General features: G+C 44.1%; 1 protein-coding gene across 1 annotated transcript; it reads right to left on the bottom strand.

The window, feature by feature from the left end:
* Positions 1-21,696: 21,696 nt before the first annotated feature.
* LOC129346430 (homeobox protein Hox-D3-like) lies at positions 21,697-46,070 on the bottom strand. The gene is made up of 3 exons (XM_055003781.1): positions 45,978-46,070; positions 25,566-25,944; positions 21,697-22,548 (listed from the first exon to the last, which is right to left on the bottom strand). Exons 1-3 carry the CDS (start codon positions 46,068-46,070, stop codon positions 21,869-21,871), a joined length of 1,152 nt encoding a protein of 383 aa, XP_054859756.1. The 3' UTR covers positions 21,697-21,868.
* Positions 46,071-72,089: the final 26,019 nt, after the last annotated feature.

The following is a 72,089-nucleotide window of genomic DNA, read 5'->3' as shown; positions in this document are numbered from 1 at the left end:
AACCAAACACCTTGAGCATTCAATAAACAATATAATAGGGTATAGAATGTAGAAATTTGAAAACAAACCAAAGTTTGAAATCAAGCAGAGATCCCATATAGAACTGGAAACAATGCCGAACCGAAACATAAGCGTATTGATTTGACATGACACGGTAGCATTCTCCCAGCTGCATCCCATCCCCTCCTCCCAGTAAGTCCAGGGGCTGAGCCTCAGACCCTGGACACACATTACCGAGAGAGGAGCCTTTGATTCAGTTCTGCATAAGCAGAACAGTGGGAAAGCTGGCAGGACGGATTCCTCATGGGCCAAGATGGTCCTTCACCACTAAGGAACTTGTTCATTTAGGAAAGAGCCCCCAACAAACCAGCATCCGTATCCTGGAAGAGGGGGGAACCAAACTGTGTCATCATTAACAGCTGGCCTAAGAACAAAAAGCAAAACCCATGCAAATGCCGTCATTCCGGTCTGTCATGTTTCCCGCAATTTGTCTTGTTTGGGCCTGAACGTGTGTTCGAAGAAGCCCACCCACCTCCTCCTCGAAAGTCCTTCAGCTATGAAGTGTACATTTGCCTGTTGCCCTCGCCTCCCCCAGGCTTCCTAGATAGCTTGTGGCTGCAAGAATCTCTCAGGAATGCTGGTGAGTTCCTTCTCTCCACACCCTTGGTGCAAAGAAAGAAGCACGGATGACAGCCCGCTGAGTGACTGGTTTGCAAGAGATGAAGTGATAACCACAGTCCCTGCTGCTTGCTTCCTCTTCTCAATGCAAGTTTCTTATTTATAAGTAAAGAACAAATAGTGAGGAAAGTTCAGACGGACCGCTGGTTTGGGAGGGCTCTTTACTCACCTATCAGACATAACACGTGTGCAAACACAGTTTGGCAATCACCCATGCTACCCCAAAGGAAAGAGCTTTGGCTCTTTTCACGAACCCATCAAGTCTTAATCCAAAAGGGACCTCGTCCAACCACCTGTATAACCCAAGCACGGAGAGCTTTCACCCAGTTCTATTGACAAAAACAGCAGTTCATTTCCCAGAGATTAGACCTGAGATCACAGGGCCATGTTCAGTTCACAAGCAAGCAGAACGGAAGCCAAAGTGCCTTTGAATGCTAGCCTGGGAACTGTCTAAGGCAAAAGTTTCTAAAAACTCATCGTGATTATTATTGCCATTCAAAAATGTGACTTTGATGCACTGCTCAGGGAGCAATCAATGTTTCACTACACAAAGAAAAAGTCCTGTGCTCGGAACAAAGTATTTCTATCACAGGCATTCTGAAATGGCGACTGGAAAAGGGACATAATTCCAGAGTTATGTTACAGTTTGTTGCCAGTTTGGTGTAGTGGTTAAGAGTGCGGGACTCTAATCTGGAGAACCGGGTTTGATTCCCCACTCCTCCACTTGAAGCCAGCTGGGTGACCTTGGGTCAGTCACAGCTCTCTCAGAGTTCTCTCAGCCCCACCCACCTCACAGGGTAATTGTTGTGGGGATAATAATAACATACTTTGTAAACCACTCTGAGTGGGCATTAAGTTGTCCTGAAGGGCGGAATATAAATCATATGTTATTATTATTATTTATTACAGTTAGGGTTGCCGATTGCCTGGAGAGAAAAGTCCTGTTACTTTGGCACAGGCTTCATTCATTCATTCATTCATTCATTCATTCATTCATTCATTCATTCATTCATTCATTCATTCATTCGCTTGCTTGCTTGCTTGCTTGCTTGCTTGCTTGCTTGCTTGCTTGCTTGCTTATAGTCTGCCTTTCTCACTAAGACTAAAGGCAGATTACGCAGTATGAGATTAGTACAATCAGTATCAAGGACATTTCCATACAGTGTCAAGGACATTCCATAAACCATGCCATATAGACAAGTTTACAAAGACATAGCATTAGCAAGGATCCAATAGAGAGTATTGTTCTTTTTTACCCGGTGGATGTGATTTAGGCCTGTGCCATGAAAAGCTTCACCCATCAAGCCTCTATCAAAGGAACAGGACATTTTTCTCCAGGTCTATTGACAACCCTCTTGCCTTCTGCTGGAACATCACAAAGACAGCATCTTCGCGCACGAAATCGAGCCAGGAAGACGCTGTCATCGGGGATTTTTGCACGAAATCGCGTCTTCCTGGCGCGATTTCACGTGAGAAGACACTGTCTTCCGCGATATTCCGGCAGAAGGTAAGACGTGTGGAAACTGCCCCGGTTCTCCAGATTAGAGTCCCGCATTCTTAACCACTACACCAGACTGGCTCTCCAGGATTCTCCAAGGTTACTCCAATGACTGTGTTGACCCCCCCCCCCCCCCCCGCCCAAATTAGATAGCCAATCATGCTGGAATACAGTCAAATTGAAAAACAGAAGCCACTGAATACATTTTTTGAGCTCAGCCAACACAATGCAACATACTGAGCAAGCTTTCTTGTTCTCCAATCAATATTGACCGTTACCTCAATGTTGCAATGGTGGGTGTTGCAAACTGGTTGGACTGGTTAGATGCAGAGATCTGTGGGTGCAAGCATTGCTGGTCTTTCTTGCATTCCCTTCCCCCAACCACATACTCCTTTTTGATCCTGGGAGGGGAACGCAACAAAGATCTTCTGCAACCATTGACAACTTTTGCTGACTTATCTCTGGATCCAAGTTCCAACCCTTAGGGTGCTATGTCAACCTTTACTAGCGCAGGTGGATACAAAGAGTCTAGGACTGCCAAGGACTGGTGGAGAACGTTGACAACCTGCAGTTTATGGTTGCAATAACCACCAATCCACTTTAGTGACTCTCAAAACTCACTCTAGTATTCCTAGAAAAACTCTAGAAAACAAGACTTTCAAACACTCTTTAGAGATGTGAGAATGATTGACGCTCACTGGAGACTGTCAACAGCTACAGCTCTTTGGATTTTCATAGTATGTGAATGATCCGCTGAAATCTTAATTGCCTTCGCTGGAAAAAAATATGTTCCATTGATTAGAGATTGGTTAGCGAATGTTGGCAGGTATAGACAAGTTGACAAATGTTGTTAAAGTTTACGAAAGGCAGACAAATTGACAAATGTTTGGGAGGAAACACTGAAACCTTTATTGGAACCAAAAGTGTAGAGTAAATATTAAGAATGTGTTCTGTTCTGGTCAGACAGAGCCATTTGGAAGTATTTATTAGGTTTGAGGGAAGCATTGTTTACATCTGTATTAAGTGTTTTCCATTTCCACCTTTGATATGTTTATTTAAGATGTAATTTAACAAACACATATGAAATTAAAATATGGCGAGTTGCCAGATTTGGCCTCCAGTACTGAAATGCCTGTCCAGCAAAGGATGCTTGCTAGAAGTTGTGTCGGATCCAATGTCCACTGGAAACTTCTGTTATTTTTCCATTGATAGAACTGATCTACGTTCAAGTCAGACCATGACCATTTGGGACTTCAAAGTAAAATAGCTGTGTGCTGGCCCAGTCTCCTGTTTAGTGGAACCATTTACAATTCAATCCTAAACAGAGTCACACCCTTCAGTGCATTTAGAAGGGTGTGTCAATCTGTTTTGTTAGTCCTATATTCTCCCAAAATAACACCAGGCCAAATTCGACTGAGACTATACAATCCCTTCTTCCCTCCCCTCCCTCCCTCCCTCCCTTCCTCCCCCCCTCTCTTGTTCACACACACACACACAACTTCATTCCCTCCCATTGCCCCACCAGTTGACCACCAGAAGCTGGAGTCTTCTTCCTCTCTCAGAATTGCAGGGCGGTAACTTGGAGCCCAGGGCAAAACATGGCTTTGGCGTCCTCCGGCTACACCCCACCCAGATACTGTCAATCAAAAACATAGCTTACTTAAGTATATGGAATACCAAAATATTAAATGAATTCTATATGATAACAAATTTATGAATTACCGCGAATGCTGATTTACTAGCTAGATAAAGAGGCTTCCTGCTTGACTGTATAAGCTAAAGGTCAAAGGTGAAAGGTCAGACAGGTACCAGCTCATTTGTGCACTAACCTTGGTCACTATGAACCAACACACTGGAGACTTGTGAAAAAGTGGCCAGCTTTACCCTCAACATGAGACATCTTACACAGGATGCTCAAGTGTAGGGAGAGGCAATGTTAGCCGGGAAGAGTAGTTTAAAAAGACAGAGCCAGCGGAGATCGCTCCTCAGAGGGTATGTCAATTTTATCTTTGCCTCCCAGAAGGGGAGGTGAAATTGACAAAGCCTTGGGGAAGGTGAAGATGAAATGAACAAACCCTCTGAGTGATCTCCACCAGCTCTGTCTTTTTAAATGACACTTTCCGACTAACACTGCGTCTCCTTACACTTGAGCGTCCCCGTGTAAGATGTCTTTTGTAAAGAGACTCTATGACTGGAACGCGAGAGATGCAATTTGCCCCTAAAAAGCAGCCAAGGGGTGGTGTGTATGCCCTGGTCTTGACAGGGACTATGGCACTGGGAAAAGATTAATTTTCTCCTACCTAGCTTCAGGTTTGGAAACTCCTTGAGATTTGGGTGAGTGGACTTGGAGAGGGTGGTGTTTTTGGAGGGAAGGGACCTCAGTGGGATACAATGCCATAGAGTCCAACATCCAAAGCTGTGTCCAGGGGAACTGATCTCTGTGGCCTGGAGGTCAGTTGTAATTCAGGGAGATCTTCAGCCACCACCTGACTGTCAGAAACCTTACTCCTATCTAGTGCCATTTCCCTGATCTGAAGTGCTGTTTTAAATCTTACTGGAGGAAAAAAAAATCAAGCACAATCATGGAACTTGACTTTTGTTCATTCCAGGGGGTTAAAAAAGGTCCAGGGGTGGCATTTTCAATCAGAGAAGTGGCATGGGGGAAGAGTCCATCCCCCTTTCACTCTACCACATCTCTAAGCCAGATCTCCTTCCTTTCTGCAGCTGTTTATAGAGGTTTAAATGCATTGGGATTTTCAGTCTTGGAACTTCAGCATCTCCTGTCCCTTGGCTTTGTCTAGAGATGGGCATGAACTGGAAAAAAATGAACCATGTGGTTCATGGTTCGGCAAATTTCATGAACCACGAACTTTCATGAACCTGCCCCTGGTTCACAAACCGGTTCGTTTGGTTTGTGAAAACATCACATCCAGGTCAGAAAATCATCACTTCCGGGTCAGCAGAAGGTCACTTCCAGGGCAGCAGAAAGTCTGCAGGAAGTCCATCCCCTGTTGCCTAGGAAACTGATTGATTGGCACCAGGCTGTCTGCAGTGACAAACCAAAAAATGAACCAAACGAACCAGCCTAAAGCTCATGGCGGTTCGTCAGTAATGGGATCTGACGAACCGTGGTTTGCAAACCACGAACCGGCCTGGTTCATGCTTAATTTTGGTTCGTATTTCGGTTCGTGCCCATCTCTAGTTTTAATTCTCTCATTCACATTGACATGACCCCTCGTTCCACCTCCTCTCACTGCTGCTTCATCCAGGTCCTTCTTTTGCTCCCTTGTAACAATAGACCTCCATCCTTCCTTCAGCACATGCTCCCTACTGACGCTGGCAATGTTCCTTCTAGGGATGCATCAATCCACCCTCATGATATGTCGCCTTGAGCATCCTCTAGACAAGCTTTCATAACCTATGACCCACCACACAGAACGTATCCCTTCAGACATGCACAGTGACTTACTAAGGGCTTGATAAACCAGGTTTTTACACCTGGGGCTGGAAAGACAAGGGGTTGTTAACTACCTAAAGAATATGGGCTATCATCCGCATGCTGGGTCAGAAGGGGAAACCTAAATCACCATGCGATGAAGCCGGTCCTGTCTAAAGCACACCTCCCCAGTCTTGATTTCCCCCTCTGGACCCAATATGGTCTCCACTGGCGAAGCCCTCTTGTCTCTAGTTGTTAGAATAACAATATAGTAATATTAATAAGTCTGTTTATTTCACCGAGTAATTAATAAGGAAAGGCAGATGAACAACTTCGCCTGGCCTGTTGCTAATTAGCGTGGCGTTATGAGGATGGCATTGACACTGTAGGGAGCCAAGGCGCCAGTGATGTTTAATGAATGCTATACAACCCTTAGTGTTATTTAATTTAATAGGAGAATTAATATCAGGATGGAAAGAAATTGCCTCTGCTCTGCAGATGGGGAGAGGGAGGCAACATTCATCTTGCTTTATTCCGAGCATCAGCCCACTGAGTGAGCCTCTTAAAGGCTATTTGATTACGCCGTAATGGGCATATTTGGCCTTGGTGGCAGTCGACGGGAGCAAAGGCTTGTGCACCTTTTGATAGCAGAACAAATGAAATACACACGTAACCCTTCACCCAATGCAATCCACTGATAAAGTTCCCCAGTCTTAATTCGATCTGTAAAGATTAGTCCGGCAATAAAAAGTATTACAAGGCTGACGTCCATGGAGTCTCCCAGGGCGTTTGACAAATGGCTTTATGACAGTAATAGGAGAATTAGAATGCGACATTAAAATCCATGCTGTTTAGCAGAGCTAAACTTCACCCAAAGAGTTGCCAAGGCACCGCACTTTCCCTCGGACGTTACAGCGGCAGCTGCACAGTTCCTCTCTAGTCTCTTTTACTTGCAAGTTAGGCTGGCATGCCAATAAATAACCAAGATTTATAAAACATTTGGCTGCCTAGTTATTTATTTAGGGTTGCTGTTATCACTGTTTGCTCAGCTCCCGTGGCCTGGCATTGAGACACTGCATCTCAGCACAAAGCCAAAGCCAAGAGGTTGTGTTTTTTTTAACGGCATGCTAAATAGGCCTTCGATTGCCCCGCATATTATCCTAAGCGATGCTCATTCTTGGATGACTGTATCATTTTCGCAGTCTCATCGTCGCTCCGGAGCATTTATAAAGTAATGATTTGACGGCTCTCAGATGATATTATCCCCCGGAATGGTTCTATTTACACCCTTGCTATTTTGTTGCGGAATTAGCTACAGCGGCATGAAACGGCGCTCGCGGTTCCATTGCAGGAGGTAACTCCTGATGTGCCTTTTACAGACCGGTGTAATTGGGATGACGATTTCAAATGGAAGTTGGCCTGCGCCTTGCTGATGTTGTGTCATGATGTGAAGAAACAGAAGGAGGACCTGATTCCATATTCCTTTCCTGTTACATTCCCTAGTGTCAGTTCACACATGCATGATCATTGCAGGCTTGTTCATCATTCACATATGACTAGGGCTCATTTCGAGAGGGAACGTGCTGGAACGCAGTTCCGGCAGTTCCCCAAAGAGATCACATGTCAGGTGGCCCCACCCACCTGATTCTCGGCCATTTTGGGCCCGTTTCAGCCTGGATGGGACCGAAACAGCCCAGATCAGGCCTCTGACGGGGTGGTGGATCACTCTCCCACTCAGCAGTGGCCTGATCCTAACCATTTTGGGCCCCTTTTCGGCCATTTTCAGCCCCTTTTTGCCATTTTGGGCCCAATTTAGGCCCTGAATGGCCAGAATTGGGTCCAAAACAGCCAGAATAGGTGATGTCAGGGGGTGTGGCATGTGCAAATCAGTTATGCTAATGACACACTTCCAGTGATGTCAAGGGGTGTGGCATATGCTAATGAGTTAAGCTAATGAGTTCCTCCAACTCTTTTTCTACGAAATGACCCCTGCATATGACCCTTTAAAGTATGAACTGACTCCACTGAAAACACATTGCATGTGAGGGGAAGGAATGCAAAAGCTCTTGCTGTGGTGGTTTGGTCTACGATGTCTTACTCACACACGTGGCAGTCCATAGAGGGTGAAATTGCATATGTCAACAGCCCTGGAGGGTACAGTACGTTGGAAGCAAAGTGACACCAGTGCTGCAGCATCAGACTGAAGGAAACTCTCAAGTTATAGACAATGAGAGACATAGCCTTCTAGCATAACAAAAGAGAGAGAACACCTTATCCTCCCTCCCATTCCGAGACAGGCATATTGCCTTACACCCACCTCGCCTCCCAGTGTCCAAAGCCTGCAGAATTGCCCTTATTCTACCAACCAAACGGCTGAAGGCAGGGGATTGGCTTTGTTGAGAAAGATGAAGAGATGGGCCTCTCTTTCTCAGTTTGTGGGGAGACTGAATGCCCAGATTTGCTTTTTAAAATTTGGATACAGAAAGTACAACGTGCAACAGATGTAGTTCTGTCATTCAAGAGTGATGCACACACATGAAAATGTCTGCGGTTTCTCACACTTGTGTTTAAATTGCCGTACTTTATTTCATTGTTGATATTTAGATGTTTGGCCCCCTTACAGAGATTGTGGTCTGTTGCTGGGTGGATTAATCCTAGACTTAGAGTGACCGGGTCTCCTTGTACAGGTGAGGACCTCCCGCCATCAGACTCCAACTGCTCCAAGCTCCTGCTGCTACTCAGTGGAGCAGTGGGAGCAAAAATAATGGAAAAAGTGGTGTCGCCTCAATGCAGCAATACTCTAGGAATTTCCAAAATTACTATGGTTTTTACCATGGAGATTTGGGAAATTCCTAGAGTATCATCACTGCACTGGGAAGTCACTTCCAGTTACATAACCAGAAAAAACATCACAGTGTCATGTGCCATGACATCACAGACACACCCAAAGCTCCAGTAGATGGATGACAACTCTAACTAGACTCCTCAATACTGAAAAGAAAGGGCAGAGAAGAAGAAAATCTTGTGTTAAGAATTCTGCCATGCGGTTCCACAACTTGGGCCAGTGAATTCCTAAAATCATTTTTGTGTTTTCTGAAGAAGAAATGTGTGCAGCTGCCTGAATTTGTTTGTCTTTTTCCCCCTTAACCACGGAAGACAAGGGAGGGGAGCAGGTCCAAACATAATTTGTTGCAACCAACATGGAGACAAGGAACCACAACTGGGCTTGGTGTTCAGGGCTGAGCTTTATCCTTGCCTTGCATTCGGTATTCAGTTTGTGGCAAATGACTTGACTTGATCTAGTGCAGCCCAAATGCCCCTAGGAGGCCTAAAAGGAGGCCATGTTGATGGCCCCAGTCAGTGACCTTCAAAGATACACTGCCTTTGAGTGAGGAGGTTCCATTTCACTGTTAGAGCTGTTTGGAGTGGTTACAATGGGGAAGCCACGGCGGATCCAGGAGAAAGAGCTTTGGGTGCACAGAGCCAGGGAAGGCATAATCAGAGTGGCTTAATGGAATGAGTGAGAATAGCAGCATTCGCCTACTTCTTTAAAAATCATAGATCAGTGGTGTTTGCTTCTGTACTTTTTATGGGCCTAGCTGTGTACTGGCCCCCATTGGTGCTCTGGTAGTTGATAGTTTCAGCCCTTATGTAAATCAATAATGACAATCGATTGGAAACTGAGAATACTATAAATTGCATTGCAGGGCCACACGAAGATATGGAAAGAGAAGTAATGTTGTTTCCTCCTCCAGCCTCAGCAAAGACCTTTGCAGCAAGCCATTTGCAAGCTGCGGTTATAGTTTTGTCCATTAGCGGGGATGGAGGTGGGGGCTCCAGGAGAGAGGGGCTGCCAAAGCATTCATTACTGAAATTCTGAGCCTGCGATGGAAGACGGATCCCTTCTGACCTTTCTGTCATACTAGATACAATTGAGTTAGCACAGAGTTTTGATTTAATTCCAGGAATGGAGTTACAGTTCGCTTATAGCAGACATTTGCCTGAAAATGCATGCATTTGAATACTTCAGGAAAGTAGAAAGATGAATGCTCAGGCAATAACTTGTGGGAGCAATACATAAACAGCCTCTCCTTTTGAAGTGCCCTCCTGGACTGGTTGCTCTTTGTTCTGAAATGATACCGACCTGTATCCTACCATTCCAGTGAGCAAAGTCTGCAGCCTTCCTCCTGTGGGAGAGCCAGTCAAGTTGCAGGAAGGCTTGGGAAAGGCTCCTTAGAATGGAGGAATTTTTTTTAGCCTATCATCTGATACATGGCAATAGACTGGGGATATGTCTCATCCACAGACTGCTTATAGGTCTCAAATGCTCTTTATAACCCATAGAAAGTTGAGCATTTCCCTGATGTACACACACATATCTATTCTCCCACTGTCCCCTCTGGTCAAACAGGCTTTGCAGGTTTTTTTAAAGAACCAATATGAAAACCTGCAAAGCCTATTTGATCACATGAAATAGTGGAATGAACATATGTACACACAGTGATTCATTTTTATGACCGTCTTCAGCTCAGTGAAAAATATAGGGTCTTGTCTCCAGATTTAAAAACCGAGAATCCCAGACAGCTTTTAAAATTACAAAGTCTGGCCCATCAGAATGAATGGGAGTGACACAGAGGCCAGCTTGAAAATGTGAGGTCCAAAGCATGAAATAGACTAAAAGCAAGGAAAGAAACCAAAAAGCCCAATTTCTTTATGACTCTCAACTCCCACAATTCCAAAATCCATGTACTAAAAGACAAAGAGAACTGTGATTCTCAAAAGCTTATGCTACAGTAAAGTTGGTTAGTCTTAAAGGTGCTACTGGACTCTTTTCAATTTTGCTACTACAGACTAACACGGCTAACTCCTCTGAACATATATAAAAATATTGTAGTGCAAAATGTTCATTTATTTTTCACGTGTTTCATCTCATCCTTTCTTCAAGGAGGAATTTTGCTGCTTGATAAAGAAGAGATCTGAACACAGCTCTCCCCGGATCTAACAAGGGGGTTGATCCAGTATATCCTAGTGGTTCACCTCTGGACCCGCCATGATTCAGTGACTAAGATTACGTCTCCAGTTCGAAGGTTACATCAGCTACCACCAACTCATTCAGAGAGCAACCCGAAGAAGGTCTACTCGAGACTATTCAATGAGGTTTACTCCCAGGAAAATGTGAGACTGCAGACTTAGAGACTTACAGTGCAATCCTATGGAGAGTTACTCCAGTCTAAGGCCATTGACTTCAATGGGCTTAGATTAGAGTAACTCTCCATAGGACTGCACTGTGAGAATGAGACTGCACTCTAAGAGTCCTTAGATAAGCCGCTAGACTTTCAACCGTGAGTCTCACATCCATAATATGTGGGAACTCACTTCTTACAGGATTATTGTATGGATTCCTGAAAAAATTTAGAAGATGGGCTTTGAATGTTCCAAAAAAAACACCCCAAATACAAAACATTATTATTTCTATGACAATCTGACACTGAAATATATGAAACAGATACAACTGGCCACATTCCCAATGTGATGTGCACTACCCACAATGCTGAATTCTGCCCCACCCTAATCTTGCCTTATTAAGTTCCAGCCCAGTGGAGAGAAAGGATTCTTGCATTGGCAAGATACATAACACACCAGGTATCTTTCAGTAGAGAAACAGACAGGAAATTGTTCAAGATTGTCTATTCCTTGGCTCAATCATCAACCAAAACGGAGACTGCAAACAAGAAATCAGAAGAAGATTGAGATTTGGAAGAGCAGCTGTGAGAGAGCTAGATAAGATCCTTAAAGATAAAGATGTCTTTCTGGGGATTGAGATCAAGATAATCCAAACTATGGTATTCCCCATTACTATGTACGGATGTGAAAGATGGACAGTGAAGAAAGCTGACAGGAAGAAAATTGATTCATTTGAAAAGTGATGCTGGATGAGAGTTTTGTGGATACCATGGACAGCCAAAAAGATACGTAAGTGGGTACAAGATCAAATAAAGTCTAAATTCTCCCTAGAAGCTAAAATGGCAAAATTGAGGCTATTGTATTTTGGTCACATCATGAGAAGACAAGATTCTCCAGTCTCTGTATCATGCATCTGACGAAGAGAACTTGATTCTCGAAAGCTTATGCTACAATAAAATTGGTTAGTCTTAAAGGTGCTACTGGACTCTTTTTGATTTTGCTACCACAGACTAACACGGCTAACTCCTCTGCATCTAAGATTCTCTGGGAATGTCAATAAGGCTAGGAAAAGTGGAAGGCAAAAGGAAAAGTGGAAGATTTAAATGAGATTGCTGGACTCAATCAAAGAAGCCAGCTTGCAGGATCTGAGCAAGTCTGTTAATGATAGGATGTTTTGGAGGTCTTTCATTTATAGGGTCACCATAGGTCAGAGGCGACTTAATGGCACATAACACACACATAAGAAGTAATGGGTACAAAACCCTATAATCTTGCAACTAGTTAGCCATACATTTCTTTCAGACACATGGATTCATTCAAACACAAGGCCCGATTTGTTTGTTTATAGAGAAACAGTAGCTCTGCATACATACGCTGGGCATAGTCTGTGCTGCAGAAATAAAAATATTACATGCCTATCAGTCACCCCTTTGTAAGACTAGTGAGAAAGAGCTAATAAGGAGAATAAATTTCCATTCATTCTATTCTAATATGGTCAGGAAAATGGTGTTAGGTGTGTAGGGGGGGGGAGGCACATCCAGTTCACAGAATGTGCATACAGTCCGCACACCTGCCTTCCCTCCTCATTTCCTAGCATGCCTGCCAGAGCTGATGGCCCTGAAAATCTGTTTGCTAAGAGGACTTTCTAAAGGAAGTGTCAAGAACACAGCTTCCTATTCTGCCCTTGGTTCCCTAGAGTAGGGCATCAAATCTACTCAGGGTAGAGCTACCCAGATTAACTCCATCCTTTAGAATGGGGCATCTTTGTGTGGGATAGCAGAATTAAGGTCTCAGGCAAAGACCTTTCACAACACTCCCTATCCATGGCCCCTCCCTAGGGACCCTTCATAGTCTGTGAGTTGAACCACACGATACAAATAACACGAGTCCGAGCGAGTGTCAGGAGTCCTGTCTTACCCCAAATGCCCGTGTCCAGCATTCTATCGATGAGCACGTGTCCTGGTCCAGGCACGTATTCAAAATTTTCTGATCCAGTGTAGCCACAACAGCGCGTGTACGCGGTCTCAATCAGTAAGTCGGCAATGTAGAGCGTCCTTATTTCCTGTATCTTCCACTTCCTATCTGTGCAAAGTGGAGGTGCATGATGGGATATCTCGGAGGTATGCGGAGAAAACCCGTACCACCGCAAGCACGGGTTTGATGGAGGTCCTGCAGTCCTGGCACGTGTAGTTGAAAACAATGTTGGAACACGTGTAAGTTTTCATGTCATTCGCGTGTAATTCGTATCGTGTGTTCAGCTCTCTGTCTGAAAAGGGTCTTTCCTGATACTTGCTGTCTTAAATCCTTTGGATTGGAGATGGAAAGGGAGACAGAATCTAAGACCTGTTGCATGCAAAACATGTGCTTTAATTCTGCTCTCTGGCTCCTCCCCTTGGGGGGGGGGTCTTTGATCCTCATGTTCTCTTTCTGGTTTTTCCGGTGAACATGAAACAGCTGTTCTGCACATGCAGGTCTCCCACCCATTCCACATGGCTTCCTGCTGTGTGTGAGAAACACAGACAGATCCATCGTTCTGCTTTCCATGAATAGAATCCCTCATAGGATTCTGCTGTGTGTGAACAGCAAAGGAGTCCCCACGTGCATTGGCAGAGCAGCTATCATTTCTATATGTGCATGGCATTTCACTGGTGAAAATGATCACAACCATGATTCTTGCTGCCTCTCCAGGAATATTTGCATCCTAACGCAGAGCTGCACTGTATGTGATGCTAGTCATATGTGGCACCTTCTCACGAGCCCTTGACTTTCAGTGATTTTGTCTCAAGACAGGTAGCTTCTTTGTTAAAGCCAAAGCCGGTAACTAGAGTCATTGGATGGCTATACAAAACAACGTAACCACTCTTTTAAAAAAATAGAGAGCAAAAATCCTACACATATTAAAATACAATAAAAATCCATATACATTTAAAACTGGATGGTGGACAGCCTTCACAGGGAGGGTTAAGATTTTATACACTCCTTTTTTTCAGGCCAGTGAAGGCCCAGCCTCAGCCATATGCCTGGCGGAACAACTCTGTCTTGCAGGCCCCGTGGAAGGATAGTAAGTCCTGCCTGGCCCTGATTTCAGCAGACAGAGCATTCCACCAGGTGGGAGCCAGGACCGAAAAGGCCCTGGCTCTCGTCGAGGCTAGGTGGGCCTCCTTGGGGCCAGGGACCACCAACAGCTGTTTGTCCCCTGATTGGACTTTGACCTCTCCTTTTTAAAAAATAAGCAGTTCCCCTCAGCTGACTGCAGTCACATGCCCATGCAGAAATATATCGTCTAGAAAGAGACCCTGAATCTCATGGCAGAGTAGGAATCCATCTGCAGACTGGGCTTTCTCTCCAGTTCCATTTCTTCCCTCGCTTTGCTTGTCCTGTTCTGGACTTGCCTATCCTTGCCTTGCCTTGCCCTGTGTTGCCTTTCCTTTTCTTGCCTTTACTGCCCCTTCCCTTCCTTGCCCTATCTTGTCTGTCCTGGCTTTTCCTTTCTTTGCTTTGCCTTTAATCACCTTTTCTTGCTTCTTTCGTTCTTGCCTTGCCTTGCTTTTCCCCACTGCTCTTTGATCTTATGGAAATGACCCAAAATTCATCCTTCTGCTGTCTAACCTTTTATTACTCAATTCCAGATTATAATCTAGCGATGTGCTTATGTCAGCAGTTTCTCCCCTCTCCGTTACTAATTTCTCCCTTTGCATTTCCTTGGCTCTGCATTATATTATTTTTTTAAAAAAAAATACTGATAGATTCAAGCTCTGAAAGCACGAAGAAAAAGAAAAGTCTTTAATTTAGTAAAAAATTTTTACTACCTACTCCAAGTTTGTTTCTGGGAAGACCAAAAAGGATAAAGTTCTTGCCCTTATTAAATATTTATCAGTTAATTACAATATGTAGATTGCACGGGTGGCTCATTCATCTTTTAAGGGGGAATACAATGAAATACAGTTGAAAGTTGTGTTATCGTAATTGCCTGATGCCACGGGAAACAACCGGAGCTGCTGCAATGTATTTTACATTTATCTGCACCACCGCCTTTTCATTTTGTGCACAAAGCTGCCTCGGTTGTTGTTTCACAGATACTTAATGTTTGCAAACTCGGCAGTTTCTTCTAAGGTCTCTTCCCAAGGAAAGAGCTGTTATCATCCCAGCAGCAATCTCTCTCTCTCTCTCTCTCTCTCTCTCTCTCTCTCTCTCTCTCTTTCTCTCTCTCTCTCTCTCTCTCTTTGCCAATGAGAGTAAAAGCATTTGACTTTAGAAAATTAATGCTGGTTTCCTCAGTGCTTGATTCGGTGTCTTTGTGAGCCTAAAAACACAGAGATCATCAGCCCAATTCAGGTTGCACACATACACTTCTGCAGGGCTTTTTTTCTGGGAAAAGAGGTGGTGGAACTCAGTGGAGGAACTCAAGACCGCACAATGACATCACTTTGGGTCAGGTGGAACAAGGGGGGAGTTATATAAGTTTAAATTGCCCTCGGTGAAAATGGTCACATGGCCGGTGGCCCCACCCCCTGATCTCCAGACAGAGGGGAGTTTAGATTGTCCTCTGTGCTGCTCGGTGGCGCGGAGGGCAATCTAAACTTCCCTCTGTCTGGAGATCAGGGGGCGGGGCCACCAGACATGTGACCATTTTTAAGAGGTGACGGAACTCCATTCCTCCGTGTTCCTGCTGAAAAAAACCCTGCACTTCTGTATCTGTCTTACATCTTTATCAACAAGAAAGCAGGCTGAAATCTGTCATCCTGAGTATCTAGCTTTCTGTGGGGTTCTCTCCTTTTTTCCCCATGGACATGGGAACTATTCAGTCGCAGAAACGCCACTTGCATTTTTAAATAATACTAATAGGGACCATGCTGATCTGGGACCATGCTGATCTGGATCTGGTTAATGCCTGTATGGGAGCCCACCAAGGACTCTTATGTCAGCTGCCTTGAGATTCTTGATGGAAGAATTGGAGTAGAAGTGTAGGAATGCAATAAATAATAATGACTGTATGGTAGAGTCTAGGAGGAGATTTAACTACACAAAGCACTGTTTGTCCAGACCAGATCTTTGACAATGCAAATCAACTCTAAGGAAGAAATGTCTAGTGAAAATAAAAAGGAGAGCAGTGGTACTGGTAGTAGCACAGTTGCTTTCCTTTGTTTTCTTTTTAACTCACATGGGAAACTATTTGGGCGGGGGGAGGGGAGCCTGTCAATGTGATTGAAATTTGAGCCCGCTAGCACCTTGAAGACCAACGTTTCTAGGGTATAAGCCCTCTGGAGTCATCATCAATTCCTTGATCCAAAAGTATTTTGACTCTTGAAAGCTCATACGCCGAAAATCTTGTTGGCCTTTAAGGTGGACTTGAATCTGGCTCTTTTGCTGTGAAGCAACTCGGCTACCCACTTGAAACTGTCAATTGTATCGTCACCCTTAGCAGAAACACCAAAACACAGACTGTACAGAGAGATGAGACTGAGATAAGATGACAAGCAAGGGGGGGTATCACCTGGGTAATGGCAGTGGACAAGTGGAAGGAGCTGAATGAAAAGCTGGAGAGAGGGCTAATTTCACCTCTTCTGGGATAAGCTTATTCCAGTGTCCCCAGGCAAGTATCGTTCGGGCTGCTGCAAGAGGTCTGTAACAGCTGCCCTGGGCTTGAATGTCAGACGAGAACCAATAAGGCTGTTGACAAGGTGCCCCTGGATCTATATAGAGATGGAGAAACATCTGCCAGGCTAAATATGGAACACAACTCCCCTCCGCCCGGTGCAGAATGGAAGCATATCTCCCAGAAACTCCTAAGTATGGTCAGGATAGGTGATATATTGCAAGCAGCAAAAAAAAGTATCATGCACCTTTTCTTCTGAATCTGTACCCCGCCGTGCCCCTTTGCCCCTGCCAGTACTCCTTTTGCTCTTATCAGTGCCCATTCTCATCCGATACTTGACCTCAGCAATACTGCTGCCGACCTGTAGGTGGGGCATGGAATTCTTGCAGAATTACAGTTCAGACTACAGTTCCCCAGGAGGAAATGGCAGCTTTGGAAGGCAGACTCTATGGCAGCACATCCCTGCTGAAGCCCCTCTTCTATGCAAATCCCACCATCGCCAGGCACTGTCCCCCCCCCCCTCAAAAAAACCTTCAGGAATTTCACAAACTAGAGTTGGTAACCATACTCAGAAGTCCTGTCAGCCCCTCTTGCACATAAGCAAATGACTGTTGTGAGGTGGAGAGCTCACGTGTGATTGTGATGCATTGTGGGTATGTATGTGCCAAACAAAAGTTAAGGTTTTCCATTGTACACGTGACGCCACCCTATACTGAGTCAGTCCATCTGGGCTGGTTCTGTCCTCTTGGATTACTAGTAGTTTCCCAAAATCTCAGTCCTGATCTACACATGCAAGAGAAAGAGATAGTAGAGAATTGAGAATGGATTGTACCACTTCAGACAAGGCAGAAAAATTAAACAGCACGTGTGGAAGCTTGGAGCTTTCTCCCTAATGCATTTTTGGAATGTTTGTGTAACCCTTAGAGATGGGCACGAACCGAAATACAAACCAAAGTTTGTCACGAACTGGGCTGGTTTTTGGTTTGCAAACCAGCAGTTCATCAGAGCTCATTTCTGACGAACCGTGATGATTTTTAGAAGGTTCATTTGGTTTATTTTTTGTTTCGTCACTGCGGACAGCCTGGTGCCGATCAATTTGTTACCTAGGCAACAGGGGGCTGGACTTTCTGCAGATCTTCTGCAGCCCTGGAAGTGACATACTCACAAACCAAATGAACCGGTTCGCAAACCAGGCAAGTTCATGGTGGTTCGTGGTTCATGAAATGCAACGAACCGTAATGAACCACCATTTTCGTGGTTTGTGCCCACCTCTTGTAACCCCAATAAGGTAATTGATTTAGCCCAGTAGGGCAGAGTCAGTAGCCAGAGCTAGGCAGCTGAGGAAGAAGCTGGTTGCTGGGGAGCTTGATAATATTTAGAATGCTCTTATCATCTTGAATAAGGTAATCAGAAATGCTGTTATGTGAACAATTTGACTAAAAGAGGTATATGTGTATTGAGTTTGGTTGATGTTATTACTGGGATTGTATTATTCTTGTAGGGCTGTAATTCCCCAAGAAGAAGACAGAAGCCTGCATTTCAGTTGCTTCAGATTGGAAGATTGTGGCAAAGGACTCTATCAGTTGGTGGAATCTGACAAGTTGAACTGTTCAACTCGAGTAGATTCCAAAGACACTCTTGGTTGCAAGTTTCTGTATGGTTGCACTTTTGAGTTTGTTTAAAGAAAAGGAAAAAAGCTGTCCTGTACTAATTGTTAAAAGGTTTTTTAAAAATGATTTTCTTAACTTACAATTATGTAAATATTTGTTTCCTAAGCCCCATAGAACCCATACTAAGAGAATTTACATTTGCAGGGAGTTTTTACATGGTAGATTATCGAGCATGTGACTCCTCTCCCCATAGTCTGAAGTGGTACAGCCCAATCTACTATCTGAGGGCCAAGCTACACATGACGAATGACACTTGAACGGCAAGTGTATTTCTCCCTGTTCACTTGCCCTCCACTCAATCCACTTGCCGTTCAAGTGTCATTCGTCATGTGTAGCTTGGCCCTCATTCTGCAACATGTGGAACCAGACCTCAAGCAAAGGCCTCTTCCAGTTCTGCTGCCAAAGCTCACTTAACTGGAGTTTGCCATGGATGGAACACTCCCCTACTGAGTTACAGCTCGGTCTCTGTTGTTACAGACAGAGATTGTTAAGATAGCAAAGCTATCCGCTTCCTCTGAGAATATGCAGTCGCAGACTTTGGGAAACTATTAATGCAACCCTAGGCAGAATTACAACCTCTTAAGTCCATTAAACTCTATGGACTTAGTAGGGTATAACTGCATTGGACTGTGTATACCATGCAAACTGTGCTCATGGCATTAATGTGGATACTATATTTTAAGATCCAGAGGAGTTAGCCGTGTTAGTCTGTAGTAGCAAAATCAAAAAGAGTCCAGTAGCACCTTTAAGACTAACCAACTTTACTGTAGCATAAGCTTTCAAGAATCAAAGCTTATGCTACAGTAAAGTTAGTCTTAAAGGTGCTCCTGGACTCTTTTTATATTTTAAGATCAAGTGTGGAACTCTGAACAGCAAATAGAACTGAAAACTGTCGCAGGGGGGAAATCTCAAATGAATTATCTTAGAACTGAATTTGCTTGTAAAAATATGGATTTACCACCTTGTATTTATTCCCCTCGCCCCCCAAAAAATCTCAGGAACTTGGGAAAAGGGACTTAGGGATTTAATAAAAAGAAACAAGGTAAAATAAATATTGAATTTCACAAATTGGTGCTTAGCAGCATTACCTTAAAATGAATCAACAAGACTTGAGATTTATGGTTTTGAGAGAGCCAAAGTTCAATCCAGTCGCATTAGTTTCAGCGGGAACAATTTAAACATGTGGCCAGTTTCCCTACTGGAATGAATAGAACAAAGTGCTTCAGTTTAGCTGATTCGGAAAATAAAATGTGAAAATATTTGAAACCCCTGATGTCAAGTTTGAATTCTGATTTGTCTCCCCCACCCCCATTTCAAACATATGCAAAATGCAATTTAAATTTTAGCGGTATACACCTATCCCCGATTCCCGCTGAGTGATTGCTGCAGTGTTCGTAAGATGTGTGTTTATAACATACGCCTATGAGTTTTTTAAAAACGTCCACAGTGGCAAATCGAGCGCAACTGGTAATCAGCAATTAGCGGAAGGCTGTTGCTTTATGTGGCCAATACTTCAAGATGGGCTCTCGGAGGAATTTTGGCACCAAAAGAGAGCTCTTCCCACTCGCCCAGCCCAAAACAGCACCAAACTGGTTTCGCCACTGGGCCTTCTGTGTTAACATTGATGTCTCTTGACTGATCCTGGCCCTACCAGAAACTCTGTAAAGGAGGACAGAAGGTCTAGCTAGCCTACAGTCCAAGGAAATGGAGGCGGTATAATGGAAGACAGGGGCCAGTTGTGGGGAGGGGGAAACGCACAAGCCAGCTAAGCTCCAGAGCTGCATACTAACTGGGAGATGAAAGAGCTAGGGGCCTTCTGAAGTACGTGCTGTCTCAATGATTAATGGGGGTGAGGGAAGGGTGAGGCCCAGCCCCTAGTAAACTACAAGATGGCAAAGTGATTCTAAGAACAACAGAGCAGTGTTCATGGAGAAAAGCAAGTTGCCTGCGCCAAGAAAATCTCCTAGTGCTGTTTGAAAAAGCCTCTTTATTTCCAGTATCAAAACAGTACATTAAAATAGATGTGGAGAGCCGAGTCATCGTTAAAAATAAAGCAACAGCGATGTGTAACGTATGGCAAAAGCACTGCTCGCTGTAACAACAGTGGGGTTTGTGAGTCGCTTCCATCATGTGCGAAGACAATGGGCCGCAGAGATTGCCGCTGGCTCGCCAGGAAGCTGCAAGACGCAGGTGATTCCTTCAACATTGACACATCGCAGAGAGGTATTACAAGGGGAAAAAATCCAGGCTTCGAGAGTTTCAAGTTCTTGTCCAGGATGATACGCATTTGCTAGGAAATGCTCCAGAAAGGGTTTATTGTCAAAGGGATTGCTGACAATTATGAGCCCTGTAAGGCAGGTTTTCACAACATGGGGGTGGTCTGGCTGCTCTAGGCCTGTTGGATGAAGAGATGGAAGAGGAAAATACAGCTGGCTGGCCTCTCTACAACAGCACCTTAATCTTATCGCAAAATATTTAGATGAGAGAAGGGCACTCTAAGGCAGTGGTTTTTTCTCAAATTGTGTTCCAGGGGACCCTAGAGTCCCTTGGAAGCTTCTCAAAAATCCAGTAAGAAAGTTCCTAGTGGAGACCAGGCAATAAATCTTCCGGGTTGATTTACAGGACATCAGCAGAGCCGTGGTGAGGCTCACTTGGTTAGCATCTCTTGGAACTGGAGAGTATCCTAGAATATTCCCCCAGAATCCTTTGCTACATTCAAGGGTTCTTGAAAAATTGGAGTAGAATGGGTCTTTGGGGTGTAGAAAGTTTGAAAATTGCTGATGCTAGGTAAAGACAGATGATTAATGTAAGTAATTTTACCTGATGTGTGTTTGTCTATATTGGTTGTATCCTGCCCTTCTTCTAAGGAGCTCAGGGCAGCATACACAGTTCTTCCTTTTCCCTCACAACAACCCTGTGAGGTGGGTTATACTGAGAAATAGTGACTGGTCTAAGGTGGGGATTTGAACCCTTCTCCCAGTCCTTTTTCCAGACACGCTGGCATAAATTTATGGGACTAGCCAATGAGTTTTAACACCCTGCTAAGGGGCATGAAGAATTTCACTACCCATGCAGAAATCTGAGGGGTGGTGGTAAAATTCTTTTGGCCTGATGATAATAGCAATGCAGTTTAGGGGGACAGATTTGGCCGTGCATCCTCTAGTTGCTGATCCCAAGGTTACATGCGCACCATACTAAGTTGTTTGTTAATAAATGGTTCTCGGTATTCGTCCATAAAGAGGCAGGCAATCCTTGTTGTGAGGGAAAGGAGCTAATCAGGATAAAGGATAGATTTCACCCCCTGGACAGGAGGATCGGAGTAGGGAAATTGAGGTGCTGGGCAAAAGTGAGGTATGGAAACACTCCATTTAGTTAACATTTTTTACAGCACGGGTGCCTGAAAACCAGAGCACCCAAGATTACCCTCTCTCACCCCCCCCCCCAACACTGCCCTCTTCATAAGGCTGAATGGCTGAAGTAATGGCCATCTATTACAAAATTATTCACAAAAGACCATTTTGCAAAATGGAGATTTAATACAATGCTTTGACAGACCTTTTTTTCAGGAGGGAGGAATCAATCCAATCCTACTTGAATGTTAACTTTGTAACATCCAGCCAGGTCCTCTCCCCCCTCCCCCCCCGCCCTGCTGAATGTTCAGTACAGTTAAATAAATAGGAGGTAATGGGTGGGCAGAAAGGGGAGGGAGGGAGAAATACTCTTGGTTGCACTTAGAGGTATGTTTTTTAATGAGATAATAGGACTGTAGCAATTTCCCCTGCTTGGTTTCCATGGCAGGCAGCCCCTCACAGATGCATAAGATTCACAGGTCCCTGAGAATCTCCCTGAGGCACAGGATGTGTGGTTAAGTCTGTGTAAATGGGAAGGGAGTTGGAAGGCCCGAGCTGGTGCTGGCCGGGGATTTCAGCAGCACAGCTGTAGTCCAGGTTTGCGGTGGAGCAGTCAGGGAAGCTGAAGAGTGAGTCAGCCTCAGGCATATTTCCCAGGTAATTTTCTCCCATCTCATTCGGGCTCCCTGGCAGAACTGGAGGTCCGTAATGATGGTCGTCTCCTTGCAAAGAGAGGGGCCCGTATTCAGACGTTAAGGGGCTGTCAAAGAGGGGGTCTGGGTAAGCTGCCGAACTGTACATCTCTCTCTGGCCTTTGCCACAGGAGCTTGGAGCAGCCATCTCATACTCTGCCTCCATCTGACTGTAATAGTCACTCACTGGAGGGCTTCTGCTTGGGGATTTCCTCAGGGCTCCCTTGGCCCGGCTATCTTTCTTGAACTTCATCCTCCTGTTCTGGAACCAGATCTTGATTTGCCTCTCAGAGAGCCTAAGAAGCCGGGCCATTTCCAATCTGCGTGGCCGGCAGAGGTACCTATTGAAGTGGAACTCTTTCTCTAGCTCCACTAGCTGGGTATGAGTGTAGGCTGTGCGGACCCGCTTGGAAGAGGGGAGGCTTGGTGAAGAGCTCCTGGGGTCTAAATAAAGGAAGCAAAAAGATGCTGTTTAGCTTGAATCCTGATGACTTTGCAGAGAATCAAAAACTATTTTACCAAGGGCGGGGTGGGGGGGGAGAAATCTGTGTATAATAAAACATGTATAAAGATGAACATCTCTTCCTGCTCAAATTCAGGTAAAGTTTCAGAATGGAGCTGAAATCTCTGTTTTCTGCAAACATTTTTGGCTGTGTGGAAAAACCCGTGTGGAAAAACCCTGTGTGGAAAAACCTGTGCGGAAAAACCCTTTGGGTGACTGTCTTCAACAATCCTTGTGAAAATATCTCACTCTCAATTACTTTCAGCCGACCACGGGGACCACACCATGTAGCCAAATCTGATTGGCTATGTAGCATGGTGATATCATTCTGATTGCGGCATGACACATGATTGAGTGGGATCACTCACGTGACTAGCACACAAGGGGAGGAGGAAGCAATGGTGGTGATGGTGGGGAATGGATACCAAAGAAGTCACAGCTCTGGGAAATAATGCTGAACAGTGAACAGTTCGACTGTACTGAACAAGGGAGCATTTACAATGTAAGCGTTTTAGGCCAGGGCTTTTTTCAGCGGGATCTCCCAGGATCTGAGATCTGGCACCTCTGAAAAAAGATCACTTGACTCCACCCGCAGGCTCCCAAAGATCCATGGGCCGTCTCCCCAGGTGGAGCTTCTTCCAGGCCGCCTGCTTCCCCAGCCTCTTCCCCGGCCTTTCCCTCCCTCTCTTTCTTTCCTTCTTTCCTTGAGTTCTTCTTTCTTTCCCTCCCTCCCTTTCTCTTTCCATGGAAAAAGCATGACCAAACTTGCAGTTTGCTGCTCACAAAGTAGATTTCTGGCTCATAACTCTGCACTGCTTAGAGGGAACACTGCTGCCAGGTAAGGGGCGGGGAGGGGGGGCAGCAGGCTCAAATAGAGGGAGCACTCCGGAGGGTGGCTGTGCCCTGTGTGATGGCCTCATTTCCGGGAAGCGAGGTCACTTCTGGGAAGCGAGGTTACTTCCGGAGATGATGTCACTTCCCAGAAGTGAAGTTATTGTGTGTTTCCGGCTCTCTGTTCAGTGGTCAGTTTACATGTACCAGAGCTATGTGTGCATCATAAATATGCACATTATCTCTGCTGATGCAACATGGTGACTGTACATATTCACATCTAAGGGCCAAGCTACACATGACGAATGACACTTGAACGGCAAGTGGATTGAGTGGAGGGCAAGTGAACAGGGAGAAATACACTTGCCGTTCAAGTGTCATTCGTCATGTGTAGCTTAGCCCTAAGTGGCCGATAAGCTCCCAGTCCCTGAGAAGGAACAAGTATCTTTTTCTATCTATAATCTCATTCTAAAGTTGAACCATTTATTTGTCTATCTTTCTGTCTCTATCTTCGGCTAAACAATTGTGCATCTTTCTAGATGGGTCTGCCTCCATCCTACTTTTAAGAGGCAGATAACCATCGATGTGGATTAAGACAGAAGAGTTATTTTTTAAAGTCATTTATATTTCATGAGAAATATGAGTACTCTTTTAAAACAAATCTTTAGTGAAGGATCTAGAAACAATGGGTTGGGCGCAAAAGCTTCATCCGTGATTGGGAAGGCATATCTGCTTGTGTGAGGGGAACATGGAGCAATCTTTATGAATTCCCAGTCTCCTGGCACCCAGGAGCTAAGTTTTTTAGGATCACGGGTCTGTACTGTGAAGGGGAAGCAGGAGCTGAGCCCTGAGCAGAGCTCTTGCTTTTGTCCATTTGGATCCAATCCACTGTATCTGAGCGATTTACAGAACTCTGCAAACTTCTGTGGCTTTACAGTCAGTGAACAAAGCAAGATATAAATGTAAATGATTAAAATGACAGCAATGATTTCCAAGGAAAGGCCAAAAGGAAACATGTTATGATGCCGCTGCTGAAGCTAAAGGGACCTGAATAGGAAACCATCTAGGAGTTGTATGGCTTGGATCCAGCCAACTTTTTCACCCAATCGCACCCTCCTTATTACCAGCTCCATCTCACATGGCTCTTGTCCATGCAGATCTCTAGCATGGCCTTTTGGATGGTCACACGGGTGGTGCCAGGCTTTCTGTTGCATGAGACTGGGGGCACCTTCAGGGCTGTTGCCGCATGGAAAGCGCGTGCACCCGGGCAATGTGATGACATCACTGCGTGTGGCATCATCAAGCAGCATGCTGCTGTGAGCCAGCCCCATTGGTGCGGCAGGCAGCTGGGACGGCGCGTGGGTAGCCTCCAAGCCTTTCCACTCAGTTGCCCTCCACCACCCCGGCCGTCTGCCACGCCTGGCCCACAGTTGTGTGCAGGTGGTGGCGGTGGCAGTGGCAGCACAGGGCAACTAAGCGGGAGGGCTGGGAGGCTGCCCGCTCAGACTGCCCCGCACTGCTGCTGCCAGCACACGCTCCCAGCTGGGCACAGCAGCTCTGGGCCAGGCATGGCAAGTGGCTGGGTGGAGCATGGGCGGCTTCCCAGCCCTCCCGCTCAGCCACCAGTGGTGCCGCTGCCAGCTCTGCGGTGTGTGCCCCCGCCCCGGCACCCCCTCTGGTGCCTCAGTGCTCGAGGCAGCTGTTGGATCCACCTCCTTGAATGCGCTGGCCCTGCGTGGTCAAAGGAATCCCATTCCTCCCCTTTACTCAGTGGAAAAGCTGGTTGGATCCTACCCTATGTATGGCAGAAGAGCAGAATATAAAAATGTTGCTCTTCTTGCAAGGGAATCAAGGTAGCTTGTATCATACTCTCCTCCTCATTCTATGCTGACAACAATTCTGCGAGGTCAGTTATATGGAGAGAAATGTTGTCTGGCCCAACGTCACCCTAATACATAGCTGAACGTTAGTTCGCACATGGGTCTTCAGTCCCATGCCAGCACCCTACCCCTACACCACATTGGCTCTTGAGTTCTCCTTATCAAAACTTATTTGGAGATGCTAAGCCATCTGTTCTTTAGGAACATGTTGTCGCTGACCACAGGAGACGACAGTTAAAACAAAGTACCTGATGAAGAAAGGCTGTTGTTCTGCTTGGAGCTGTGTCTTGTTTCCTTCATCCACGGGAAGACTTGCTTTGGTAAAAGGCTGTTGTGAGCTTTCTTAGTGCCTTTACTGGAGGTGCCACCAAGATTGGAAGAGGTAACCGATGGAAGCTGCTGTGATCTTGAGCTCGGCTCATTGCTGTTCCCTAGAGATCCCTGCTGGGTACCTTTTTGGTCTGTTGGAGACCCCGTAGATGTTTCTAATTCTGGGTGTACCAGTGGAGCCAGAAATGGTTGCTGACTAAAAGAATCTCTCCTAATGGGATCTTGGTTGTCTTCATGAAGAGCTTTTTGCATTTCCTGTTCTTGACTGACTGAAGAAAGAGGGAAGGAGGCTGATACCTTGAAATGAATGTAAAAGGAATCCAGAGTATGAGATGGTAGACAGAACTCCAATTGCGGCCGAGGAAGGATCCTCCTCAAACAAATGTCCCCAAAGCTAAACCTTCTAAGTCAGTATGCCTAAATAAGAGCTCTCACCAACTATTCTTGCTTCTGAGCCAAACTCACTATAAAAGGAACATGATCTTTATACACAGTATTTGAACCTGAACAGGTCTGCAGTCAATACTAATTATTTTCCAGATATTCTCCGCCACAAAAGTTGGTGTTGAGCATTCATCCAATAGTTAATGTCTATATAATCAGAAGGTATTTGGTGTCAATATCTCCCTCTCCCACAATAATAGAACTAACAGACACCCAAAGGTCAACAGATTCAGGATAGACAAAATGATAATAATAATAACTGTGCTTAGATACCGCTGTTCTAGACCTCACCCAGAGGTCTAGTGCCTCACCCAGAGCAGTGAACAAGTTAGTGTTATTATTATCCCCACAATGAAGCTGGGGAGCTGGAGCTGAGAGGAGTGGCTTAACCAAGGCCACCTGCCGAGTTCATGGCAGTCGTGGGATTTGAACCAGTAGAGTGCTGATTTGCAGCCAAACCACTTAACCACTATGCTACAGCAGGAGAAGTACCTTTTCACTCAAAGAGTGTTTTAGCTTGCGGAATTCACTGCAACAATATAGAGTGATGGCTGCTACTTTAACTGGAGAAATTAAAGGGAATGCTATGGATAGGTCCATCAATGGCTGTTAGAGTTTACATTCAGAATTCCAGTTCAAAATATAAGGAGGAAAAAAAAATGACGTTCTGATGAATTTTGAATATTTCTTTCCCCTTGAAACCTGAACCTTTACCGATGATGGTCAGCAGTAGAGATGGGCGTGAACCAGAAAAATGGTGGTTCATTGCAGTTTGTGGTTCGTCATGTTTCACGAACTACAAACCAGCATGAAATTGCCTGGTTCACGAACTGGTTCATTTGGTCCATGGTTTGTCATTTCTGGGACAGCAGAAGGTCTGCAGAAAGCCCCTCCCCCATTGCCTAGGAAACTGATTGATCAGCACCAGGCTCTCTGCAATGACAAACTGACAAATGAACCAAACGAATCAATCATAATGGTTCATCAGAAAATGAGCTCCTACGAACTGCTGGTTCATGAACCAAAAAAAACCCAGCCCAGTACGTAATGAACTTCACTTCGTATTTTGGTTCGTGCCTATCTCTAGTCAGCAGCAAAGCTTCTAAAGCACTTCCAAGAGTTTCATTTAAAAATGAGCTCCTAAATCCCTACACTACTCATGCAGATGTCGACAAAAGACAGCAGGGTTAAGGAAAGCTTCTGAGCATCACAAACCCTTGCCTTGATTCATAGGAACATTTTAAAGCAGGTTCTGTTTATATCCCCAAGGTTTAAAATGACTTTAGGGCAATAGGCATGTGATGAAGCGAAGTGGTTAAGCGGGGCTATGTGATTCTTTGGGAGCATCAGAAAAAGAATATGTTAATAGACATATCATTCAATCTTCATTCTAAAAAGAAACCCCCATGTTGCTGAACCACACAGTTATGAAAATGTGCTTAAAGTTGTGTGTACCATATGGGGCAAAGCCTGCCAGAGTCAAAATGATCCAGAGGGGTGGGCTAGACATTGCTGGCGGTTGGAAATGTGGCTTCATTGCCCTGCAAAGTTCCTTACTCCTCTGTATGACTAGAGATGGGCATGAACCAGGAAAATACCGAACCATGTAATTCGTGGTTCCTCGTGTTTCACGAACCACGAACTTGCCCTGGTTCGCTGCAGAAGGTTCGCAGCAGAAGGTATGCAGAAAGCCCATCCCTCCTGTTGTCTAGGAAACTGATTGATCAGCATCAGGCTGTCTGCAGTGACAAACTGAAACGGGCCTAAAATTTGTGGTGGTTGGTCAGAAATGGGCTCTGACGAACCACCGGTTCACAAATCACAAACCGGCCTGGTTCATGATGAACTTTGGCTGGTATTTTGGTTCATGCTCATCTCTACTAGCAACACCCCAATAAATTATGTGTAATAGGAAAAATCATGAACGCTTGTTCCATTTGTATTTTTTTATGGAGGCTGATCTTTTGCTTGGTGCAGGAAACTGGATTGCCTGGGTAAGAATTTGATTTGGTTGCAGCGTGTTCCTGTACTTGAAGAACCCCTTCAGAAAGAAGAGTGACAATAATTTCTATTATAAGAAAAGTAGCATCTCCCCAACATATAATATTCCTTAAATGCGTAGCTCTCGACGAAAAGTGCTCTGCCAATTGCATTTCTTACAGATCCCTGGGCAATTCTACATTTCTGTAAAACCGCAGCTCCTATAAGTTTCTTTGGGGTGATGGCACTCTTTTAATGGACTTCCCTCCAGAAGGAAGTGCGCCAAGCCCTCTCCATTGTGTAGATTCTAAATATCCCTATTTACTACAGACCGACATTTTCTGGTCCCTCTGCCTGGTAAATCACTCTCTTTATTTTGTCTCTTATTTTGCCTTTGGGAATTGCCTTGTTAAAATTTTGTTCCAGATGAGTTACTGCAGTTTTCTTTCTTTAAGGTTCAGGTCCCTCCTTAAGATCTTTAGAAGGTAAATCCCTTAGAGGATGGCGATGGTTGTCTCTTGTCTCTAGAACACCTGTGTGTCAACTTGTACGCATGAACACTAAGGCGCCATGAAGTATACAACCTGCCATTTCACCCAGGGGGCAAACTAAAGTATATTTCGAACTGCTCGTAACTGATTGTAGGGCAATTTTGGGGTTCCCTTTTTTTCCCAAAGCATGATTTTTTTAGTGTGTCTCTAACCAAAAGAATGAAAACTTATAAATCAGCTGAAGATAGCTTTGGAAGGAAAAACACAAGCATCCAAAGCAGCTATAGCAATGTTCAGTGTTATATGTTGGGGAGGGGGTTTGCGGGCAGAGGGATCGTTCCTTAGTGAGGGAAGCTGATGCAAGCACACCTCTATTTTTCATTTGTAAAATGGTTTACTGTTTTAAATTTTTTCCCCAATCAAGTGAAGAGCATTTTCTTCCACCTAGCATTTGGGAGCTGGGAATCAGTTCAAGATGTTGTTTTATTGTCAGATTGAATGAATTTATCTTTGTCTTTTTATAGCCTTTTGCACTATTTCATGATGTAAGCTTCTTGGAGGGCTGTGAGAGGTCTGGCAAGTGGGGCATAAATTTAAATATAAATAAATTAATAACCTCCAATATTTTTAGCTGAACGCCCCCCCCCCCCATGTACTGTGGAGACCTTCCCTGTCCTAAGAGCCATTTGTGCGCTACACCAAACCAGTACATAATTGTGTGTGTGTTTGTGTGTGCATGCTTGCACATAGCCTACTCTTTTGTATAAGCATCCCCTTATGTTAGGGGTAGGAAATCTCTCCAAAGTACAGAGGGTCGCAATGCTAAACTTAGACCCTCCTGTCCCCCCCATGCATGTGCTAAAAGTTGAATGACATTCTCTAAAAAACTGGAAGGTAATTCTTAAAGTGGGGAGGAGGCAATAGGGGAGAAGGCAGGGGAGCAGAAAATAACTCCACAGCCATCCCATAGCCATACCTTCTGCCACTGAAGGGGGCAGCTAAGTAGAAGCTGGAGGACGGGAATACAAATCAATGAGAAAAAGCAAACAGTCTCCATGAAAGATGTCTCATATATTTAAATTGATTGGTATGATTTAAAAATCTATTTTTAATAGGGGAAAGTGCCAAGTACCCGGGTCATTCATTGTCAATCGTTCTAGAGCCTTTATGTACACTGGAAGCTGGGCAAAGGATTACTAAGCAATTGGGTGGAAAACCCAGTTTACCTCCATGTAAGAATGAAAGATGCGTTCTTCAGAATATCGGGGTGTGGGGGGGAACTATGGCCCAGATCTGTGGTCTGCCTTGGAGACATAGTGGAGCCTGCAGTATCACATCTTGGCTGGGGTCAGGACAGTTCTACCTCCATTGATACTTTTTACCCCCCTCTAAGTGTCTGACCTCTCCTCTTAGTCTAGATTTGTGAGTCCAGGGTTTTTTTTCAGCGGGAACACAGTGGAATGGAGTTCCGGCACCTCTTGAAAATGGTCACATGGCCGGTGGCCCCACCCCCTGATCTCCAGACAGAGGGGAGTTTAGATTGCCCTCCGCGCTGCTGGAGATCAGGGGGTGGGGCCACCAGTCATGTGACCATTTTCACCGAGGGCGATTTAAACTTTAAAAAACTCCCGCCTTGTTCCAGCTGACCCAAAGTGACATCATTGTGCGGTCCCGAGTTCCACCATTGAGTTCCACCACCTCTTTTCCCAGAAAAAAAGCCCTGTGTGAGTCTGAATGTAAATCCTCTCCCTCCATAGGAAAAGCAGTGAATCTCTCCAGCTTCTTATCCCAGTACTTTGGTGATCCATCCAGAAAGCTCTTGCACATTTGGTTATGTGCATGCACACACACACCAATTTGTGATACAGTTAGCTAGCTGCTTCTGTCATGGGAATCTTTACAGCAATGCTTCTATGCTCTTAGTATGTAGAGGATGTAGGCTATATATTTATATAAACACTTAAAAGAGCTTTGGTATGCACCTAGAAACCTTGGCCTGGATAATCTGGGTGAGCCTGATCTCATCAGATCTCAGAAGCTAAGCAGGGTCAGCCTTGGTTAGTAATTGGATGGGAGACCTCCAACAAAGACAAGGGTTGCAGAGGCGGGCCATGGCAAACCACCTCTGTTAGTCTCTTACCATGAAAACCCCAGCAGGGGTCACCATAAGTCAGCTATGACTTGAGGGGCACTCTCCACCACCTCACACACCTAGAAAATGTAAAGCGTGATGTTGTCCCAGGAGGATTTTGAATTGTAAGCGCACATCCTATTGATATTAGCAGCAAAATTTGCTCTCATTTTCGGTGGAGAACTAGACTGTGGATGCATTAATATATGCTGAGTCTTCAAAGACGGGTGTAATGTAGCCAGGATTACATGGTGTCATGGAGGCAGGATGTTGCATGGTAGAAGAAGTGTAATTACAGTACAGAGAAGTCTATGCTGAAAAAAATATTCTTGAAGCCAGTGTTAGGAGTAATGGTTTGTTTGATGTAAATATCAAAAACAGTTGCTGAATTTGGCTGGCAGTCAATACGAAATCTATGTGTATTAATTTTACCAGGTGTGAGTGGATGAAAATAAGCAAGAGGCATTTTCTAGCATTTCTTCCTCCCGCCCACCTCCTTTTCCCCGTGAATCTGAAAAGTAAAAGTCTATATATATTCTGCAGTAGGGAGTTTTTATTTAAAAGGAAGCAATATTCTCCTTGGAGAGATAAGCAGAGGCTATTGGGGAAATCATTGGCCTGTACGAAGGGCGGCAGGCATACAAAACAGCTTTGAAAGGTGTATCGGATTTGGCAAGAGAGAGGGAAGCAAATCATATTAAGTTGGCCTGTAAGCTTTATAGCTGTGACCTCATGGGTGGAAATAGAAAGGCCCTCAATGCACTGTCCAAAGACAAATTCACTGGCAAAGCAGTGTGTATTTTATTTATTTACTTCATTTGTCATTTACTTCAATGACACCCCACCTTTTTTATCCTCACAACAACCCTGCAAGGTTGGTTAGGCTGAGAATATGTGACTGACCCAAGATCACCCAGCAAGTTTCTGTGGCAGAAAGGTGATTCAAACCTGGGCCTCCTAGATCTTGGTTCAACACACTACACTTGTATATTTTGTATATACTTTGCATATTAAACAAGAAATCGGCATGAAAGTAACCTCAGCTTTGCAGACCAAAAAATGAATCCTGCAACTTTGATCTGGTTATATTTATGGATAACACATTTTTTTTCTGAGTTTGGAAGTTATGGGAACGGTCAAGGAGCTTTGCAGAATATTGACGCCCTGATTACTGGAAATCATGCCCAACCTATTCTCTGGCTTACACCGGGCACTGAGCACCTCATTTCAGGCCTGATCAAAGTCACAAGGGCTCAAAACTTGGTTTTTCACAAAACCAATGAAAGCTGAAATCCCAAGCATGCTGTATTCTGCGCCCATTGAATCTAACACATTGGCAACTCCCCAGTATACACAACCCTGAAACGGCATTTAATTTGCCTGTACATTTCATTCACGGAACAGCTGACCAATGACCGTTGATGGATTACTTAGGAGGTGCACAACATCGCAATATTTAGTTGTGACTAATGTCCCATTAAAAACTGGATCATAACTAACTGAAGTCTCATTGATTTCAATTAGACTTAATTGTGACTAGCTTTTGCTGATTTGCACCCAGAGACTGCAGTTTACTCTGAACGCTAGCTCACCCCATCCTATCGGTCCAGGGTGCAATAATAACAATTATTATGGGTAGTATAACCTGGCTAATAGCAAGGGTGAAAGTAAGCTAGGATGGAGTAGCGCTAAGAAAAAGGCCAAAGTGGTGCCTCTTTGAGCTTGCATCCCAAGAAAGGCAGGACTGGTAAGACATTTAACAGTGCAGTCTTAAACAGAGTTACACCTTCCTAGACTCCATTAAAGTCAACAGGTTTAGAAGAGTGTAACTCTGTTTAAGGTTGCACTGTACATTACTTTCACCTCTCACTTAGAGCCAAGCTACAAGTGACGCCTGAAACAGGTTGGACACTTGTCAGCTTCCCTCCAGTTTTGATGGGAAATGTGGGCATCCTGGTCTTGCAGCTGTGATGGAGAGCCAAGCTGTAAAACCAGGACGCCTACATTTCCCATGAAAACTTGAGAGAAGCTGACAAGTGTCCAGCCTGTGTCAGGCGTCACTTGTAGCTTGGCTCTAAGAGCAGTACAATCAAGTCTCTGAAGGATTCAGAAATCTCGGGGCTGATTTGGTGGGTATTGCAGAAGCCATCAACCACTCCGCAACCACATGTACACATGAACTTTCTTTTTACAAGTTTCCCCTCCCAATCTCCTGCCTTTAACACAGAGAGGGACACAGAAAATTAGCAGCTGGTTTTACCATGATAATAAATGATGAGGGGGGCACCTCCCCGCTAAATGTCTGTATTTTGGGCAGTTATTAAAGGAACAAATAAGAAGCCTGTTTTTTATAAGTGCCCATTCAAGAATACTGAGACATGTTTCCTAATCACATAGATCTCATTTGTAGAAAGAACTATAAAATTTCCAAAATCAGTTCTGCAAATCTGAAGGCAAGCTGTAGGTGGTAGCTACTTTATCTGATTCCTTGAGATATCATGCATCCCACTGAAGAGGATAATAACAACAATAAAATAAATAAATAAATAATAATTTCCCCCAGCATGCAGGTATTTAAGGGGCTTCTACAAGTCAATCATATTTGAGGATCATTAATATTCTACCCTGGTCACAGATAAATGGATGCTATTGCTAGACTGTGAAATGTGACAGGAATAGAACTCGCAGCTTTTGTTTCTTTCCTCTCCACAGCATTACTGAGCCTTGATGATTCTGGTCTTTCCCTCTTGCCCTGGTGCATGATGGAATGAAGGGGCTACGTATTGAATGAATGGGTTGGATTCAAAGTCCTCTGCTAATGGAAGGGGCGAAGTAATTTCTTAGGGATGCCAACCTCCAGGTGGTGGCTGGCGATTTCCAAGAATTACAACTGACCTCCAGATGACAAAAGATCAGTTCCCCTGGAGAAAATTTCTCCTTTAGAGGGTAAATTCTGTGGCATTATGCCCCACTGAGGTGCCTCTGCTCCTAAACCCCTTCAGCCCCAGGCTCTATCTTCAAAATTCCCACGTATTTCACAGCCTGCAGCTGGCAACCCTAAACCCCCTCTTCCTGCTGTAGACACCTGATTTGCCTCTTGTGCTGCTCTTGAGGGCTCCCTGTACCCCAGAAGTAGCATTTGGGGGGAGATTAGTGAGCAAAAGCAGCGGCTGGGGAGGAAGGAACATTTATTCCACTGGCACAACGCACAAGTGTCTTCTGTGAGCAGAAACTTCAGTTTGGATCCAGCCCCTTGTTTTCTAAAAAAAACCTGGAAGGAAGCTCTTAAGGTGGATGGTATGTGTGCGTGCGCATGCGCACATGTGCATGTGTGTGTGAGAGAGAGGAAAGGAGGAAGGAATCTGCTAATGCACAATTCAGTGTGCAATGGAGCATACTTACATCCTGATAAGCCCCTTGACTTCAGTGCAGCTCTGCTAAGGGCTGTAGTTTGTAGTTTATCTTTAAAGGTTAGCCTCTGAATGAGCTTCTATATGGTTGCACTCTTGCACACAAGCTACTTAAATGCAGGGAAGGAAAGGAAAGGAAAGGAAAGGAAAGGAAAGGAAAGGAAAGGAAAGGAAAGGAAAGGAAAGGAAAGGAAAGGAAAGGAAAGGAAAGGAAAGGAAAGGAAAGGAAAGGAAAGGTGAAGCCAACTGATGAAATAGTCTGAAAAGGTAAAATACAATAAGTATAAAAATAATTTTTATACTTATATGTCTTACTGCATATTTTCCTCCCTTAAAAATCAGGCCAGCAATATTTGTGTGATTTATCAGATAGAGCGATCCATTAAAAATATTTTTCCTGGATAAAAATGTTCCCCCTCATTAACAGTGCCATCCTAAAGAGATTTATACATTCTAAGCCTAGGAACTTTAATGGCTTTAGAAGACTGTAACTTTGCTTAGGATGGCTGCGTAAATTAAGTAGCAGGGTTTGAAGGCTGGCTTGCTTACTTGAGGGTAGGGGTTATTGAATTTGGGTTTTTAAAAAATAAATACTTATCGGATTTTTTTAAAAGAAATTTAAAATTCTGATAAAATCCACAGTGGTAGACATCATTCCAGACCAGGCATTTCCCCTTAGTTATAAATGACTCTTTTAATACGATTCCTACTGCAACAATCGTCCAAAAACAAATCATTTAAAAACAAAAAATCTTTTTCTTTAAAAGTACTGTTTTACTTATATATCTTGACTAATTCATTGATCGATTTAAAAACTCATCTCTGATTTCATTACTATTCAATAATGTAGAACAGAATAGAATTTAAGAAGCTAAACAATGTGTAGAACTTCATATCAGATTATATATACTCCCAGGAAATGGGGTACTTATTTTACCGACCTCAGAAGGATGAAAGGCTGAGTCAACCTTGAGCAGGATGGAAGGCTGAGTCAACCTTGAGCCAGCTACCTGAACCCAGCTTCCGCCAGGATCGAACTCAGGTCATGAGCAGAGCCTGGGCTGTAGTACTGCAGCTTACCACTCTGCGCCACAGGGTAGCACAGCTGGTTTGCCACTCTCTCGTTTTATTCTTGCAGTCTTCAGGACTGGTCTTAACTGAGCAAGATTAGCTCTCCTTTGAAAAATGGCTGACAAAAAGGTTACCAAGCAAATTTGGACCTTTGGAGAGCTGTAATCTTCAAGCCGTAAGAAGTTTGATGATGCCCATTCACAACACATCCATCCATCCATCATGTACTTTTTTGTCCCCCACTTCCTCCAAGGAGCTCAGGGCATCATAAATCCCCACTCAATTTTATCTTCACAACAACCTTGTGAGGTAGGCTAGCTGAGAAAGAATAACTGGCTGGCAATCAAACACTAAGTTTCATGGCAGAGTGGGATTTGAACCAAGGGCTCCCAGAGCCTAGTCTAACCACTACATCTCTTTGACTAATTTTTTTTCAATATCATTGAAAGGTCGAGGTAGAACTAGGTTTTCAACTCTGGATTAGAAAATTCCTGGAGATTTGGGGACTGGAGCCTGAGGAGGGCAGGGTCTGGGGCGGGGAAGAAGCCCAGCAGGCTGTAATGCCATAGAGTCCACCTTGCAAAGCAGCCATTTTCTCTAGGGGAACTCATCCCTGCTGCCTGGAAATCAGTTGCAATTCCAGAAGATTTATGCACCCTCCCTGGAGGTTGGCAATCCTAGGCAGGAGAACACTACAAGAGTTTGTTTTGGTCTCCTTTAGACCATTCCAAGAACTTCCCTCAGAACCGGAGGAGTTAGCCGTGTTAGTCTGTAGTTGCACAATAGTAAAGAGTCCAGTAGCACCTTTAAGACTAACCCACTTTATTGTAGCATAAGCTTTCGAGAACCACAGCTCTCTTCTTCAGATGCATCTGACCAAGAGAGCTGTGGTTCTCAAAAGCTTATGCTACAATAAAGTGGGTTAGTCTTATAGGCGCTACTGGACTCTTTACTATTTCCCCTCAAATTGTCACCTTTAAAATTGTCACCTATTTATAAATTGTGCAAATAGTAATCTGTCCAGAGTAAAGTGAATCTGTCACTATATGAGTCCAAGAAAAATATAAATGAGGAAGTACTGAGATATTTGAGAAGTATACTTTTAGAATTCTGTTAATGATTTCATTATTTCATTGTTAACTTTAATTGAAATACTATTCAGCTACGTATGTTTAGATTTAAGCTGGCTCACTCTGACTTTCAGTGCCTCCAGTGTATATAGTCTTACATTCCCCTTCCACAACTACTCTCGTTTTTGGTTTTTTGGAAACAACGAAGAGGCAGGAATGGTTAGAATCCTCACTGATCCTAGTGAAGTGTTAATAGGAACGTGGCCTCAGACTTAAAGACCCTCGGTAAGATATGTCACAAAGTCCGATTTTCTTCTTACCGAAACCCCTTCCTCTTTCACAGCTTTGCTCTCCTGTCTGACATACTTTGTGGATGATAGTAAAGAGTCCAGTAGCACCTTTAAGACCAACCAACTTTATTGTAGCATAAGCTTTCGAGAACCACAGCTCTCTTCGTCAGATGCATACCTGTGATTCTCAAAAGTTTATGCTACAATAAAGTTAGTTAGTCTCAAAGGTGCTACTGGATTCTTTAATATTTTACAAATACCGACTAACATGGCTAACCCCTCTGGATCTATGACTTTGTGGATTGCCCCCCAGGGGGGTGAGTTCTGCTATAGAAAGTAAAATTATTGTCTCTGACTTTAGAAAGCCCATGTTGATTCTGTGTGATTTTCAAACTGGGTCCAATACAAGAAAGGAGGGAACTGGTTCCGTTGTAAGAGCCACTGGAATCCAACGGTTCCAACCTGCAGGCCAGCCGATCCTAGTGAATCTCCAGCGCACAAATTCCTCATGGGTCAGGAGCACACGCTCTGCACATGCTCAGAAACAGATTTTGAATGTGCACCTATTCATGGGAGACCTCTTTAGGATCTAGTTTCAGGTGGGTCATAGAAGAGCAAGATAAGGAAGCTTTGACTGTGGAAAGCTCATACCCTGGAAATATAGCTGGTCTCAAAGGAGCTATTGGAGCAGAGAGCCAGTTTGGTGTAGTGGTTAAGAGCATGGGACTCTAATCTGGAGAGCTGGGTTTGATTCCCCACTCCTCCACTTGAAGCCAGCTGGGTGGCCTGGGGTCAGTCTGAGCTCTCTCAGAGCTCTCTCAGCCCCACCCGCCTCACAGGGTGTTTTGTTGTGGGGATAATAATGGCATACTTTGTAAACCACTCTGAGTGAGCATTAAGTTGTCCTGAAGGGCGGTATATAAATCAAATGTTGTTGTTGTTGTTAATCTTGTTCTTTTGGAGAGTAGCAGTGCAGTTCTAAGAAAACTTCCCTGGGAGTAAGCCCCACTGAACAGACTTCAGGCTTAGGGTTCCTCTCTCAACTAGCCATGGCATTCCAAACGGGCCCAGGCTCCAATTTCAAGCACCACCTGAGTCTTTTTTTTCCTTCTCAGTAGAACTAAAACCCAGACAAAACCTGATTTTTAACTAAGCTGCGGGGCTGAGCTGTTAATGACTTCTCGGATTTTTGCACAAGATCTTTATGGCTCTCCTGGGCCGCCCTTCTGAAGAGCCTTGCCTGTTCCTGACGTTTTAGGACAGCTTCCAACATTCACAACGGGGAGGCGAAACTGGCATTCCCGAGGTCGCAGAAAGATGCTCCCTTCAGATAGGAAGGGAAGACTCTGGGTGTTTGGGGCATAAAACCATGAACTGGGGGCATCTCCAGCCCAGCCTCCGGGGTCCTGCCAGGTGCCTCTGGAAAGCAACAGCCCATGTGGTTTGTTCCCTGCATTCCGGTCCCAGCCAGTTTGGTTTAACAGCAGTTGATAGACTTGCCCTTTCTGAACCCCTTTCAGCCATTTAATGTGGCCACAGCCATCAGTTCATCTGAGGAATAGCCTATCCCGGAAGAGGCAATCTCTCCCCTTTTCCTTCCACAAAGAAGGTTGCCCTGTACTCCAACAGCAAGATTTGACTCCAGTAGCACCTTGAACACCAACTTGATTTCCAGGGTATGAGCTTTCGAGAGTCTGACGAAGGGAGCTTTGACTCTTGAAAGTTCATATCCTGGAAATCTAGTTGGTCTTTACCTTCCTACTGAATTCGAATCTTGCTCTTCTATACAGACCGACACAGCCACCCATCTGAAATTCACTACAAGGGCACATATAATTTGGTCCAACGACTCATCTCTCGATGTAACTCCCCAGGACCCCGTGAAACTATTGAAACCTTAAGAATATCAGTATATTCCCCCTCAACCAACATGCCCACAGAGCAATTCTAAGCAGGTCTACTCTGAAAGAAGTACCATTTTATTCAAGGGGGCTTACTCGCAGGAAAGCGTTCTTAGGACTGTAGCCACTGTCTTTGAGACACATTTATGTTTCAGCCAGAGGAGGAGGAATTTTAGCTCATTAACAGAGATTGCCCGATTATGTAAAGCAGAAGGCTCGCTTAAAACAGATTTTACTTCTTTGTCGACTTTCTTCCAGTGGGACTATAGCATTTGGAGAGTCTCTAGCTATCAAAGAGCGTGGTCCAGTCATTGTACTGGAAGAACTCTGTCTAGGATTGCACCATAAGGGCCATATTAACCAATACAAATTTCCCAAATTAAAATTAACAAGCAAAAAAAAAAACCCAAACCAAACCAAAACTTAGAACATTTAAAAGGGGCATCAAAATGGAGTCACTTGCCTCTCTATGCCCCACACCTACCCTAAATCCTGCCCCCCCCTTTCTAAACTCCATAGACCATGCCACCCTAATAAGCAAACTTCTGGTCCTGAAGTGAAAATGATCTTGCTTCAGAAAGTCGTTTGCTTTGACTGAACTGTTGGGCTCTGTCGGTTAAGTTTTCCAGCAACAGGATTTGGTTGAACGAGAGAGAGATTTGGAAGGACGGTCGCAGAATTTCTTTCTGTCCTGCTTAGTCGTTCTAAGAGGGACATTTTTACTGACGCCCGTCTGTGTTTATGCAATCACAGGAGAGCAGAAAATGTGGGTAGGAATGGATAGGGAAGATAAAAAGGAACAAAGATCCGCACAGCTACACTCCACTGCCTAATGAGAAACTGATTTATTCACCCCTGATTGGTACCATCACTGAAATTCTTACCTATTTATCACCAAAGACCTCCTGGCCAACAGTCAATAATGCACTCCCGGTTCACCCCGAAACCGAGCTGAGGTCATTGGGTTTCAACGGGTTGGCAATTCAGTTGAGCCCTCGAGGCTCCTTTGTCGGCAAGGGAAGAGACGCCAACGCCCCGATCCCAAGCGCACTTGCTTGGAAGTAAGTCCCATTGAAAAGAACTACAAAGCCTTCCTTCCAGGTCTTAAGGACCATGGCGAGGGACATTCAAAGCGATCGGATAAGTTTATTGCTAAGCAAGCTCCTTGGAGGGGGGGGGCGGTGTTTACTGCGAAGTCTGGCCCTTGGAAATGGAGGCTTCTAAGGAACCCCGCCCCCCTTTGGGGAACCAGAACTTCTTTCCAGGTGCACGTGCTACGGATCAGGGCGACGGGCTCCAGGGGAACGCTCCAGTTTCTCTGCTTCAAGTAACTGGGCCCCTCACATCTAGTGAATGGGAGACCTTCAGACGGCGAAAGCCAGGAGGATCTCGTTCCAGGTTAGACGAGGGTTCGCCAGTGACCCGAAATTCAGGCCCTTGTGATTCCATCTCCAGCGCGTTTTGTTAGAACTGAATTTTAATGGAGCTGAGCAGAACTCCCCTTCCAAGCGATTTTGCCTGACATCGCACACGCGAGCTCTGATGTGCAAGCTCTGATATGCACATGTGCGAGCGCGCACAGAGGGACATGCAGCCCTCCAAAGGGGACATTGTCCGTCCCCCCCCCCCCCCAAAATTGGGATTTATTGTTATTTTCCTTAGTCTCTCTGCAGTGGAATCTGGTCTGTGGAAAAGAGCGGATCTCTGGGACATTTGCATCCCCCCCCCCCCTGTTAACTCCAAGCAGGTTATTTTACAGGCAAATCCGAATGGATGTTCCCAACACGCGACCCCACGCCCGCAGCTCGGGCTTCTCCGTTTATATATTTATTATTTGGCGGTTTAGGTTTCTTCCTTTCCCGAGAAAGGCGCTCGGTGCGGGTGACTTGACAGGCAAGTCACGTTATGTAAATCTGGGCTTGATGATTCTGCAGTATCTTTCCCCCCCTAACACCCTGCTTGTATTTAACGCCCCCACCCCCCCTTTTTGGCGTCTTTTAATAGTACTGAAGGTAGCAGGACAGGGCAGAAAAATCATTTCGCCTAGGCTTGCTTCCCCCACCCACCAAAAGAGAGAAATCCTGATTTCTCTAAGACTTCAAACGGCTCCTTCTACATTCGCTTAGTACACCCCGTATCACAATCTAGTTTAGGAACAAAGAAAGATGGGGGGGGGCGGTGAGAAAAGAAGGGCTTGTGCGGGGTGGGGGGAGGACATTGGTCCCCCCTCAGACTATCATCTGAAGAACCTTTCTTTTTTCTCCTATAGATATAGATATATAACCGCACAAATGCAAAATGATATAGAAGTAGAGAGAGACGCGTATTCCGTGTGTATATGTATATATATATACATGTACACACACACATATTGTTTGTATATCGCCTATATATTGCGTATACGTTCTACACGATCTCTCTTTCTCTGTATAAGCAAGTGGATCCTTGAGATCTGATTTCCGTTCATTTAAAAGCAAGCCGGTTTCTGAGGTTCAATTATAAACGAGTTTGCACTAGAGAAGATGAGAGAGAGAGAGAGAGAGAGAGAGGAGAGAGAGAGAGAAGCATTTCGAATAGTCACACTTGTCAAGTGAGACCATCTTTTAGCTCTCAGAAGCAGCAAATCCATGTGAACTCTGGGTGAACCAAGATTGAAGCAATAAATCATCGCTACAAAAGCCGGCTGCTGCATACGAGTTCCAGACCCTTACCTTTAACGCTTTCACGGGCGAGGACGGAAAAAGCAGAGCTACAAAAGTTCACATATCTGTGCGCAGCCTAAACAAGGAGGGGGAGGGGGGCCAAGAGGGGAGGGCGGCTGTTGTCTGATTTTTTTCTTTCCCTCTCCAAAGGGTAAGGGGTGGTATTGGCTTAATCGAGGCAGATTACGCTCCTTGAGTGGTGGTTTTAGAAGTGGTGGGGCAAGAGGGAGGGGCCGGTGCTTGGAAGGGCGACGGGGACGTAATCGAACGTCATTCAACAAAGACCGGGGACCAGAAAGGAGGGTGGGGAAGGAGAATGGGCAACAGACGCCAGGCTTGAGAGGGGGAATGGGGGTGTCCGGTTGTTCAGTAACCCCGTTTTTAAAAGGCCAAATAAATGTGTGTAGCAAATAGCGAGGAGCCATCAAGGGGCCCATTCATTTTGAAAGGATTCATACGGGCAGCTTCTGTTTCAGGGACAATCTCTCTTCCTTCCCTCGTCGCCAGTTTTCAAGTATTTCCTCCCCTTTTGCTTACAGGCCGCCATGTACATACATACAGAGGGGGAGCGGGGGAGAGAAAGGTGATCTTGGACCTTCCATATATATATATATGGACCTTCCATATATATATATGATCTTGGAGCTGTAGGATTGACAAAAATCACGACTCTCTGGTTTGAAATTAACAGAGGGAGAGAAAGGGGGGGAGTTTCAGGCGCGCGCGCACATACATAGTTGACTAATCTATTATGACAAACAATATGATGGATATGGTTTATGTTAATCGCAATGCCCTTTCCTCCAGAATTTAACTGTAAGTTAATGTACACCGGAAACTAGAACTCTACATGCCTTGCTAATGGGTTTAGGTATTAGCTAGTTCTAACGATGCATACAAATGCCCGTGTCTCTGTAGGCTGCCTGAAGATTTATGACTCTTTTGCCTTCTGTAGCTGTAAACAAGGAGAGGGGGGAGGAAGAGAAAGAAATCTCAGACCCGGTGCTATTTACTACCTCCATGGAGCCGTTTCTTAAAGGGGGGAAAAAATACCCCAGGTTGTGGGAGGGAATTTTGACTAAGTCTGCAACTTTCTCTAAAATGCGAGTCTGTGGGGTTTCATTATGGGAGGCTTCTCCGTTGCCCACGCTTCCATCAAGGGGGACAGCCACAGAGACCCACTAAGAAAGCATTAGGAGTCGTAATAAAGACTCCGCTGCTAAAAAAAGGAGTCTCTACTCCTACATGAAGAAGATGAAGAATGATTGTGGATGAAGAAGTGGGGGGGGGGAGGAGAAAAAAGTAGGGGGGTGTTAGAAAGGAAAGTTTCCGGGAGGGGAGAGAAACATATCCCCCCTCCCCCCCCAAGAGCCTGCTGCAAACTATAACAAAGGAACAAGGAAGCTAAGAATTTAACTTTGTGTCATTTTTCCTCCCCTTAGATTCGCTTCTGTTTTGTTCTTCTGCGGGGCTGAAGATCTGCCGAAGGAAGCGGCCGGGAAAGGAAATCAAGAAAGCCAAAAAAAATTTTAAAAGCAGTAAGATGCTTGGGGGTTTTCTTCCAGAAGGTGCTGGAGTCTGGGGTGGGGGGTGTTCTTCCTCCCCGAAGGGGTCTGGCGTCTCTTTCCTAGCTGTCTCTTGCAGAGATTTTGAGGAGATCCGGGTGGTAGATGATAGGAACAGAAAAGGGGGTGAGAAATTAATTCAATTGGGGGGACGGGATATAGGAGTCTAAAATTTTAAAAAAGATATACCAGAGAAAAATGAGGTTGTTTGGGGGTCCCTGTTGAGGGGACAGTTCATGGGGAAATGCGTGATTGCATGACTTCAATGTGCGCTTAAATATCCTAAAAGGGGCAGGCGCCGGTCTTTGCTTGCTAGTCAAAGAGCTTAACTCCTCTTTAACTAGCTGGCCTTCCTTTTGGCAGTGTTTAGTGGCAGGGGTCTCCCCCACTTCGCAAGGCCTCTTCATTAAGTGTATTTGTGGGGTGGGGAGAGGTAAATTAAATATTTTCAGAGCCTGAATCGAAAGCATCGTTTAGGTACAATTCACGTTTACAGTTATTGTTATTTTTATTGCTTCTCTCTCCACCTCCCCTTTCCAAATGAACTTGCGATTTTTTTTTGTTTGTTTGGCAGAGTTATGAGGTCGGGAGGCATTTCATCCGGCGATTTGCATCTACTCGGCGCTGGCGATCAAAAAAAAAAAACCCCAATCAGACACTTATCTGAGATTTGATCTTTAAGATTGCCAAAGCGCAATATTGTTTCCGCGAGAATCCGTGGCTTTGTTGTGGTGACGGTTGTTATTTCGAGTTTTGTGAAATGCTCATTTTTGCATTTAAGTTTTGGGTGGGAAGGGGAACTTATCGATTCCAGAGATAGCGCCTTTCACCGGAGAAGCCTCAATTATCCCTTCTCAGAGTTATTTCCTCGCTGCTGAATTTATGTCAGATGACTGGAGCCCCAAATTCCATATGGCTCCGAGCTTGGCGAAAGAAAGAAAGAAAGAAAGAAAGAAAGAAAGAAAGAAAGAAAGAAAGAAAGAAAGAAAGAAAGAAAGAAAGAAAGAAAGAAAAGCCCAATTCTACACACATTTACTCGGAAGAAAGTCCCACTAGGCTCAGTGGAGCTTACTCCCAAGTAAGTGTCCTTAAGGCGGCTGCTCCAGTTACTTTTTGCTTCTGTGCTTTTAAAAAAGTAGCTAGTCATCTTTAAACCAGGGATCTCTGAAACTCAACTCGCTGAATTTTCAACAGTGGAAAATTAACGGGGGTTTTTTTGCGGGGGGGGGGACTTCTTTTAGGTGCATTAATAGCTCATTATCTTGTTTTGGTGAACAATTATCACCTGCTACTCGCTGGGATGCTTGAAAGACTTTGGCGGTGAATTGCGAATGTCAAGAATTTGTGGAAGAACTGTGGGGCGCAGGGGCAGAGCCAGACATGCCTGAACTGGGGAGAAATCCTACATATGAATCCCATCCATGATCTATGGGGCTTCAAGCCCAGGGAGGGTCAGCTCTCGGGTTTGCTGGCACCCTTTACAGTTAAACAAACGGGGGGGGGGAATCTTGGCCCAAAGAAGGAAGGGGGGGCTTCAATTCCAGTCAATGGGATGAACCTGCATTGCTTGGAACAGTCGCTTGGAGATCTATAAAATATCTAAAACTCCAAGTCAACCTTTTTCCTATTTATTGCCGTGTATAATTCAACCTTATCGCGTATTAATAAGCCAATAATGATAATCTCTATAGGAAAAGCATGCTAGCTGGGCCGCTTTTATGGCCGCCCTTATCCTTTCTAATGACCTTTGGCTCAGTAGAGTAATAACTCATTATGGAATGAGCAATTGTCTGGAGTGCCTTAAATATCTTGCGATCTCTCCTCCCCTTACACTCCGGACACTTCCAAAAAGAGGTACTAGAGAACCAAACAGCCCTCCTTGGCTTGTTTGGAGGGAAAGGAGGAGGGAGGGCTGCTAGAGAACGGCTTTCGCACTAATCCAGTACCTCTTAGTAGGCCTAGAGGCCCAAAGATCTCTCCAGAGCGGTTTACCTGTTCCCCCCACCCCCACATTTTAACCCTGGCTTCCCCCTGCATTTTCACCCTGGGTTTTTTTTGGAGCTTAAACTGTTCTGGCTATTTCCAAACCAGCCTTCCCTCCCAGCATAACACCCCTTGTTATATCTATACCACTACCATAGCCACTAACATTAATAATAATAATAACAATAATTAGAACAGTCTGTGGTTTTTACTACATTTACCTTCAGAACAAAGAAGCCCCTATTCTCCCCTGCCGTTTAATACATCTTGAAAGTGGTCCTTTTTAGGCCCTCTGGCCTTTTATATTGGTGGACCACAGAAGATTCAAGTCAAAATGAGACCGGAGCTTAAGGGCAATGGAGAGTGAATTCATGAGAATGGTGAGAATTGGGCCCAACGTCAAATCCTACCCAAATGTGAATGACTAGATCAGGCCAGGTCCCCTATGAAGGTGTCAGGGTAAAGTGAGCAAAAGACGGCACGTGGCCTACTTCATTCATATATATGTAACAGAAATAAAAGGAGTCTGGGTTTAAAAGCAAAACAATTGTGAAATTAACAACTTCCAAATGTACCTTTCTCATTGTTTTGGGTTCTTCCATGAAAGCTGTGATCATGAGGAAGGTGAATTCCCTTCACTTCCACCCCACCCACCTGTGTCTTTTTAATGTATTCCCCCCCTGCATGTATTAAACACAAATGTAAACACAAAATATCCCCTTGGCTGTATGCTTTTTTCTCTCTCTCTCATGCAAGATTGCAGGATCGTTTATCTCACGCAAGCGAACACCTACCAAAGAGATATTTGCCTTAAATGCTTTGAATGAGGGCATTTCCTAGGGAAATCAAAGTGATTTGCTTAGGTGAGGCCAATCACAAATAACAAAAAGCAACCAGCAAAAAAAAAATACCAAAACTATTAACCACCCACCATAAACGGCTAAAGTACTCCATAGAAAATTTTAGGTGGAATTACATCATTACCTTCCTTCGATGGAAAATGCTAAATGTTTCTAATAATTGGTGGCTATTGACTTCAGTTATACCCCACCTTTATCCTCTATGGGGATTCAAAGCAGCTTCTATTGTTCTTCTTGTCTCCATTTTATCCTCAAAACACCCCTGCAAGGTGGTTGAGGCAGTGTGTGAAACTTGCCTGCGCTGGTTGAAGGCAAACCAGATCCATGAGAATGTAGACAAGATACTTAAACAAACAGATCTTAGAGTCTGGGCCAGGAGAGGAAGAGGATATTTCAAATGAACTGATTTCTACACCGAAGAAAATAAAATACCTTGGGACTACTCCAGTGGTTTGTTGTGATGGTCCCAAAGAATGACACAACGCCGATGGTTGTGCCACATTTGGTTGCTGAAACTGGCTCCATGCTGTCGAACATCACACCACAAAACCCTTCCTTGGGCTCAAAGGACTGCCAGAAACGCCACAATCCAAGCTCACAAAGCTTGGCCCGCTTCACACATTACCTTGAAGATATGTTAGATCTCGTGTGAAAACAACGAACTCGAGTATCATGCTGGCATGTTCATAAGATAGCCTTGGTTGGTTGGTGGCTCACATAAAGCTGCCTAATACCGAATCAAACCCATCAAGGTCTATATTGTCTGTTCAGACTGACAGGAGGTCTCCGGGGGTCTCAAGCAGAGGCTTTTCTCATCACCTCCTGATCTTTTTTAAGCGGCCAGTGCCAGAGACCGAACCTGGGACCTTCTGTGTGCCATGTGGATGCTCTACCACTGAGCCATGGCCTCTCTGCTTCCCTATATGCACAGTGGCAAACTTGATTTCATTCATTTATTTACATCATTTATACCCTGCCTTCCTCCCCAAGTGGATTCCCAAAGCAGCTTACATCCTTCGCCTCTCCTCCATTTTATCCTCCCAACAACCCTGTGAGGTAGGTTAGGCAGAGCGTATATCGCTGGCCCAGGGTCACCCAGCAAGCTTCCATGGCAGAGTGGGGATTTGAACTTGGCTCTCCTAGATTCTAGTCTATAACCACCACACCACACTGGGCTTGGGTGTTGCGCAATGCATGAAACAGTCTCAGGGATGCGGTCCAGGTTTGTTTCAAGCCCGGAGCATTTTAGCAACAAGCAGGGTGTGCAATGCAAACATTTCAGGCACTTCGGGAGGATAATGGCTTATTGATAAGCCGTAACAGGGAAACTTATGCACACTCAAGATGTTGCGGCCATTAACCCTCCCACATGAATACATCAATGATATTGATGGGGAAAGGGCATACTTAGGACACCGTATGCAGAAGATGGTCGCTCAGCTGCTTTGATATGTGTGCAAAGCAGAACACGCAGCACAAATATCATCCCACTCCACCAAGCTACCATCTACAAACTGATCGGTGCGAAGATGTTGCTACCCAGACTATGGCTTTCCTATCCAACTTGGTTACTTCTTTCTTTTATTAAAAAATTTCCATACATTCTAAGACACGTTTATTACCTTTACTGTAACGATAAGAGCATAATGCAAGAATTAGGCTGCACAAGCTAGGAGGTGGGCGGGGGATAAAGGAAATGAAGCCAGAGCACAAACATATAACTCCCATCACCTCTTTCCAACACTGGATGACTTTGTATATTTTGCCAGACCCTCCTAAATTTGAGCAGCCAGATGAGTAAGTGCGGCCACATTATATGTAGAGTGAGAGAGAGAAAGCACAAAGCGTTTGCAATCCAATTTTTAGCAGTAACCTAACCACACGATCCATAGGAGGGTAACACCCTTCTAAGTCCATTGAAGGCAGCGGGTTTAGAAGCTTACAACTCTGCTTAGGAGACTACACGGTGGGAAAACAGGACATCTGTCCTGCATGCCATTTGGAGCCAAACTGTAGTCTTAGCAGAAAGGTGTTCACGCATCTCCAATCAATATTGCCAGTTTCAGACTGAATATTAAAGCTTCACAGGAAACATTTTCTTCTTGATAACGAATAGAACAACAAATAATCTAATTGCTACTCCAGATTCACATTTACGGAGCAGTTCCTTGCAGGGGAGCACTTCTCAATTTGAATTTCTGGGGTGATCTTTTGAGCTGTAAATTCCCTCTGAGATAAGACGGTTGAGGCTTTGGAGATGTGTGACATCCTGTCCTTGCATTAAGTATATTTCTATGTAAACACATGGAAAATATCAAATATTATTTAGCTTTATTCTTTTAATTGCTGTTGGGGCATTTTGTATCATATACTGGCTATTCCCAAGTTGGAAGGAGGCCTGGTTACAGCTCTGTCTCTGCATATCTTGGAAGCTAAACGGGGTCAGTAATTGGTTGGGGGACCACCAAGGAAGACCCTGCAGAGGAACAAGATTTGGGTCCAGCAGCACCTCAAAGTCCAACTAGATTTCCAGAGCATGAACTTTTGAGAGTCAGCAGAGGGAGGCACCGACAAACCAAGTCTGTGGCTTCTCACATGCTCCAAAAGCCCCCTGCTGGGGCTGACATTAGTCAATTGCAAGTTGATGGCATGTATTATTTATCTATTTATTTGGATTTCTATTCTGCCCTCCCTGCAAGCGGGCTCAGGGTGGATTACATCTTTTTTTTAAAAAGAAACATAATTACATGCAATCATTAAAAACATTATAAAAATCATTAAAAACATTATAAAATCTCAGTCGATTTTAATACAAAAACAGGATGGTGGAAAGATCTGATGGGGAGGTTTAAATCGTTCACCTCCTCCTCCTACAAGACCAGCGGAGGCCTGGCCTAGCCTCAGCCATATGCCTGGTGGCACAACTCTGTCTTACAGGCACAGCAGAAAGAGAGGAAATCCTGCCGGGCCCTAGTTTCAACGGACAGAGAGTTCCATCAGGTCAGAGCCAGAACTGAAAGGTTGAGGCCAGGAGGGCCTCCCTGGGGCCAGAGACCACCAATAATTGTTTGTATGCAGGTATGTACTGAATGCTCCCATGTGCAATGGCAGGAATAAGGAGACATGCAAAAGATCTGACTTGTTTAATTCAAATTCATTGTATGTCCACATCTTTCCAGGTTTGCCTTTTCTAAGGTAGAGTTCAATCTTCATCCATAAGCACGCATTGAAAGAGAAGAGCAGAGTGAGAGTGGAGGTGCGAAATCACATCAATAATGGAAGTGATTGTGTATTAAAGAAAGCCAGTGTAGTGCAGTGGTGATGGTGGTGGACTGGGATCTGGGAGTCCCAGGTTCGAATCCCCAGTCTGCCATGGAAGCATTCTGGGTGTCCTTGGCCCAGTCACACACACTTAACCTAACTTACCTCACAAGGTTGTTGTGAGACTGAAATGGAAGCGGGGGAAACAATGTAAGCAGCTTTGGTCTTTGTTGGCAGAAGGGTGGGGTATAAATGAAGTCAATAAATTGTGTTGTGAGATAATTAATCCACATGAAGGGATCTGGCGTGAACTCCCTCTCTGACCCTATGTACTATATGTTCTTCTCAATGTACTTGGGTGTATATAAGAGAGTTCCTGACACTCACATTCATGTGTTGAGAAACTACACAAGCTCACATGCATACATACTCATCTCTGACATCCTCGGCACTTAGAAAATGCACTGTAGAAACAGATGTGTAAAAACAACGGAACTGGTAATACATAACTGTATTGATCACATCCCATGGAGGCTAGGAAATGTCAAGAACCAATTTCTAAGGATCAACATATTCTGCTCAACTGAAGTTACTTTTAATCAAAGGGCACTGAGGCCTTCTGGTATCACACCCATGGGGGAAATACAAGCTCCTGTTGGTTGAGCAGCTTAAAGAATTGCAGTGCAGGTAAATATTTTCCAAGGCAGGAAAGCAAAACAAGGACATCCAACACACTGTCCAAGATCATCTGTAAACCCACCACTTTGGAAGGCACCGAGAGACGGCAGCAATTTTATAAAGGGCAATTCTTGGTTAATAACAGCATGTTAATTTGCCAGCTTGCTATGCTCATATGTCAAAACCTCTTCAGGAAAACCATGAAAGCAGTATTGAAAAGAACAGGGAGGGGACGGAGGGGGAAAAGTCTATCCCCATTCTGATTTATTGGTGGCAAAACAAATTCATTAGGACTGGATCATCAAAGAGCGTACGTCTTAAAAAGCTGGCTAAGGTGTAGAGCTTTTAAAGGCCCACTCTGTCAAAGGGAAATGAAAGGAAATTGGCATGAAGGAGACTTGCTTTGAGATGTATTATTGTGTGTGTTTTCTTTCTTTGCATGCTAATATCAAACAACTAGTGACCACACAAAGAAGTCCAACAGTACTACTGCACTGAGAAAGCTATTCTTGTGGGTGACTTTCTAGACGGTTGCTGATCTCCAAGCAATAGGTACAAGCAGAATCCAACATGCAACCCATGTACAAAATGCAGCCCTCCTGGCCCTAGGGTGTTGCATGTCCTACCTGAGACTTTTAGCAAAACAAGTTTAATTCCACTACAATTCCACTACAATTAAACCAGGAAATGCTGGCACTCTTCCACGAAACTGCTGAAACTCGAGAGCCGCTATCGGTCAGAACTGAGACATGCCCTGACTGAATATACCACACAGTTTTCAAGAACAATTCATTCAATTAAATACCAGTATTCTCACGGTCTTCACCATAACTGATCTGTGACTAGCACTCTGCCTGTAACCATACCATTTTGCACAAATAAAGTTGATTATGCTGTTTTGACTGCTTTTGTATGACTACAAGAAGTCCATTTTACTGAGCAGCGAACAAAATAGACCGCATCATTTCGAAGAAGTGAGCTGTAACTCACGAAAGCTCATACTGTACCACAAATTTTGTAGTCTTATAGGTGCTACTGGTCTCTTGCTCTTTTCTACTGCTAAAAAAGGTAAAAAGGGTTAGGGTAGTGCCATCATTACTGACCCATGGGAGGACGTCGCATCATGACATTTTCTTGGCAGACTTTTGTTACAGGGTGGTTTGCCATTACCTTCCCCAGTCATCTACACTTTACCCCCAGGAAACTGGGCACTCATTTTATGGACCTCAGAAGGACGGAAGGCTGAGTCAACCTTGAGCCAACTACCTGAACCCGGCTTCCTCCAGGATCGAACTCGTGAGCAGAGCTTGGGCTGCAGTACTGCAACTTACCACTCTGTGCCACGGGGCTCTACTACTACAGACAGATTAACGCAGCAACCCATTTTGATCTATTGTTATCAATACAGACATCATACATATGGATTTCTTATCATGTGGCCCACTATTGAAAATCCTTGGACGCCCCTGCTTTACATCAATAAGACCTCTGACGTTAAGGAAGATGGGAAGACATCCAGTAGCACTGCAGACGTTTCCACGTCTGTCTGCGTCAGCCAGAGCACTGATTTTGCATCAGATGTATGCCAGTGCTCAGCCAGCACATAAGCAACTTCCCAGGTCAGTTGTATATCACATGTGCATAACCGATACACAGCCAAAATTCTGAGTCCGCCCGACCATCACAACTGATTACTATGTTGGCATTTGCATAGTGACAGAAAGATGAGAAGGATGGGTGTTCAGAGAACAGTTAATCAAAAATTAAGTCCTTCGTTTCGTTAATATAATGCTTTAATGCAATTCATGCAACTGAACTTTTATGGCAACTGGGACTGTTTGGAAACATTTGGATTTAGCCATGATTTAGGTGTTTGGCTGGCCACAGAGTTCAAGACGGTCAAAGGGGACAGGCAGGTGTTTGTGAGAATGACTTAGCAAACTCAGATTCAATACCAAATTTAAAATCATATGGTTATGAAAAATGAAAATTAAAAAATCAATTGAGATCGTTATATACTCAAATGTTGTTAAATTGGATCTATCATTAGAGACACGGTGAATGTCATAAGCCGTTGCAGATTCCCTGTTATACAATGTCTGAAATGTTGTGTACCGTTATACTCTTTATGTATCGTTGTGATTGTTATAATAAAGAAAATTATTTTTTTAAAAAAGCAATTGAAACCAAGGTCCCAGTACCTGGATAAATGTGGAGTTTGTATCACACATTCAACTGTGTATGTCTTGAATGTAACGTGAGAATTGCTCGATTTATTTTAATAAATGTACACTGTGCAAAAAAAAAAAGAATGACTCAGCAAATTTCTAACTGACAGAGACATATCAGTGGAACTGCAGACATGCAGATCTTGCCACCAAAAAGGGTTCTTCGGAGAAGTCTGATTTTCCAAAGCATAGTTTACACCAACTACGTTGCTGGCTCATTAGCTTGGGGAAGTATGGGTGGTGGTTGGGAATCATTTGATTCTCTGTGTGCAACAATGATTCCTGTCTGTTTGGTATTCTATGATCTCTTAGGATAGACTTGCTAACAGATGTTTTGCTTGCACACACTGGCATACAGGTTGGCAGTACCGCAGACATTTCCCCCACCCTTTGTAATAGGCAATTGTCGCTACTTGTGTATGCTAGCCCTTTCCGATCCCCTCAGCAGACACGTCTAGTAAGAACAATGCAGTCCGCATAGACTGTTTCCATGCTGAACTTATGAGTTTCTTTTATTAGGACATTTTTGCACTGTTCGGTCCTGAAGAGTCATACAGGTGATCATGTACCATGTGGTAACTTATTGCTGTATACATATAACCATGCAGTAAGTCTTCTGTCTATAACATCTAGGGTTTTGCCCAATTTGTGCACATAAATGTGTAGAATCAACTTGTGTGTATACCATGATTCAGTGCTAATATTCACTCTTCCAAAAATCCTCTTGGGTACCAAAGTTTCTGCTGGTTGCTGCTATTTCATCCCCGTTTCCACCTGCTTCTACTTTTCCCTCCACCTGTATTAACCACAAAGATGACTCTAGCCAATCAGAGATCATGTAGTGAAAAGGGATGACATCACAATGCTATATAGCCAACCAGATTTGGCTACATGACGACATAACTGGGGCCAAACGAAGTCAATTGATAGAGAAGGTGGTATAAACAAAGACATGCACATTGGTTGAAAGACGTGCCAACAAATTGCTGAAAAAAGAGAGGTGTTTTTGAACAGTGCTGAAAATGTTTTCCAAAAAACAAATAATGTTGGCTCAGACATAATAGCATCCAGCCAAACACAAAGGTTACCACTGCCCTGTTTCTCTTATGTGGTGCGGATTTGTGCTCAAATTCTCCTCTTTTGTCAAGATGTTACAGATGGCTTACTGACCAACTGATTACATACGCCTCTCGATAAATGCACCTCTTGGTAAATAGGCGTCTGTTACCATTTGGTAAATTGCCATATGTATTCCCTTCTAGACAGAATATTAAGGTGTCCTCTCTGTCCCTATACAGTCTTGATTTCTGGGAATTGTAGGCTTTTCTGTGCAGAGTTGCTGATCCCAAGCAAAGCTTCCTTCTCTGCCATATAGCTCCATTTTGACAGCTTCTCTCTATTCACCTATGCCTTCCGGGCTTGGCGTGTTCTTTTTCATGAACCACTGTCTCTGGGTCCTGCTACTTGCTCATTATTCATGTCCAGCCTGGCTTCCCATCCCATCTGCTGCTCTAACAAAAATTCTACCCCCTACAAAGGGCAGCCTACATATTCCATTTCGTTACAGTTGCAGTGCCTTAGTATAGGATAAAACCATTCAAATCAATCGGGCTAACTCAAGATAACTTATTTGGAGGGCAATGATCCTAATATAAACAGATAGTCCCCCCACCATTCCTTTGACATGACCTTGGTGACCTTGTGCCAGTCACACACACTCTTAGCCTGAGCTACCTCGCAAGGTTGTTGTGAGAATAAAATGGGAAAGAGGGAGCTCCTTGGAGGACAGACTGGATAAAGACAGACGGATACATACAGATGCATACATACAAACTAGATAGATAGATAGATAGATAGATAGATAGATAGATAGATAGATAGATAGATAGATAGATAGATAGATAGATATAATTTTGCTAAGAAAATATATTGCAGAGGGACGGCGGGAGAGAGAGAGAGAGGCAGGCAGGCAGGCAGGCAGGCAGGCAGGCAGGCAGGCAGGCAGGCAGGCAGGCAGGCAGGCAGGCAGGCAGACAGACAGACAGACAGACAGACAGACAGACAGACAGACAGACAGACAGACAGACAGACAGACAGACAGATAGATAGATAGATAGATAGATAGATAGATAGATAGATAGATAGATAGATAGATCATAACCAATTTTATTCTGACAACAAACTTGTGGGTCCAGATTGGTTGAATGATAATGGCTTGCCAAAGACCAACACTGAGCAACTTGTCTGCACAAGGAATTGAAACTAGCGATGCTTCATGCAAATCAAACATACCAGAATGTCATTCTTCACACTGTTCAGATGCAAAATCTACCTTCAGCCACAACATTCTCCATGTGGTTCATTAATTTTCTAGCAAATCCACCTGGTCCCCCCCCTTTCTGTGTCTCTACAAGGATCTCCGTACCATAGGCATAAATGGGTTCCACAGCAATCTTCTTTTTCCAAGGAACCCTGAAAACTGCCGTTCTGAAAGTGGTGTTAAGAATATCCAACAGAGATTTCTTAGCATTTCACCAAATTACCATTCTAAGGATTCTGTGCAAGAAACCATAAAGATTTTTTTTAAGTTCAATAAAGTTTAGCATATAGATAAGGCCTCTGTGGTTCCCCCCCCCTCTCCATTTCCCTCTTTGGACACATCTGCACCACAAACTTAAACTAATTTATTTGTGATTCCCTCTCTCTGGATACATGGGGACTGGAAACTGTAAACAGGCAAGTGAAACTAAGTATATTGCAGAGAAATCTCAGCATTTAACCAAAATTTTATCCCTAGGATTCGTTCTGGGAGATAATCACAGCCAAAGAAAACCATTGTACATGTCGTACAGAGAGCCTTTCGAAAAGAGCAAGAGTCCAGTAGCGCCTATAAGACTAATGAAATTTGTAGTAGGTCTTATAAGTGCTACTGAACCCTTGCTATTTTCTACTGCTACAGATAGACAAACATGGCTACCCATCTTGAGAAAGCCTTTTGTTGTTATTCTTTCTCTCTTTCCTCTTTCCTAGTTTTTCTCATTTTCTGATAAAGGAAAGGTATTGAAGAGTGTCTCTGGTGTGGACTAAGGTGTGGGTCACTCCTACCTACCCCTTAAAGGTCAGCGTACCTGTACCTCTATACCGTCCTCTCTCCCTGACTGTGTTCTTTCCTCTTTATTTTTCTCATTTCACTTTTTGAGGGGGGTGATGACCAATGAATTTCAGTGACAGTGAATATTCATATCTGTTAAATGGCTTCTATATTCCGCATACCTTAGGCTTTCCCGCCGTCCCTCCACAATATATTTTCTTAGCAAAAGATGTCTTGTAGAAGGAACATCAGGTGCTTAAGGCCACTTGCTAGAACGTGTCTGTTCCTCTCCCTCCTTCCCAATTATACTCTGTCAAAGTTCTCCATCATGAGTGTTGTTTTTAAGCACCTGCTTAAATCCATCCCACTTCCGTAAAGTACTCCTACAGTGAAATCTTAAGCAGAGTTACTCCAGTCTAAGCCAATTGAAATCAATGGACTCAGACTGGAGCAACTCTGCTTGGGATTTCACTGTTAATCACATGCTTAATGTTGATCAAGTGATTAAATGGGACTTCAGCAAGTGCCCCTAATGCTTTGATGTCTTCAGATGGGATTATGCCTGTCCTGTTCTTGGAGGCTTTGATACTTTCCTGGGAGTGAAGCCAATAAGACTAGTCCATCATGAATTTGTATTTCCTTGTAGTCATTATTTGGTAGACTCCTACCTATTTCACTCTCTAGATTTTCTTTTTTCCCTCTCCCATTTCTCTTACTTAAACTCTATGTTATCTCTGTAGTATGGGCTTACCTGCATGTACATAGCAGATAGCCAGTCAAATGTAGTTGCCCTTTAAATCTGGGAAAGAAATTGCCTCCAAGTTACCTAAACCAAGGCTATAATACTTCTGTCTGGGGATGACACAAATGTCATGGCAAAGCGGTCAAATTTGCCATGTTTAACTATGGCTGATTCCGCACACGTTGGATAATGCACTTCCAATGCACTTTATCAATCGTTTGAGGTAGATTTTTTTTGTTCCGCACACAAAAAGATCCGTTCCAAATGATCTATAAAGAGGATTGGAAGTGCATTATCCAATGTGTGCGGAATCACTCTATGGCCATTTCCACACAAGTTGAATAATGCACTTCCAATGCACTTTCGCAATCCTTTTGAAGTGGATTTTTTGTTCCACACATGGAAAATAAGTTTCAAATGTTCGCTAAAGAGTATTGAAAGTGGATTATCCAACGTGTGTGGAAGCAGCCTATGATGAGCTAATGTGAGCTGATCACCAGGTCTGTTTGGTTCAGTATTAAATGACTTGAATACCTGTCGAATAGGATTGCATTGGGGTATGTGTGTGTGTGTGTGTGATTCAAAACTGTGCACGGATGAAAATGTTGCAGATTCAACCAAATCATCACCCATTAATGTTGCTAAGGACTACTTAAATGAACACTGGAGAGGAGGATTTTTTTTTTAAAAGAACACTTATATTTATGATTTTTTGTATGATTAGAGGTTGATTTAACTGTCTGTTTAAACAACTGCCTGGCACATGGCGCACCAGCACAGCAAGGGCAGTTGGAAGTAGAGAACATACATGCAGAAAAAAAGCTTTGCACCACACTGTTAAGAAGGAATATGGTGAAGCTTTTTGTCTCACAGTCACAGATGGGGCGACAAACTGTTGAAAAACTGACTCCCTGTTTGCAGCTGATGAACAGGGGGTAAGCTGACCTGGTGGAGGTTTGAGAATCCTTAATCCTTCCGTACATTGTATAGCAGGGAATTCAAGTTTGCCATGCAGTTTTTACCTTTGTGAGAGTACCTTTTATGACACCCATTGCATTAATTTGCAGGTAGGCATCTTGTAAGCACACAACTAAAAATGCAAATGTGTGAATAGGTCTTTCACGTCTAAGAGTGGAACTACAAGTGACAAAAGGCACAGGTTGGACACTTGTCAGCTTCCTTCAAGTTTTGGCGGGAAATATAGGCCGCTTGGCAGATTGTTGGACAAGTGACAGTTGAAAAGTCCGTTGGACAGCCGTCGGAGAGCCAAGCTGCAAGAGCAGGATGCCTACATTTCCCATCAAAACTTGAGGGGAGCTGACAAGTGTCCGACCTGTGCCTTTTGTTACTTGTAGTTCCGCTCTCAATGTTACTAAAAGTTATTTTAGTAACTTTTTTCAAGATTAGTGTGTTTCCTTCCTGAATGTGAGAAAGAGCCAACTATTGGTTTAAACTGCTTTTAAATTTACATCGCAACAGGGTATTTAGATTTTTTTAAAAAGACTTCTGTGCGATCCAGCCATTTTCAAATTGCATGGATTTCAAATGGAGAGATTCGAGTACGTGCTGATCTCTCTCACATTGTAACCAATGCTACTCAAAGTGCTTAGCTTTCACTGGATCATTCCCTTAATGGTCTATCTGAGATAACGGCCCCGTTGCTAGGTCTCCTGTTTTTAATGCATACGGGCAGTAACATATATTAAATGACAGATCACACTTTTGTTGTAGCCAAGAGTCAAGAGCCTGGAATACCTAACCATGATTTTTGAGCTCATAACAAGACCGCCCCCCTTAAGCTCAGTTTTGTGCTGAACACCTTTCCTTAAAGAATGGATGGATCCCAAAGCTTGTGGAATTTCAAAAAAACCTGTTGGTTCAATAAAATATATTATCTCAGATGTCTCTTGTTTTATGGACTACGGAAGGGAAAGTGGCATGATACAGCCTGATCTTGTCAGATCTGAGAAGCTAAGCAGGGTCAGTACTTGGATGGGCAACTGCCAGGGAAGACTCTGCAGAAGAAGGCAATGGCAAACCACCTCTGCTTCTCACTTGCCTCGACAGCCCCTTGCAGGGGTTGCCATAGGTTGATAGTGACTTAATGGCACATACACACGCACTGTGAGCTATAGAAATAGGGTTGCCAGCCTCCAGGTAGTGGCTGGAGATCTCCCGGAATTACAATTGGTCTCCAGGGCACAGAGATCAGTTCACCTGGAGAAAATGGCTACTTTGGGGGGTGGACTCTATGGAATTATGCCATGCCAAGGTCCTTTCCCTCCCCAAACCCCAATTTCTCCAGGTTTCTTCAGGTTTCACCCCCCCCCCCAGATCTCCAGAAATTTCCCAACTTGGAGCTGGCAACCCCATACAGAGACCAATCTTTTCCTGGGAAAATAATGAGAGTATTGTTTTTCCTTCTTGCTTCTGAGACTGTCTCTCATTGAAAGTAGATCAGATAGGTAGATAAGACTGATTTCTACGGTCATGTTTATTAAGGGAGCAGTGAAATGGCCATTATTGTGTATGCTTAGCCACCTGAGGGATTTCCCACCACCACCACAGCTATGCCACACACTTCTGTAGAAAGTATGCAAAACAAAATGTTCTAGATCACTGGAAAAGAAGGCATATATCCCCTGGGGTTACGGTTACATCATGCAAGTCAAGCACAGAATTATTTGCTGTTCAACTGCACCTGCACTCTGGAATGCATCCTTTGTTGCACACCTGGACTGACCAGGAAGTTTGGATGTACTGCTTTTTAGTATTCAGCATGTGTGAACTGGCCCCCTGAAAACCCCAGAGTAAGTGATGCAAAGCGATATTGAAATTTGGTCCATGCTGACAGTTTCAAGTGGGTAGCCGTGGTGGTCTGTAGTAGAAGAGCAATATTTGTGTCCGGTAGTATCTTGAAGCAACTAGATTTCTAGGATATGAGCTTTTATGAGTCAGACTTCCCTTTGTCAGCTATCTACCTAGTTGGTTTTTAAGGTGCTACTGGACCCGAATCTTGATCCACGCTGCTTGAGCTAGGATAATTAATTCACCTATCACTCAATGTGGCAGCCATTGGGTTGTGTAAACCAGCCTTCTGAGAGACCGATAGCTGGACCACAGCTTTGCTATGTGAAATAGCTTTAATGGACAGGCTACCACAGACAGGACTTCCATTATCACAAGGACTACAATCTGACATAAGGACTCCAAAGCACACAGAGATTTGCCATTCCACTTCAAGATTTGAGACAGTTCAGCCAGTTCTGGCCTAATAACAATAACAACAACAACAACAACATTCAATTTATATACTGCCCTTCAGGATGACTTAACACCCACTCAGAGCGGTTTACAAAGTATGCCATTATTATCCCCACAACAACAATCACCCTGTGAGGTGGGTGGGGCTGAGAGAGCTCTGAGAGAGCTGTGACTGACCCAAGGTCAAGCTTCAAGTGGAGCAGTGGGGAATCAAACCCCGTTCTCTAGATTAAAGTCCCGCGCTCTTAACCACTACAACAAACTGGGCCTCTTCCCACTGTGAAGCTGTTTCTTGCACTGAATGGCAAGGCTCACATCTTGCTTGGAAGCTCTGTGTGCACATTCCAAATATCTGGATGAAGCTGGGGGGAAAAATGAATGTAGCACCTTTGGCTGCATTGCCATGTATATGTCTTCAGCCCGGCGGCATAGGATCCTGCTGTAAATAGTTTATTGTGGCATATGTTTCCCACAGTACCAGCACATTGCATCAGATTCATGATCTGGAAACTGACATATGGAGCAATACTACTTAGCATTTACATCGCTCTGTACAGCGTTCAGAGCATTTCACATACATTATGTTGGTAATCCTTGCAACTGCCTAAACCAGATCAGTATTATGAGCCCCACATTTCAGAAAGAATAGCGGCTTGCCTAAAACCTCTCTCAGGAAGTTTATGGCTGAGATAAGACATGAAATAGGGGCTTCTGGGCTCACAGCTAATTCATTTATTCTTTTTGCTATGACGCGATACCAATTCCACAAGCCATAAGTTATGCTAATAATGAGATTTGGTTGACCCAGTCACATGTTAGGGAAGCTATGAATAGTCTGTCATCTATGCAAAAAAAAAAATCCTCTTAACGTGACCAAGCAGATCTCTGAAAATATGATCTGTTCTCTGTTGCCCACACAGGGCTGATAGCACAACAACAGTCCTAGAACATGAGCATTCGTTTATTAATAAATGAAAGAAAATCTTAAGTGAAACAGTTCCATTCATTACGGTGCTTAGTATAATGAATAAGAAAACATTTGGCATTTGTTAATATTAATTTATCCTTATTATTCTGCTGCCTGGCCAGATTTATAGTTCAAAGAAGTCAGAGGTTGGGAGAGAGAACTCAGGACAGGAAACTGGCAGGGAGTCTTTCCAATCATCACTTAACAGATTTTGTACTGGAAGCAAACTGCTGATACGTCTTTCTTTTCTCAGTGTTCCCCCCAATCACCAATGGCTTAGGGAAAGTCTTTTTTATATATATACAATGTTGTTGCTTTAGTGATTGCTCCTGTGACTTATATAGAGTGATGGTTTCCACTGTCCCCTTTCCCTCACTGCTAAGTGCTAATTTCAGCTGCCCTGGAGGCAGATGCACAGGGGGGCACAGAGACAAATATTGTTGCCTTGTCAGATTCTAGCCAGAATAGCAGCTGAAGGGAGAGACTGAACTGAACAATCTTCTTGCATGGTCCTAAATGCCGGGCAGAGTTCTAGGCAGAGGAGGGCAAGAGTAAGCATTATGCTCCTTCCACACCAATTGTCACAAGAAGGTGGTCAAGATGACAAGAAAAGAGATAAACATTTTTCTGATAACCCTGAAAAGCCAGGCAGCAATCCCTTGGCATATTGTTATAGGATACTTTTTTCCCAGCCATGTCCTCCAAAAAGCCTTGTGCTAAATCTTTGACAGTCCCAGCAAGATGGCCTCCTTGCTCAACACATGTTCTTGAGTCTTTCACCAACCTCTGCCCACCATGCAGCTCTGTCTGGATGCTGCCTGCTCTATCGCAGCATCATGTCTTTGATACTTACTGTGTCCAAGACAACCAAGTATTTTGATCAGAAAAAGAGAAGGGGGGGTATCAGAGAGGCATATCAAGAGCGTCACTCACAGCCAGGATCTGACAACATTTTGGCCTTTATTTTTTTCAGCCTCCTTGTCTTTTGTGGGATGCAAAAATGCACTCCTCTGCCCCTCCTAAATTCTGCCACAGTTATGGTTGCCAGCCTCCAGGTGGTGACTGGAGATCTCCTGGAATTACAGCTGACCTCCAAGAGACAGAGATCAGTTCCTCTGGAGAAAATGGCTGCTTTGGAGGGTGGACTCTATGACATTATACCATTCTGAGGCCCCTTCCCTCCCCAAACCCCGCCTTCTCCAGGCTCCACCCTCAAAATCTCCAGAAAATTTCCAATCTGGGCTTGGCAACCCAACTACCACTGCAGTGCCAAATGCAAGCCTCACTTTGATTTGAAGTTGAGCTCAAAAAGTTTAAAAAGAATGAATTGTAATTTCCTGATAGCTGGGTTTGCCAGTTTCAGGTTGGGAAATTCTTGGAGAGGTTTGGGGAGGGAAGGGAGTTTAATGTCATAGAGTTCACTTTCCAAGGAAGCCATTTTCCTCAGGGGAACTGATCTCTGTCACCTGGAGATCAGTTGTAATTCTGGGAGATTTCCAGCCATCGCCTGGAGGATGGGAACTCTTTGACAGTGCTCTGTCTTCTGTCTACTAGACATCTTGTCTTTCTTAAAATTACTGATGGAATGGTGTTATATTTATGTTTGTTTTCTTTGTTGTAATTGTCACTATATTGGTCTTTTAAAACAATCAAACATTTTTAAAGGGAAAAATGTAATAGACCCCCCCATGTATGCCACACTGAGTTCTTTGGAGGAAAAATAGGATACTGAGGCAGTAACCACATAGGCTCCAAAATGCAGCACTAGGCAGAACCACCTCCAGGGTCTTTAATGCTCTAAGCAAGCTGCTAGCTGAAGAAGCACACACTTGGGCCATGGGCAGGAGAGAAAGAGCCGACACTGCTTTGCAAGCTTGGTAGTGGCAAACTCAGTGGCGGCTCTTCCTTCCTCCCTCCCTCTTTCATAGGGGTGGGGAAGGCACGCTGGGAGAGCATAGCCCTGGCACCAGCATAGGGGCTGTAGGCACTGCTCAAATTTTCTACTTGCCACCCCTGGCATTTCTTGCCCCTCTGATGCCCTAGGCCACCTCTTCCACTAGGTGCTTAAAAATGTGGCGAAGGATACTAGATTGCATAATCTAAACAATAATCAGGTAGCAAGTTCATTTCAGACATGCACTATGGATTAGACACCCTTTCAGTAACATTGGTTGCGGGGAGGACAAGGAACTATGCCTGGGGCAAAAAGCAAGACATACTCTAAAGAGAAACAAAACAACATAGATGCCAATAAAAATGATGAAACTCAGGGCTTTTTTTCAGCTGGAACGTGGTGGAATGGAGTTCCGGAACCTCTTGAAAATGGTCACATGGCCGGTGGCCCCGCCCCCTGATCTCCAGACAGAGGGGAGTTTAGATGGCATGGAGGGCAATCTAAACTCCCCTCTGTCTGGAGATCAGGGGGCGGGACCACCAGACATGTGACCATTTTCTCCGAGGACAACACACTGAGTTCCACCACCTCTTTTCCCAGAAAAAAAGCCCTGATGAAACTGATAGATAATGCTCAGATACAGGGTCAATCCTACCCCCTGCCTATCATGCAGGAAAAGATCAAGATAAACCATCCTTGTAAAAGAAGAGCTCTGGCCAGAAAAAACTTGATCTGAGGGTTAGCAAAAATCATGGGCCTATGGAAGAAGTCAAACAAACGTCAAGGGTCCATTCTGACCTTTCAATCGCTTATTCTTCCAAGTCTTACAGCATATTTAACTCTCAATATATACACTGCTGGGTTCCCAAGCCCCCAATTACTTCTAAATAGAAAATTTGCACATCTGTTGAGAGATGATACCCAGATGCAAAGTTTGAGCTTTGGCCAAAAAAGAAAATCGCTAAGAATCGTAGTCCTTAGTTCCCTGGGAAGTGTGCAGAGCTTTATTTCTTGGCCTGCATATGTCATCACGATTGTTGGAGTCATTTTAATTGTTTGCAGGACCTTCACCCTACTTATATATATCGGCATACTGTGAATAATAAAACAAGACGTAGCATTTCTCTTGTAGTTTGCAGTTTCCCAAGCTCATTATTTCAGTAATCCTTACAACATCCCTGGAAGGTAGGTCACCGCTGCTATCATCATACTGAAAACTGAGGAGCAATGGTCTGCCTAATAAAGTCATCCAGGGACTTCATGGTAGGGATTACTTTGAACCAAGATTTCCCAGTTTGGAGTTCAGCTGTTCAGAAAGCAGTCTTACATTTTTGCCATCCAGTTCTGGAAAGCTGGGGGGCAATTCTGTCTTCAGCGGTGGCTGATTCCCCCTTATACATAGAGTTACCAACTCCAGGTTGGGGACTGACTAGAAGTTTTGGGGGTGGAGCCTATGGAAGGTGCGGCTTGGGGAGCGGTCAGAGCTCAGCGCAGTATAATTTAATAGAGTCCACTAAGTTATCTCACCCCCTACCTGCTGAAAAACTGATCTCTGCAGTCTGGATAGATGTTGTAATTTTGAGAGCCCGCCATGCCCCTCCTGGGGGCTGGCTACCCGGCTCCTTAGCCAGAATCCCTCTTTGCCCCCATGTTGTTCCTGAGGAACTGCTGGCTCCCAGAAAGAAAATCGGGGTGGGGGGAGCTCACATGTGGAGTTGCCAACTTTGGCTTGGGAAATTCCTGGAAATTTGAGTATGGAGAAGGCAGGGCTTGGGGAGGAGAGGAACCTCAACATAATTCCATACAGCTCATCCTCCAAGATTTCCCCACTTTACTACTAGTCTGGGAAACAACTCAAGGCATTTAAACTTGGTGATCATAAAAGTAAAAGGTTCATTTAGCAATAAGCCTGATGAAGTCCATTAGGTAACTAAATGCATACAGGAAAGCTTCAGCACCTGTATTTTATACCTTTCAGTCAATGTAGAAAAAATTGTATACAGTTCATAAGAGCTCACACAGTTATGTAAACAAACAGCCAGTTCTTGTAAATTCACTAACAATTACATTTCGGAATGCTTCACTTTGTTCAAAACTCCTTGTTAGTAGAAAAGAAACAGTGTGAGTGGCAGAGGGGAATCTTTCTCCTTGTAGTGCATCTTTTCTGTGTGTAGGGAGTTTTTGTGCAAAGGACCCTTAAAAACTGGAATCTACAACCTGTCGTCTGAAGGTAGAATGGGCTGCACCACGTCGTTCTACGGCATGTGTAAAGCAGGCCTAATTCACTAACTAGTTGGTTCAGTTTCTGGGTGAATGTAGACATCTAGTTTTCCTCCCCGATAGCGAGAGCTGAATTTTGCTGCCCCCAAGTAATGGGAACGAATTGGAATCAGGTTGTTTGAACTGCTCCAATGAGTGCTGGACATCGTTGAGCTAGATGACCCAACGCATGGCTGGTGTGCAATCCATCACTCCTCAAGGACACCTACCTGACCTTGGCTAGAAAACTGAACATTCACATTTTCTCTAGGCAGCTCAGAACTCACCAACTTGAGGATCTCTCTGTTTCAGTGCATTGTCCCCCCCCCCCACCACCACCTTGGTTCTAAGGTCATTCTTGCTTAGCCAATATCTGTTAAACCAGGTCCCTCAGAAGCGGTTCAGCCGTTTCTCACTAAAAAGTTAAGGAATGGCGGGCAAACAATGCAGAGCTCTAGGCAAATGTTACTTCTGCCCTAGGGTACACTAGACAGGTCAACAGCGAGACCCATTAGGGTTGCCAACTCCAATTTGGAAATTCTGGGAAATTTCGGGATGGATATTGGTGAGGGCAGGTTTTGGAGATGGGAGGGAACTCAGCAGGGTATGATGCCATAGACTCCCCCCTCCAAAGCAGCCATTTTCTCCAGGGGGACTGATCTCAATAGTCTGGAGAGGAGATGTAATTCCAGACAGTCTCTAGGCCCCATCTGGAGGCTGGCAACACTGTGCCTGATTGATTCACCAGAGGAATTGAGATCCCTTAGCAAGGCACCATGTTACATGACAAGCCATTCACAGGAAGACAAACTGATGTGGAATGAGTCCAGTAGCACCTTTAAGACCAACCCACTTTATTGTAGCATAAGCTTTCGAGAACCACAGCTCTCTTCGTCAGATGCAAAATAGTAAAGAGTACAGTAGCACCTTTAAGACTAACCCACTTTATTGTAGCATAAGCTTTCGAGAACCACAGGTCTCTTTGTCAGATGCGAAATAGTAAAGAGTCCAGTAGCACCTTTAAGACTAACCCACTCTATTGTAGCATAAGCTTTCGAGAACCACAGCTCTCTTCGTCAGATGCAAAAAGAGTACAGTAGCACCTTTAAGACTAACCCACTTTACTGTAGCATAAGCTTTCAAGAACCACAGGTCTCTTTGTCAGATGCGAAATAGTAAAGAGTCCAGTAGCACCTTTAAGACTAACCCACTCTATTGTAGCATAAGCTTTCGAGAACCACAGCTCTCTTCGTCAGATGCTGTGGTTCTTGAAAGCTTAGTCTTAAAGGTGCAACTGGACTCTACTGTTTTGCGACTATAGACTAACACAGCTAACTCCTCTGGATCTATGATGTAGAATGGGATCTTGAAAGCCCAAAGCTAGAGGACCTTGTTAATAAAGTCCCTTCTGCAGCTTTGACTGTCAACTCTTTTGAATATCAGCCTGTGTTTCACTTAACTCTGCCAACACCACAGAGATACCTTCTCTAAAATATACCGTATTTGCAGTGCGCACAGACTGTCTTGGGCGATATTACTCATTCCGTTTCAGAGGCACGGGTGGCCCCCTGCTGAACCATAGACTTGGTGATCCACGATGATCCATACGCCATGCCTTTGCCTCTGCTTGTTCTCACAGAGACACTCAGAGACCAGCCATGCTCACACCACACAGAAGTAAGTACCTTTCTCCTCTCTGTCATATTAATGAAAAACAAATCATGACCCTCTGAAGTATGGAGTGCTTGAGGATGGGTTTCTTACGCTCACCAGGCTGCTGATGTTTGTAGCGTTCTCAATGGCTGGGAATGTAGCCATTGCTTCCTGCTCATGAGAGGGGATGCTCACTGTACCCATGAAGAATCCACTGGAAAAGGAACAGTCTTATCGAGATAGAACCTTGACTCAGAGCGGAACTACAAGCGACAAAAGGCACAGGTTGGACACTTGTCAGCTTCCCTCAAGTTTTGATGGGAAATGTAGGCAGCTTGGCGGAATGTTGGACAAGTGACAGTTGAAAAGTCCGTTGGGCAGCAGTCGGAGAGCCAAGCTGCGAGACCAGGATGCCTACATTTCCCATCCAAACTTGAGAGAAGCTGACAAGTGTCCAATCTGTGCCTTTTGTCACTTGTAGTTCTGCTCTCAGCCTCACGCTTAGCCGAATGGGAAATGTTGCTTCTGTCATTAAGAGGCACGGTGCTAGTTTTTGTGAAGGCTGTGACAAAAATCCTACTGCTTCTACACTGGAAAGTTCTACACAGGAAACAGATTTTTGTACTTGTTATTAACTGGTTGCATGGGTTTGGAGATTGAATAAAGCCCCTATAACAGAACTATCCTCCACTAACTCATTGCATTAAAATCCTCTCTCTCTCTCTCTCTCTCTCTCTCTCTCTCTGTGTGTGTGTGTGTGTGTGTGTGTCTTTTTCTGGTGATTGAGAGTAAAATTACAAGCTTTTTATAACAACAACAACAACAACAATAATAAACTGCAGCTTTCTGACATAACACCTACAGAACTGCAAAAGACAGCGCTACTTGGAACAGTGTACATACTACGCTGATATCTGGTTGATACTTAGGTCTCCAGTGGAAACTTGTATCAGCTTAGCAAGGCCAATCAATAATAACATGCAACCTCTGCTTATTGTCGATTGTGTTCCGGATAATTCGAATAATAATAATTATTATTTATTTGATTTCTAGCCTGCCCTCCCTGCGAGCGGGCTCAGGGTGGGTTACACCATGTCATAAAACAGATGAATCATTTAAATGCATTAAATACATTAAAATCAGAGTCAGCAATAAGTACATATAAAATCCCAAGATGGCATCTCTCTCCACATCATCCCAGCCAATGTAAGTAAGGGAGGAGGGAGTATGAGCTGGTGTCATACTGTGACTTTGCTTATAGGGGGGCAGATGTTATATAGCCCCCCCCCTTACAGGAGACTGGTTGGGAGGCATTTCTAAAACAACTAAGGGCCAAGCTACAAGTGACGAATGACACTTGAACAGCAAGTGTATTTCTCCCTGTTCACTTGCCCTCCACTCAATCCACTTGCCCTTCAAGTGTCATTCGTCATGTGTAGCTTGGCCCTAAGACTGGCCTCAACCAAACATCTCCGTCTTGCAGGCCCTGTCTTAGCAAGCTTCCTATGCATGATAAGCAAAAACATACATGTACCACTTTCATTGACACCGATTCCTCCAAAGTGCCTAACAGGCCATCCAAAATAAAACCATAACAGAAACACACATTAAATGCAATTGAGAGCACATAAATAAAAATGATTTAAAAGGCACCCGCCCAGGCATGGACCTGGATATGCTCCGAATGTCCATGCTATAGGGACCTTGCTTAAGCGAATCTGGTCCATGCCTGCAGAAGAGACCTCCTTGATACACATATACACGATGGCAGAAAGGTGTGATAAGAATGTAAAGAATACATATAAAAGCGCTGATATGAACTATGATCAGTAATCAGCGAAATCTTCAGAATTCAAAGAAATGCATTCCATCTTGTACAAGTTCTTAATTGGCTGCCAACAGTATGGCCACCCTACAAGCCGCATCGGGGACAACAGTGTCAGAACATGGGCACAATGGCCCAAATTAATCTGCTCTATGTCCATCCCGAATGACTACCAGGCAGGTTCCAAGCGCTGAACAAGACCTCGCATTCACAAATTACTTAGCAGGGAGAAAGTGTTCCGAAATGAACCAGACCTAGATCATTAATGGGCATTAAAGGTAATTACAAGAACCTGGAATTAGACCCAGAAGCTAATGGGCAGAGTGCAATGGAGCTAAGATTGTGAAATCTGAGCCCTGAGGCTCATTCAAGTCTACAAACAGGCTGCTGGATTTTGCACAAGCCACATCTTCCAAGCTGTCTTCCAGGGTGGCTTCACACAGAGCGAATGACAGCATTCTTTTACGCAGCTATTAAAAGCACAAAGGGCCTGTTATATATAAAAATGGCAGAAATCCTCATTTGGAGAGTGAAATGACTAGAATACACACATCTCTATGAAATCACTTTCATCAACAATGTTTTATTTCCTGGGTACAGGTGAGCTGGGCCGATGACAGCCCCCTATGCAAAGATTCCATCCACCTTTCCAGTCCCAACACAAACATTACATGAAACTAAGCAATATGATGCATTTCATTGCACCAACCACCTGGATGATTAGAAATTGTGTCCCTCAAGCACCCCATCTTGGTGGCCTCACAACAGAGCTAATTATATTGCCAATACTTCTTCTATAAGGCTCCCATAAAACCTACAAGGAATATGACATCTTGGAGAAACAGGAAAAAGTTGAAGGTGCACAAGCTACGGAATGTCCAGAAATATTTTTAAAATCTTTGTAACCTCTCACCCTTTTTTTCCCCCTTTTGGATTTATATCCCACCCTCCCCCTGAGCAGTCTCACAACATCATAAAACCACAATTTCAAAAGATAGATATGCAATAAATTACAGTTTAAAAGCATAAAACAATAAAATATCAATATTTTAAGAATGTGCCACTCTAATACATTCTTAGGGGATACCATGTTGTTCTACTGATGTATACTTGACGAGGGGAGCTTTTACCAGACTTCATGCTGGTAAGACCCATAGTGTGTCATGAATATATTATATATTGTAACAAATTCCATGTTGTATTGTCGGAGGCCCACAACAACAACCAAAATTCCATGTTCTCCTAACATGTGTACGGGAACCAGAAATACATTCCTAAATCTCCCCCAAATTAACAAACTAAAATCAGAAAAACAGCCTTTGAGTCTTCATCATCATCTTTCTGAGAATAAACTCCTTTTTTAAAAAAACTCACAAACTTAAAAGGAACACTAAAAATCTGCTTCCAATCTGTTAATCAATGTACAGGAGTCATACAATCAAAACAAACCGTTCACATGTTCTAATATCCACAAAGCTTCTATTATAGTTGCTTCCATAAGGAACGTGGAACCGCTATGGAACGCTCACTAGCCCTATACCCAACTTTTCTTCTTTTAGAGCTTTGTTTGCAACAACCATCATACGGCAAATTCACATTAATACTAAAAATAAGTACCCCAAAAGATTACCCTAAAATACCACATGGCAAAACTTCAACGCAGACATAAAAAGGCCATTCAAGAGCCCATAAGTTCCTCAGAAAATCTTTTAAGGGCAATTTTTTTCTGGAATGGGTCATAAAAACAGCATACCCAAGAAGGTATATCCTTTTCAGTGGTCCTGCAAAAAAGCTAGCAAGTATGCCTAGATCACAGCCTTAGTCTATTGTAGCAAAAATAAACAGTAGTCTAGAGGCACTTTAAAGATTAACTTTCTTTTAAAAATTCCAACATAAGCTTTTGTGGACTAGAGCCCACTTTTTAAAAAAAAAAACAGTATTAACTCATACATTTTATGGAGTTGCAGAAGCAGTTTCGGTTCCACAGAATAAAAACGTGTTAGTCTTTTAAAGTGCGGCAAGACTCCAGTTTGTTCTAATGCCTGCACATATAACCTAGTTTTATTATACCTATAATGTCATTTATTTATTTTATTTACTACATTTATATCCTACCTTTTGGCTTAAAAACACCCAGGACATTAAACAATAAACATAAAAAACTACAATAATCAGTAAAATCAGAGACAATATCATTACAAAATTTAACAATGTAGAAACCTCAGGGCAATGAAAACCAGTCAGGTATCCCTCCAAGGCCTTCTGGAATCAGAGTGTTTTCAGATTATGAAAGAACAGAGTCGCCAGCTCTGGGTTGGGAAATTCCTGGAGATTTGGGGGGTGGAGCCTGGAAAGGATGGGGTTTGGGGAGGGGAGGGGCCTCAGCTGTGTATAATGCCATAGAGTCCACCCTCCAATGTAGCCATGTTCTCCAGGGGAACTGATCTCTGTTGGCTGGAGATCAGTTGTAATTCCAAGAGATCTCCAGCCACTACCTGACAATCAATCATACCTTCTAAGGAGAGCTGGAGTTACACAGCTTGGGAGTGTCTGAGAAACAGTCCATCCATGAATCCACACCAGTTACGGGTTTTTAAATTAACAGCCCTAGAAAATTCACTGAAAATTAGCAACTGGCAACATTTCTACATTTTCCAAAACTTCCCCATAGAAATTTAGTTTTTAAAATGTTTATTATCCTCAGTTGGGTCTTGGAGGCATACGGATTTGTGTTTTTAGAGATTTTCACATTATGCAGACAAAATAAGATGAGCGTAGGTGGAATGAGAGGGGATTAGGGACAGGAGTAAGCAAAGAGACAAAGAAAATATGTGAGCTATGCAGACTCATGGGCCAAGATTAATCATAGGCTTGGTCATTGCTTGAGGAAGTGATCTTGCAGGTGTGAATAAGTCATCCCAGATATGAAGCTACAGAACTTCCACATTGCTACAAATGCAGGGCTTTTGCATGGAGTCAGTTCACACCTTCATCTGCCAACCATCATTTAGAGAAATCAATACATACATCAGTAAATCAGACCACAGCTGGATGGGAAAAAAGGGGGATGACTGTAGCAGAGAAGTCAACAGCTGAGACTATTGCATTTCGATCAGCATTCACTTTTGTCAGACGGCCGAAACTTTGCCCTTCTTTATAATGTAGGGTTGCCAGCCTCCAGGTAGTGGCTGGAGATCTCCCAGAATTACAATTGGTCTCCAGGCCACAGAGATCAGTTCCCCTGGAGAAAATGGCTACTTTGGGGGGTGGACTCTATGGAATTATGCCATGCCAAGGTCCTTTCCCTCCCCAAACCCCACTTTCTCCAGGTTTCTCCAGGTTTCACCCCCCAGATCTCCAGGAATTTCCCAAAGCTGGCAACCCTATTATAATGTTCCCTTCTTTATAAGATGTGGCATACTTTATGAATTTCCTCACTGCAAAAAGAGTACCTAATTGAACAGTCTTGTAAATAACACCATTGGGGTTCCACTGGTGGGAAGCAGAGACTTGTTCTCATGTCTTTAAAAGCAGCCCGACAGCCAGAAATTTTGCAGGTGAGTCTTTTTCCTTGCCTGGAGATAATTGGCGAAATCAGAGCCACGTCTGGTTATTATGCGTGTGTGTCAGGATTCTCTTAAAGGCAGAGAAGCTGGGTGAGCAAATGAGTTGGCAATTCTATCCACCACCACCCCCTCCAAGCACCTTCCCTCTAATATATCAAAAAGCAACCTCTATCTAAGATGAACACACATATACAGCATTTCAGAGAACTTTCTCAATGGTGAAAGTGTTAAGTTGAACTGTTCTATTTTCCCCTTCCCTTGTCCCTAGGTAGATAGCTTTGCCCAGATGTGGAGATACTTCCTGTATGTTCAAAAGTTTACGGGACGAGACCCAGTTTGGTGTAGTGGTTAAGAACACAGGATTCTAATCTGGAGAACTGGGTTTGATTCCCCGCTCCTCCACTTGAAGCCAGCTGGGTGACCTTGGATCAGTCACAGCTGTCTCAGAGCTCTCTCAGCCCCACCCACCTCACAAGGTGTTTTGTTGTGGGGATAATAATAACATACTTTGTAAACCGCTCTGAGTGGGTGTTAAGTTGCCCTGAAGGGCGGTATATAAATCGAATGTTGTTATTATTATTATTACTATTATTATTACAAACACAGAAACTTTTTTGCATTGTGATGGGTAAATCCAGAGCCTGGGGCATTCTGCTTTCAGTGATATTTTCAAAGGTCCTTAAATCCATCTCAGGAGCCTGAATTTGGCAACCTAACAGGGTGGGAGGACAGGAAATGGAGAGGCAGATTTAAGAGGGAATTCTACTGCTGAGAGAAGAGTCTGGGATTTCTAACCAAGAATCCTTATTACCAGGGCTTTTGTTCAGCTGGAACGCGGGGGAATGGAGTTCCAGAACCGCTTGAAAATGGTCACATGACTGGTGGCCCCACCCCCTGATCTCCAGACAGAGGTGAGTTTAGATTGCCCTCCGGGCTGGTGCAGAGGGTAATCTAAACTCCCCTCTGTCTGGAGATCAAGGGGCGGGGCCACCAGCCATGTGACCATTTTCTCCACGGGCAACCCACTGAGTTCTACCACCTCTTTCCCCAGAAAAAAAGCCCTGCTTATTACTGACATCCAGTAACAACTCCTAGAATTGTTTTAAAGCAGGTATG

Source organism: Eublepharis macularius, chromosome 19, assembly GCF_028583425.1.
Source record: "Eublepharis macularius isolate TG4126 chromosome 19, MPM_Emac_v1.0, whole genome shotgun sequence".
In the NCBI taxonomy this organism is placed as follows: Eukaryota; Metazoa; Chordata; class Lepidosauria; order Squamata; family Eublepharidae; genus Eublepharis; species Eublepharis macularius.
Note: the sequence above shows the minus strand (reverse complement) of the source record. Positions and strands in the feature narration are given on the sequence as shown.

Coding starts and splice junctions, on each gene's coding strand:
- LOC129346430 (XM_055003781.1), bottom strand. CDS start 46,070: ATGGAGCCAGTTTCAGCAACCAAATGTGGCACAACCATCGGCGTTGTG. Junction 25,945..45,977: donor ACCACTGGAGTAGTCCCAAG/GTATTTTATTTT, acceptor ATTCATTTCAAG/GTATCAGCCTCCTTCCCTCT. Junction 22,549..25,565: donor CAACAGCCTTTCTTCATCAG/GTACTTTGTTTT, acceptor TCCTTTATTTAG/ACCCCAGGAGCTCTTCACCA.